Source organism: Quercus lobata, chromosome 1 (genome assembly GCF_001633185.2).
Source record: "Quercus lobata isolate SW786 chromosome 1, ValleyOak3.0 Primary Assembly, whole genome shotgun sequence".
NCBI classification, from domain to species: Eukaryota; Viridiplantae; Streptophyta; class Magnoliopsida; order Fagales; family Fagaceae; genus Quercus; species Quercus lobata.
The window spans coordinates 36,843,709-36,915,797 of NC_044904.1; the positions used below are offsets into that span (position 1 = coordinate 36,843,709).

The 72,089-nt window shown below is 36.5% G+C and overlaps 2 protein-coding genes across 3 annotated transcripts; one reads left to right on the forward strand and one right to left on the reverse strand.

Moving 5' to 3' along the window:
• The first annotated feature begins 5,904 nt into the window (after window positions 1-5,904).
• On the forward strand, window positions 5,905-8,378 carry LOC115989060 (L-type lectin-domain containing receptor kinase IV.1-like). The gene has a single exon (XM_031112721.1). The coding sequence runs from the start codon at window positions 6,095-6,097 to the stop codon at window positions 8,093-8,095; it is 2,001 nt and encodes a 666-aa protein (XP_030968581.1). The 5' UTR covers window positions 5,905-6,094; the 3' UTR covers window positions 8,096-8,378.
• A 20,303-nt stretch (window positions 8,379-28,681) lies between these two features.
• On the reverse strand, window positions 28,682-35,114 carry LOC115989070 (phosphatidylinositol transfer protein 1-like). Of its 2 annotated transcripts, none has more exons than XM_031112734.1 (10): window positions 34,742-35,114; window positions 34,437-34,467; window positions 34,202-34,350; window positions 33,502-33,593; window positions 33,369-33,376; window positions 33,186-33,257; window positions 32,460-32,627; window positions 31,899-31,994; window positions 30,907-31,029; window positions 28,682-29,124 (listed from the first exon to the last, which is right to left on the reverse strand). In XM_031112734.1, exons 1-10 carry the CDS (start codon window positions 34,759-34,761, stop codon window positions 29,035-29,037), a joined length of 849 nt encoding a protein of 282 aa, XP_030968594.1. In that variant the 5' UTR covers window positions 34,762-35,114; the 3' UTR covers window positions 28,682-29,034. The 2 variants fall into 2 exon arrangements, with proteins under 2 accessions (XP_030968594.1, XP_030968600.1); XM_031112740.1 differs by having other exon boundaries at window positions 28,682-29,121; window positions 34,742-35,112.
• Window positions 35,115-72,089: the final 36,975 nt, after the last annotated feature.

Below are 72,089 nucleotides of genomic sequence, written 5' to 3' on the forward strand. Positions count from 1 at the left end.
CTTTTCTCGGTCTCCTCATTTAAGTGAATCTTTCCTTCATCATTGAAATTGAATTAAAATTCCTTTTATTAGCTTTGATTGTACTCTTGGCTATATCATAAAAGACTGTTTTTTGATATAATCTTTTAATGGTAATTATCATAATTTTTGTTGTAGTTGAATCAAAATAAGATTATGCAGCTATGCTAGATCTACATAATTAGTAGTTGTTTCATCTTCATCATTATCACAAATTTAAGATAGAGATTACCCTCATCAATAGCTACTGTGTCTTCTTCATTGCCAAACTTAATCATCTTGACAAACCTTTTATTTATCTGCGTCTTAAGAATTATATTTGATTGTAAGATTTTTATGTCTTTTAATATAAATTAACCAGCTGGTATGCTAGCCAAACCGCTTGCTTCTTCAGTTTTTTTTTTTAATTTTTTATTTTGCCTCCAACACTATTGTAATTGGTTGTCTATTTAATGGCATGTTCTGTCTCCATCACTATATATATATATATATATATATATATATATATATATATATATATTGTTTTGTAGGATCCAAGCAAGAAAGAGTTTAAGATGTTTGCTGTGTTATTCTCTCAAATTTTTTAAAGCATGAACAACTTGCGATATTGAAGTAATTATTGATTTTTTTTTTTGAATCTAATTACTGAATATTTTATATCAATAGTTATTTGTTAATAGGTATTTGACAACTTTAGAATATGAAAAGTTTCATGTTAAATGGGTAACAACTATAATTTTGTTAATTTTTGCTTTCTAAATTACTAGTAGTGATTTATCATGTTAAATTGGTAGTTTATTTGTATAATAATCAGCTACAATGTTGTAATTTTTTTTTTTTTTTTTTTTTTTTTTTTTTTTTTTTTTTCTAATTTGTGAGGTTTAATTCAAATAATTTTGAATAAGTCCTCTGAAATCAAATTCAATACCAAAAAAGAAAAAAAAAAATTTGTTAGGGACTCTGTAAAACTAAGGAGAGCTTAAAGATAATATAAGTTTTGGCCTCATATAATATACATATATTGTGAGCTTCAGTTGCTACAAGTAGTATTGTAGTAACTTAGTTTTATAATGACATTCACTAATATTTGTCTTTTAACTTATATGATATTTTGTATAATTGCTTTGCATTCATTAATAAAACTTGGATTAACTAATATGCTCAACCTAGCACACACACCACATAACACACTTGATCAATATCAAATCAACTTGGGGATCAGAATTTATCAATTTGTAATTTTTTATGTTTATATATGTGTGTTGGGTTGCCAAAAAAATACTAAATGAAAAGAAAAGAAATTGGAATAGATTTCTTTTCAAAATTTATTTTATTCTTTCACTTTTTTACGTAGAATTTTTATGAAGACGCTCATGAGATATGGCTTTTTTAAGTATCGAATATCAAGTTACCAACTAAATGTTTTTATTATTATTTTGTTAACTCTTAGCTACCTTATTTTTAAGGGTGAGCATTCTATTAATCACATTAATATTTATGGTCACTGAGATAAGGAAAAAAAATCAAAATGAAACATTGTTTTTTTTTTGGAGAATTGAAACATTGTTTAAAACACAAAAACCATAACAAAACCTTTAAGAATACAAGAACTAAAATAAAAATACCCCAAAATATTGGGAAAAAAATTCTCATTACATCAATTTTTTCTTTCTGAAAATTTTTATGTGGACCAGTAATGAATAATCCAAGGAGCTGAATGAGTGTAGGGCAACATGCACTCAAATTAGTACCTTCTACCGACTACCCCACGCACCAAGAATATGACAATTGACTGAAAAAGACAGTGGCAACTGACCATTATAGCAGAAAAATGGACTTATTTTAATTTCTCTCGTTTTTCTATAATGGCGGCCATGACTATGTGGCTGCTACTCAAGGAATGGCGTCTACACCACAACCATTCACTACTGTTAGTATCGTTTTGTCCTAAAGTATAAGTGCCTGTTTGGTTTGTAATTTATCATCATTCAATTTTCATCACTCATGACTTATCACTCTTCACTTAAAATACCTCAATTTCGTAGACCCCTATTTGGCACCTTAAGTCAGACTTAGTTTTCAACTTCAAAAGTTGCAGCTGGGTTTCACACACACACACACAAAAAAAAAAATTTCAGAGAATTTGTCAAATATTGCGGCTGGGTTTCACCAAAAAAAAAAAAAAAAAATCCAGTTGGGTATGTGATTTAATTACAAAAATGCTATTGGAAACTGAAAACACCTAAAATGTTTTTTCAGTTTCCATAACTCGTCACTCAAAAATCAGAGAATTGAGTGATGGAAATAATGATCCAAAACTCATCCAAACAAATGCTTATCCGTGGGACCCACACGATTTGAATGATGGAAACAGAAAATTGAGTGATATCACTCAAAACTCATCCCATCCAATTGCATGATAAATTATAAAACACCTCCTTTAAAGGTGACTTAGTAGTAGAGAGTCTTTATGATCCATTATATTTCTAAGTTCTGAAGTTGTGTGTTCGGATAATACCAAACCTTTTACAAATTAGTTATTAGTGCTCGAGTGACATGTAATACAATGACTTCAGTAACAGGGGGGCAATGATCACATTTGTGACTGCAAGCCCCTTGTTTTTCTTTTAATAAAAAAATGAAAAAATAGTTAAATTTAATTACAACCATAAATGCAATTCATTAAAATTTTCAATTAAATTCATATACATAATTGTTGTTAATTGAATCTAATTATCCTCGTTAAAGATGATATTGTTTTTGTACAATTGGTTAAATTCACTGTGTATTTTATTAATTTATGAGAAAATCTACTATGTGTTTGAATTTAATTGTGTGGCAAATTGTACTACAATTAAAAGAAGAGTAATACTATAATCACAAACTATTTTATAAAAATTTTACAAAATATTGATGTGGCAAACTTCTTATTAGTTTTTATCTAGACACATAGTTAATATCACTTTTTTCATTTACCAATAATCATTCACCACATTAGCAGTTTGTAACATTTTTTGTAAAATAGTTTGTATCTCCAGCATTATTCTTTAAAAAATCTAAGTTTTGCCAATTATAAAAATTTTATTGTTAATGAGTATTTTAATTTAAAATTAATTTATAATGTTTACATTTTCGTCCAAACTAATTCTCTAATCAAAGGGCACAAGAGTCTTGAATTAGAATATATAAAATTAGTGTAGACAACTAAATTTAACCCTACCATAGTACAATTTCATTATTTAAAATTGGGAAATGTTAATGAATATCCTAAGGGAATTTTTCATGAAATTGGTTTAAAAACTTTTTAAAAATAGTTTATTAACAATTGCCCTAAGGTTACTCGTTGACATGATCCTTTGAAATATTAAAAATAAAAATCAAATACATCCCACATGAAATTTGCTCAAATATGGGTAATCTTAGATGACAATTGACAAGATTTATCCCAGATTGCCTAAGAAAATTTGTGGTTAAAATTTATTATTATTATTATTATAAATTTTTACTGTAAGGACTGAAATTGGATTGGACCCAAAATAGGATTGGATTCTAGCCCAAGCGGTCCAAACAATAAATTTGCAGAGCATGGATGAAAGAACTAGATCTATTCCAGAAGAAAAACGATTAAATTTGGTAATTTAAGACTGTTAGACACAAGTAGGATGAGAAAATCTGTCCTCGGAGTAACTCGAGGAGTTTATATTATATTGTCTTCTTGAACCATAAAATTACACAAGAGTTCGCAGTCTTGTCCTCCAATTCCTTGATTTTTACCCGGTCCCCCATTTTAGTACATCTTCCCATGTTATATACTACGATTTTGGTATCATCCCTACCACACACGTGTAGGTTAGATTCGGGGAACCCCTTCCTGTCCCATCCAGTAACTCCCAGACCCCACAACCGTAGCTGTAAGGCTGCTTGATCACTGTTCAGGCATCACTTTCACATTAATGCGGCCAGAAAGTTGGTTGAGAGGCATTTAATGCAGAGGTAGTAGCTTTTGAAGATATTTGTTTGCCCTTTTCTTTTCTAACCCCTTGTCCAATGTCCAACCCTTAGTTATGATGTAACTTTAAAGAAGGTCCATGATGATATGACACTCTTACTGACCTCGGATACTTGTTACTGAGATGGATTTTCTCCTCGGACATTCGTTGGACTTATCTCTTATTATCTCTACTCTTCTCTTTATTTTGTTCCCCTTGTAATTTCATCTGAACATTCTCGGATGGTCTAATGTCCTCGGATTGGGCCATAACCCAATTAGCACAACCTTAACAGTACCTCCTAATTAAATGACCCCACAGTTACAAATTTAAACTTTTGTTAGCCTTAAAAAGGAACTAGTTGTTGGGTTATAAATTAACCCCGGTTAATTAATTCAATTACCCAAGTTGCTTAATTATGTTAAATTAAATGCAAATCGTGGAGGCATAAACAAATCACCAAACAAACTAAGTGCAGCGGAAATTAAATTAACACGGTGATTTGTAAACGAATGAGGAAAACCTCTCACAAGGCAAAAACCCCCCACTAGGTGATTTTAAATCACCACTCCCAAGAATCCACTAATCAAGAATCAAGAAGTTACAAGTATAAGGAATCTTACCACTACACTGGACTTTCCCAAAATACCAACCTATAATTGAACCTTTACTCCAATCCCTAATTGAACTTGATCTTGTAGAGACTTCTTCCTGTACGTACGGATCCCAGTACGTGTCTGATTTCCTAGCAACTGATTGATTGTTGTTGGATGTAAAGTTTTTCACTTCAAAACACGTTGAAGATCTGAAAGCACTTGGTTATAAATCCCTAAGGCGCACATATAGAGTGAATGAGTTCTCTAGATTGAGTTTCTGTGTCTTTGATGACTTCAAAACAAAGTTTTTATATGCTTTAGAGGTTTAGTGAATGAAACCCTAGAAATCCATGTCATCATGGGCCGAAATTCTAATTTGAGGATTCTAGATCTACATAGCTTGATAGATTAAGAGCTGCCGAGCTTAGTGTCTAGAATTACTCATTTAGTCTCAATAGATGCTAGTGTTGAGCTTGTGTCAAGACTAGTGTCGAGACTCACTAAATCAACTTTTCTTCACTCGTTTCTTGATTCAGTTTTCATGTCTTTAAAGATACCATTTGTTTTGTCTTATCAACACACTTCTTGATATCCTAAACAAATCTTAGATCTACCAAATTAAAAGTAAAATGTATTTGGTCAAAAGATATGCCAATACATAGACAATATGACCCTAACACTAATCAATGTATAAAGTTGAATGCCATTATTTGGTTATCTCGTTGTTGTTTTTTTTTTTTTTAAAGCTTACTTTAGATTCTTCTCTCCAATGGATATTTTATGAAATGAAGACCTCCTTCTACAAAGGTGTGGGCTGTTGGGGTCTCAAATTATAGTTGTAAAAGCTAATTAGGTTTCTTAGTTAATGAAGAAAAAATTAATTTGGTTATTTTTTGGGTTTTTGGCTATTTCTTAGAGTGGAAGGAAAGTCATTGTGAAAGAAATATTGTCTACAAAGGAAAAGGAGTTGAGTCATTATAAATAGATGGTACTACAAATAATTTTATGGTTTTGATCCAAGGGTCATCCCCTAAATAACTCTCCTACTTGTTAAATAAGAAAGATGTATCCCCATCCAACCAATTTTAAAATCCTTGATTTTGGATAAACTTCTACTCTCCCATTACACCCATTTTGAAACTTCTCATCTATTTAATGGAAACTCCCCGGCTAGTTAAAAAGAAAATAAAAAAGTGTATCTCATCCATATAAGATAAGATAGAACAATTTGCGTGGTTTATTTATAAATAATGATTAATAAGCTGAAGCCTGACTTTCATGGAAAATGTGATTCCTTAAAAGTCAAATTCGTTTACTTGGAAACTTGGGTGATGGGTGCGGGCCCTGCCGGGTGACCCATGAATTGTGGGTGCTTGACTTTAGGTATGAATACATATTACATTTACATATGATGTTCTCCTCAACATGATGTATGTAAACCAACCCTGCATTTCTTAGAATGAAAAGAAGAAATTGTATGCAAATATAGCCATGTTTTCCAAGCTTGTAATACTGCTGCCTCTCCTAATAAGCGTTGTAGGCTCCCAAGATACCAACTTCATTTACAATGGTTTTAGATCAGTCAATCTTAGCCTAGACGGCATAGCCACTATCACTTCTAATGGTCTTTTGGAGCTCACCAATGACACCAAACAGCAAAAGGGTCTTGCTTTCTACTCTACTCCAATAAGCTTCAAGAACTCATTGAATGACAGTGCTTTCTCTTTCTCTACGACTTTCGTCTTTGCCATTGTTTCCGCATATCCAACTCTAAGAGGAAATGGGATAGCTTTCGTGATTTCTCCAACTAGAGAGCGGCCAGGAGCTCTTCCAAACCAATACCTTGGCCTTTTCAATGAGACCAACAATGGTAATGCTACCAATCATCTCGTTGCTGTAGAGCTCGATACAGTCCTGAACCAAGAATTTAAAGATATCAATGGTAACCATGTTGGGGTGGACATAAATGGAATGGTGTCGGAGAATTCTTCTCTAGCAGGTTATTATGCTGACAGTGGTGCCTTTATGAACTTGACCCTTTTCAGTGGAAGCCCAATGCAAGTTTGGGTGGAATATGATGGTGTCAAGAAGCAACTCAATGTAACTTTAGCTCCAATTGATGTTGGTAAACCCAAAATTCCACTATTGTCTTTGTCCCGTGATCTTTCATCTATCATTAACAAAACCATGTATGTTGGGTTCTCTTCCGCAACTGGCACTTTCCTAACTTCCCATTATATTTTGGGTTGGAGCTTTAAATTGAATGGTAAGGCTCAAGAACTTGCCCTTTCTCAACTTCCCAAGCTGCCTCGAGGTAAAGAGAGATCTAAACTTTTGACAATTGGATTGCCTGTGATTCTTGTTAGTTTAGTCTTGGTAGCAATTTCAGGTGCAACGTATGTCATAAAAAGGAAAAGGAAGTTTGCAGAATTGGTAGAAGACTGGGAGGTTGACTATGGGCCTCACAGATTCAAATACAAAGATCTTTATATTGCTACAAAAGGATTTAGGGACAAAGAACTATTGGGTAGTGGTGGATTTGGTAAAGTTTATAAAGGTGTACTAACTACCTCTAAAATTGAGATTGCTGTGAAGAAGGTCTCTCATGAATCAAGACAGGGAATGAGAGAATTTGTGGCTGAAATTGTGAGTATAGGTCGGCTTCGCCACAGAAATTTAGTACCACTCTTGGGCTATTGCCGAAGAAAAGGAGAATTGCTTTTGGTGTATGACTACATGTCCAATGGAAGCCTAGACAAGTACCTCTTTGATCAACCTCAGGTCACCCTCAGTTGGAGCCAGAGATTTAAAGTCATAAAAGATGTGGCATCGGGGCTGTTTTATCTACACGAAGGATGGGATCAGGTTGTCATTCACAGAGACGTGAAGGCTAGTAATGTCTTGCTAGATGGTGAACTGAATGGTAAATTAGGTGACTTTGGTCTTGCAAGATTATATGACCATGGAACTGATCCTCAAACTACCCATGTGGTTGGAACTCTTGGGTATCTTGCGCCAGAGCATACGCAAAGTGGCAAGGCCACAACAAGCACCGATGTGTTCGCTTTTGGGGCCTTTATGCTCGAGGTTGCTTGTGGAAGAAGACCAATACAGGCAAATGGGCCACCAGAGGATTCGATTTTGGTTGATTGGGTGTTTTCTCATTTTAGCCGAGGCGAAATTATGGAGGCAAGGGATCCAAATTATGGTACAAGTTATGTAGCAGAAGAACTAGAGTTGGTATTGAAACTGGGATTGATGTGCTCTCATTCAGAGGCTGCTGCAAGGCCTAGCATGCGCCAAGTTGTGCAGTACATAGAAGGTGATGTTCCTTTTCCAGACTTCTCATCGCTTGGTCTTTGTTCCACCGGCTTAACATTTGCACATGGGGATGGTTTCGATGATTTTTTCATGTCCTATCCGTCTTCTACGAACCAGGCTTTTTCTTATACGTCTTCCATTGCAGAGTCACTTCTCTCAGGGGGCCGTTAATACTAAAAGCTTATATTTGTGCTTGTGATTTGTGACTTCCTACTTATCCAAAAAGACAGAAGGGGGAGAAATTTTTTGAATGTGATCTTTTTAATGATTGAACTGTACTACAATATAGTTTCTTCTCCAATGTGCGCAGTGTATATATATACCAATTTGATTGTGAAAAGTGTAAACATGAAAATTGCGATCTCTCTAGCTCTTTGGGATTTTCTCTAGTCATGTTTGCTTAGCACATTTCCAGATTTCCTTCCTCTAATTGTACAACAATTTGCATTGAATTCGACCCGTCCATTTTTTGTTTTTTCTTTAAATAGACAGTGAAATAACATCAGCTCATATATCCTAATAACGTTTATTTCATTTTTTTGTGTTCTACTCCATACGCTACCAATTATAATAACTTACTATTTATTTATTTAATTTTCTTAACAAATGTTTTAAGAGTATTCGTTTATAAAATACTTTTAAAAATTTATTATACAAAATGAGAAAAACAATTGATTTTTGTGACAGTTTTATATATTTCCTATAAGAATGGTAGCTAAACTTTCTTTAAAATTGTTCGTTAACAAATGCCTTAAGAGCACCCATCAACTGAATCCAAATATTAAAAAAAAAAAAATATATATATATATATATATATTTATATATATATATCAACCACAGCATATTATGATTAGTGAAATATAAAGTGGAACATAAAAGTGAAAAAAAACTATTTGTATTCGAATCTAACTAATTAATTGAAGGAACGTACTAATTCAACAGACAATCGTCAAGGAACAAATTCAATTCCATTTAGAATTCAATTTTTCATTCCATTATATGTCAAAGAAGTATGTGGTTTGGATAGAGGCTGAGTTTTCTTTTTTCTTTTTCTTTTTTTTTTAACATTGCAAGAACAGTAGTTTTCAAGTGGGGTGTTGTCTGTCAGTGGGTCCGTGCACTGTGCATGGGACCATACCTCTTGTCATCAAATTTCACTAGAATATACTTCGTGGGTCCCGTGCAACATGTTCACGGGATCCCACACCTCTTTTTTCCACCAAACTTATTAAAAATGGGTCCTAATACCAGCTATTTCAACACTTTAAGAAACTATTTTGCTACAGTGTTTTCAGTTTTTCGCAAATAAACGTATCAAACACACCTTAAGTTTATGTCCACAATCAAACTTTTCCATTGTCGATAATTCAATTTTTTCACTCACGGATATGTCGAGGATTAAGTTTATGTTCATTGCATTGATGCATTATATAAAAAATTGTTCCAATGTCTTTAACACATGGTCAAGGATTTTTTTTTTTTTTTTTTTTTTTTTTTTTGAAATTGTCTCGTTCAATCAAATGGACTTGAGCCAAGGCAGGATAATGCAGAAGTAATTAACCAACAACTTTTTGTCCTTGTCTTATAAAGAAACACACACAAAAGAGAGTAAAAAAGATTCTAGCAAAAAGTAAAATGTTGAATTAAAATTGCTTGCATTTACATTACAAACCTACTATGATTGAGGTTAAATCTATTTCAAAGAGAGATAACAAAATGATATATATTAAGTTGTAATTTCTCAGGTTCTTGGTGGACTTTATTTTGTGCCAATTTCATTATAATTTCATACATTTTCTATGTGTTATGTGGGTTTTATTCTTAGAAATCACATAAAAAGTAACTAGATCTACCATCTCATGAGATAACTCGCCAAACAAAGCAAAATAGTGATTGTTTTTTTTTAAGCCAGAGAAAAGGAAAAACTACCAAAGAAAGCAATTACAAAAGATCAACCCCAAAAAGTAGAATCGGTAAGTAAAGATCGATTCTTAAGTAGCCTTTGTTTTTACATGATTAGCAAATATTATCAGTTAATAAATTAAAGTAAGGATAAAGTTTAACTACAAAAATGGTTATAGTCTAAAGTTACAACTTTCTACAAAAAAATTAACATTACTACTGTGGGGGGTAAAAGGCTAATAGGCCCATATCGTTGTCTACATTGGGCCAGGGGCCTAGTCCAAGAAAAATACCTCCTCGGCGATGGAGAATCCTCCTCGGATGGATATAGCCGAGGGTAAAAGAGGCAATATGTGACCAGTGGTGACACTCCATATCATTCCACAGGACAGGAAAAGCACTAAAGCAGGAAAAGACAACAGAGAGAATAAAAACATCTAAGGGAGAGGCTGCCACGAGAGCATTCAATGCCTGGTGCCTGACAGAGCCATACCTCTCTGCACTTACAACCACTCCCAACAACTGAAGGGAAAGGCTGATGGGACAAATACGCACCCTAGGGACCCTATTCAAGAAACATAAAATGACTATAAAAGGGGAAAAAGAGAAACAAAAGGGGGGCTTTTTCCCCTTAATAGGCGAGGGAGGTCAGGAAAGGCTCCTCGAATCGTATTGAGGACTAATTTCCTTCGGTAAACTTTGCCCATGAGAAACACTGTGATGGTCATTTTTCATACATTCAAACCCAGCTCTTTGGCCCACTCTCTACAAATTCATTGTACCGGGCTCCCTGGACTAAGGCTCCGTGCATCTTGGGCTTGGCTTGGAAAACGTGTCCCTACAACTACATATTTTAAAAATCTAACTATACGGCACTCAGACCCCAGGCCCATTTGGGCCTTGGGCTTCGACCCAACAATATGGCCTATAACGCCAACCTCTTTTTGCCTGAGGCCTGAGCCCTAGGCCCAGGTCTCATGCCGCCTTAAACCCCATTAAGCGAATGGTCTTAATTAGTACGCACCATGCTTCATCACTCAGACCATGCCCGGTGAACCACTTACAGAACATTAAGACAACTGCTCGGGTTTACCGCTTCTCGGCTGCCCGGCAGTGCCTTGGGGGATTTCGCTACCAAGCAGCTCTACTTAGATGGGAACCAGTTCTAATGCCACTCTTACCACGCCCTACTCCCAACTAAACACCCACTTAAGGTTAACAACATTGGACCCCCTTTCCCACTAACCATGGAAGTAATCATAACTCCCCACTAATTTTTGGCCATAAATATGAGAAGCAAAAGGAAGAAAGGGGGTGGTGGGAAAAGTTCTAAAAGAGACTAAGAGTGGAAGAATTGAGAATTAAGCTTGTGCAGTAATAGTAGGGAGAGGCAGCTCTGTTAGGTCTCTATATAAGGAACTACCCAAGGTAGGAAATCCGAAGCCCACATTACAAATAGATTGTGAGCCCAATTGAGGGTTGGCCCATTAACCTCACTTTTGGTGCGCACACTAACTATTGAATTGTATATTCTTTACACTATTAATATATATGTCAAATTTTGTGTCAATTGGGTATTATTTAATATATGATCTATAATCTTATATTTTATGCATAATTTTAAACAACAAAAACTTGCAATTTAAGCAATTTATCGATGACATAGCTATTGATGTTTAATTTTCTAGAAATTTTGCAAGCATAGAGGATATAAAAAGAAAATGTAATTCAATAGTGAATCTGTCAAAATTCACCTCTAACAAAAAGATATTGAGTAGGGTTGTAGTTTTAACTAAACTTTGTCCATAAAGTAATTCCTGATGTTTATACTTCTAATCTTTGTTACTAGAGGTAGTTTATTGTTTTATTTGGCTCACGGTGGCTCTAGCATCTTTTCCTAATTTTAGCATTGATTTTAATGGTATTAGATGTGGAGGTTCAGTGCTAAGAGCATTCACATTTAGAGTGCTAGAAAATTTAACAGCACTTCAAAAAGCTAATATATCTATTTTAACATCTCACTTAACAATGCATGATAATCTCATCTCCTATTTTAACATACAACCAATCACCATGGCGCAACCAATAAGACAACAACCATGGCACCCAACCACAACAACCCATGGCACAACCCATAGCAACCAACCACTCAACCACCACCATAATCCAACAACCCAACACACAATCCAAGCAGAAAAAACTTAGCAACCATCACCTAAAACCTAGCAAAGCCCATCCACAACCCACCACAATCGAGCAACACCTTTCTTGGCAGCCCAATCCAAAATCAACCCAACCACAAACTTGTATCCACTGTGACTTGTGTACATCATCGGCTGTTGGAAGCCTAGGCCATCACAATCATTGTCCACCCTAGGCCTAAGAGAGAGAGTTTTGAGAGTGTGAAAATAGAAGAGAGTGCAAGAGACAAGGAGAGTGTGAGAGAAATTATTTAAAAAATGAATAGCAACTTGTTAGTAGCAATTACTATAACAACCAAAAGGCAAGCAAAATTTTTTATGTGGAGACGTACCACAGGAGAGAGCTAGCAGACTTTATGGAATCAAGTAGAAAAGAAAAAGAAAAAGAAAAAAAAAGAGAGAAGAAAATGAGAGAGCTGGAGAAAGAGAGAGGGAGCTTCTAGAATCAAGTGAAACTAAAGAAAAAAAGAAAGAAAGAGTGAGGTAGCTTGTAGAATCAAGTGGAAGTAAAGAAAAAAAAGGAGAGGATGTACTAATGATGGGTATATGTGTGTGGTGGACAAATGCAAGAGAAAAAAAAAAAAAAAAACGTATGGATGAAAGAAAAGGCAAAGAATAAGAAATCACAATTTAAAAATAATACCATAATATTTTCACAATAAATTTTAAGTAATTAGCTAATATTGGTGGGTAAAAATATAATTTCAGTAGTGGGTTCAAATTAGAATTAGTAACAACTTTCTATATAAGATTTTGTTATGATTCTTGTGAAAGTATTTCAAAAAATATTGTGGATGTAATACTTTTTGAGAATGAATAGAAAAAGAAAAAATAAAATTTGATTAAAAAATAAAGATTAAAAAAGTGGGTAGGCAAAAGGTAAATGTCAAACAGTACAAAAATTTGCCTAACTTGTTGGAGATGCTCTTATATATACATTGTCCTTTTTGGTAATTTACAACTCAAACCGCTACTTTTATAAGCGCTAGTCAAACACTCAGTTTTTTCAAAAAACACTTTTTAATAACTTTTACCAAACATTCAGTTTTTTGAAAATGCACTTTTTCATTATGCACTTTTTGAAAACTCAACTTTTTCATTATGCACTTTTACAAAAAACTGAACCAAACTCACCCTTACTGTCTTAGCCCATCTCGAAGACTGTATCCTATCAAGAAAGCCTCACATAGGACCTTTATCTCAGTAATCAACATATAATGCCATAAACCAGCATATAATGCCATTCCTATCCCAAAAAAAAAACCATATAATGCCATAAACGTTAAATACTATTTGACATAAAGGTACACCTAGCGTAGCTTTTAGTGGGTAGCTCAACTTAGCTAACCTAGGGTAGGGAGTTCTTAGGGAAGTCACTTTTTACCTTTTAAGGAGTTACACTAGTCACATGTCTCAAAATCTATCTTTAACAAGAGATTTACTAATGTATGTCTTTAGATATACATTAGTAAACAATTTTAGAAAATTTTTTTTAATGAAAAAACGAAAAAATAATTAACTTTTTTGACATTTTTCTCAATTCACCATAAAATGATATAGTAAAAATAATAAAAGATACTACAGTAGAACAACTGATACATCAAATAAAATCAAAAAGGCTACAGCTGAACAATTGATGCAGCAAACACAATTACTAACAAATGAGATTACGTGTATTCACAATCAAAATTATGGGTCAGGTCTTTTAGCAAAAGGTGAACCAAGAAGGAACCCGAACCCTAACTTGAACAGCCTTGTTATAGGCTTCTGCCATCAAAGTTGTGCATTTTGGAAAACAGACCTAAATGACTATTCGTTACCACTTGTGGGATTCTAGAGAGTGGGTTTGTTAAGAGAGAGGGGGTTTGTCAAGAGGGAGGGAAAATATAGTTTATTGATGCGTGCCTTTCCTACTATGTTTTCTCTCTTCTTTTTTTATCTCATTTTTCTTTCTTTTTCTTAGTCTTTTCTTTCCTAGTCTTTTTATTGATATCTCGCCGTCCTCCCCTTTATCTATGACTACTACCCCTCTTTATAGTGGGCTAATTTCATGAGATTTCTTCCTTTTACCCCACAGGACTTCACCAACTGTTTTTGGTTTGTTATGGGCATCCCTTCAGGACTGTCCATCAACCTATTAGTTGCCCAACCATTACCACCACTGGGTGAATCCAGTGCATTCTCTTTCTTCCACTACCCATGCCATGAAAAATTCTTTCTTTGTTTGATCTTCCTCTTGCATTTCCCTTCTTGCCTCAATGGATAAGGGTTCGGGTCTCTCACTACCTACCTCTATGGCATGCATCGGGTGGTCCTAGTTGTCTACTACCTCTTTTGGGTAAAATGCCATTCCAACAAGGCATTTTTCCTAAAAGAGGTTATGGTTGGAAACCCAAAATAGACTCTTTTCCCTCCACCACCAAACCACACCCTGTGAATCCCTTGACCGTGGGCCACCTCTCTTGTATTGGCTGGGTACAAGTGGGTGGTGCTCCGGTCCTTGTGTGCTCATTCCATTATCCTCTGCGTTTGTTTTCTTTCGTTCCTATGCCGTTATTGCCATGTCTCGTTCTGCTATATGTCTCTTCTGCTTGTGCTTATCTTCCACGAAAAGGGGCATGGACTTCTGGGTTTGCCTTATTTCTTCTCATTCCCTCATAGGCTTGCATGTTTGCTTTACATAAGTTCTTGCCAAACCAATTCGTTGGGCTTTTGTTCTTCTTTCTTATTTCCTTGGGCCCACTAGTCTCCTTTTCTCTTCTTGTTGTAGTCATGGGCCTATCAGCCCATTGGTTTTTTACTTCTTCCTTTGGGCCCTCATAGACCATTTACTTTACTTTTACCTCTTTCATGACCATGGGCTTGCTGATGTTATTTCCTGCCATGTTGGCTCATTGAGTGTTTACCTCTTTTCTTGGACTTTCATAACCCATTTAATTTACTTTTACCTCTCGTTGTGCCCATAGGCCTGTTGGTTATTACTTCCTGCCATGTTGGCCTATTGAGTTTTTTACCTCTTTTCTTGGGCTCCCATGACCCTTTTGCTTCTATCATGTTTCTTTCACTCTTTTCCTCCTTCATCTTCCTTCACAATTGGCTTTTTTTGCTGTTGGGCTGTTTGTCAAAAACAAGTATCAATAGTTGGCAACACCAATTGGGTTTTTAATAAGAAGAATATTAAACATATAATAATAATATATGACTTTCAAATTTCGTGGTTCTTTTATAAATGTTGTACTTCACTTATTCTTTAAGTTTCTACTACAATTACAAAGCAAGCATTTTCAATCAAAAAATATTGTCAAACTAAATTTCACAACAAGATGATGTCAAACTAAATTTTACAACAAGATGAAAGATAATTTTCTAACAGAGTTTTTGATACGATTTTGATAGTAAAAGGAACAAGATGAAAGATAATTTTCTAACGGAATCTCTTTTTTTTTTTTTTTTTTTTTTTTTTGAGAACCTTCTAAAAGGAATATTTTCTCATCATAGATAATTTTTGAGTTTCATTATGATAAATTAGAAATAATTGAGTGAAAATATATTTAAAAATGACCCTTTTATATATTTTCTTTTATTTATATTTAGTTAATATAGATGTAAGTTTTATTTTTCATATATTAATTTAGTTTTGAATTTTAACTTCTTCTTAATCTTGAATAGTTAAAAAAAAAAAAAACCCACCCTAACGTGAAAATCTTGACTATATCCAATTGCTTCAATAGAAGTCAAGGTTAAATCTGATTATTTTGGACCCTATTTTAACAGCATCCAACAATTTTTCAGTGTTTAGCAGAACTTTTAGATCGTTTAGGTGAGCCTCTTACAGAAATGTAGGATATAAAACAAAAATATTACCAACTAATTTGTCTTTTAGTATTTCAGTAAAATAACGTGCTCATAGTAATTTCAACAAATACAACACAATTGCAACCTCAACAATACTATCAGTGTTATTGTTGTCTTATGCTGGTTGTTTGTTGAGTGTGCATTACTTTAGGTTCAACATAAAATCACATATTTATCACACACATAGTGTCACAGGGTCAATTTTTCACTCAAATTTTCTACCTATGATAATTGGTATCAGAGCCTGGTTGCAATGTCTTCGGACACCAAGGCAAGGGTGATTGTCTTGGAGAACATACTTGGAGTTCTTGCAGAGGGAGAACAACTTTTTGTGTGTGACAGATTGGATGCACTATTTGCAAAAACTGCTGTGATACAAAATGAGATTTCTAATCAAAGGGATGTTGTGTTGATTCGTGTTGAAGAGTTGGCTGCTGCACTGGATGCCTAGGGCAGTGCAGCAAGAGAGATCCAAATCCAACTTGAGACAGAAATTGCATTGTTAAAGAGGGCAATGCGTGCCCTGCCTAGGGAGGGAGAAGTGGCCACCAAAGTGAAGGTGCTTGAACCAAAGCTCTTTAATGGTGCTAGGAGTGCCAAGGATTTGAAGAATTTCCTTTGGGACATGGAGCAGTACTTCAAGGCTGCAAGGGTGCTAGATCAAGAGATGGTAACCATTACTAGAATGTATCTTTCAGGGGATGCCAAGTTATGGTGGAGAACCTGTGTAGAAGATGATGCAGATGCTGGTAGAGGGAAGATTGACTCGTGGGAAGCTTTAAAGAAAGAGTTGAAGGACCAGTTCTTGCCTACCAACATTGCATGGGTTGCAAGAGACTCCTTGAAGAAATTAAAGCAAACTGGTTTAGTGAGAGAATATGTCAAGACATTCAGTTCTTTGGTGCTGGATATCAAGAACATGCCAAAGGAAGATAAATTGTTCAATTTCATGTCTGGCTTGCAACCTTGGGTAAAGTTGGAGTTAAAGAGGCAGGCAATGTGTGATTTGCCCTCTGCTATGTTTGCTGCAGATGCTTTAGTGGACTACAAGTTCAATAAGCCCACTGGGGATGATGAAAAACGTAAGTCCAAGGACAAAGGCAAAGACAAGCAGAAGAAAGATGGTAAGAAGAACAAGGATAAGCAGAAGAAAAATTGGGGTAACAAGAGCAAAGGAGAGAGTTCTATTTCTCAACAAAGCAAAGAACAACCCAAGTTGAATGCAGGCTGTTTCATATGCAATGGCCCTCATCGAGCAAGAGGCTGCCCTAAGCGTGAGAAGCTTAATGCAATGGTTGTTGAAGATGAGAAAGGGCAATCCGATGAAGAAGTTCCCAGCAGGGTGAACCCCATATAATTGCTGAATGCCCTTAGTGAAAGAGGTAATTCTAAGGGGTTGTCTTATGTGCAAGTAGAGATTAATGGAAATGGGGCTAAAGCAATGCTTGATACTGGTGCTACCCACAATTTTGTTGATGAAAGTATGGTCCAATGGCTTGGTCTGAAAGTGAGCAAGTGTCCAAGTAAGATCAAGGTAGTAAACTTTGAAGCAAAACCTGTTTCGGGAATTGCTTTTGATGTGAAGTTCAAGGTTGGAGAGTGGACAGGAAATGTGAATTTCCTGATTATGAAGTTGGATGACTTTGATGTAATTATGGGCGATGAGTTTTTTGTGGTTGCCAAGGCTATCTTGCTACCATTCATTAGTGTGATGTTGATTTTCGATGAGAAGCAGCCATGCTATGTTCCTGCTAGGCGTGTGGTAGGAAATAGCAAGACTAGCAAGGGGAAAGAGCCAATGTTGTCAGCCGTTCAAGTTGAGCATGGGCTGAAGAAGGGGGAGATGACTTACTTGGCTGCAATGATTGAAGTCAAGTAGGACAAGTTTGTCGAAGTTCCAGATGTTGTTGTTGGACTGTTGGAGGAATTTGTTGATGTGATGCCTCTAGAATTGCCTAAGGCCCTTCCATCAAGGCATGCTGTTGATCACAAGATTGAGTTGGTTCCTGGTTCAAAGCCTCCTTCAAAGGCTCCATACAGAATGTCCCCTATGGAGTTGGTTGAAATGCGAAAGCAATTAATTGAATTGCTTGATGCAGGCTACATTCAACCCTCTAAAGCCCCTTACGGTGCCCTTGTTCTGTTCCAAAAGAAGCAGGATGGATCATTGCATATGTGTGTGGACTATAGAGCCTTAAACAAAGTAACGATGAAAAACAAGTACCCGATCCCTTTGAATCAAGACATGTTTGATAGACTGTGCAAAGTCACTTACTTCACCAAGCTGGACTTGAGATCAGGTTATTGGCAAGTGAGGATTGTTGAAAGGGATGAACCAAAGACAACTTGTGTAACTCGGTATGGTTCTTATGAATTTCTAGCTATGCCTTTTGGTTTAATGATGTATTTTATGAGTTTGTAGACTGTTTTGTTGTGGTTTACTTAGATGACATAGAGGTATATAGTGAGTCCTTGGAGGATCACTTGGAACACCTTCGGAAGGTGCTGTCCAAATTGAGGGAACATCAATTGTATGTCAAGAAAGAGAAGTGCGAGTTTGCCTATCAAGAGATTTTTTTTTAGGGCATAAAATCTGCAAAAGTCTTGTGATGATGGATGAGAGGAAGGTTCAGGCTATCCTTGATTGGCCTCCACCAAGTAAAGTTACTGAGTTGCGGTCTTCCCTTGGGTTGGCTAACTATTATAGGAAGTTTATTCAAGGGTATTCCAAGAAGGTTGCTCCTCTTATAGATTTTTTGAACAAGGACAAGAAATAGATGTGGACAGATGCATGTCAAGAAGCTTTTGAGAAGCTTAAAACTACTGTGTCGAGTGAGTCGGTGCTGCTTCTGGCAAATTTTGAGTTGCCATTTGAAGTCCATACTGATACTTTTGACAAAGCAATTGGTGGTGTGTTGGTACAAGAGAAACATCTAGTGGCCTATGAAAGTAGGAAGCTGAATGATGCAGAATAGAAATGTTCAATACATGAGAAGGAAATGATTGTTGTGGTTCATTGTTTGCTAATATGGAGGGTGTATTTGCTAGGCCCTAAATTTGTGTTAAGGACCGATAATGTAGCCAATAGCTTTTTCAAAACATAGAAGAAGCTGTCTCCTAAGCAAGCTAGGTGGCAGGAGTTGCTGTAAGAGTATGATTTTGTGTGGGAGTACAAGCTTGGCAATATAATCAAGTAGCAAATGCACTTAGTTGCAAGCAAGTGCAAGAGTATGTTGTTGCATTGACTAGAGTTGAGTCATATTTTGTGGAAAGGATTAAGGAAAGTTCTAGGCTTGATGCCACTTACCAGAAATTGGTGCAAGATGTGACTGCAGGCCTAGTGCGTAGTTACTGGCTTGAAGATGGGTTGCCATATGCAAAGGGTGGTAAGCTGTTTGTTCCTAGTGGGAAGATCCGTAGGGAGTTATTGAAAGAGACTCATGATCCACAATGGGCAGGACATCTGGGTAAGCAAAGAATGTATGCTTTACTGTCCGGTTCTTATTATTGGCTTAAGATGGAGTTAGACATTGAGTTGTATGTTAAGACTTGTCTAGTTTGTTGACAAGATAAGGGTTTAACTCAAAAGGAAGCTGGTTTGCTACAACCTCTTCCTATACCGGAAAGTCCATGGACTTCTATTTCAATGGATTTCATTACTAGTATGCCTAAAGTGGAAGGAATGGGTTCAGTTTTTGTAGTGGTTGATCGATTTTTGAAGTATGCCATGTTTATGGCTGCACCAAGTACTTGCACAATAGAGGTAGCTGTTGATCTGTTTTACAGAAATGTGGTGAAGTACTTTGGCTTGCCTGAAGATATTTTGAGTGATAGATACTCTCACTTCACTGGTCGGTTTTGGATAGTTTTGCTTGGGTTGCTGGGTTCACAGTTGAAGTTTTCTACAGCTAATCACCCACAAACAGATGGTCAAACCGAGAGAATCAGTGTTGTGTTGGAAGATTACTGAAGGCACTATGTGATTGCAAGTCAGAAAAACTAGTTGGACTTGTTGGATTCAGCACAGTTTGCTTACAATTTGCACAAGTCTTTTTCAACGAGAATGAGTCCATTCGAGTTGGCAATGAGGCAGTAGCCCCTAACACCTCATGAGATTGCAAAGCAGCATTCAGGGGGCATGTGTCCTGCAACATACAGATTTGCTATTGCTAAACAAGAACTGATGTAGGAAGCATAAGATAGTTTGTTGAAAGCACAGCAGAGAATGAAAAAGTATGCTGATAAAGGGAGGAGGCCTCTTAAGTTCCAGGTTGGGGACAAAGTGCTGTTGAAATTGACTCCACAAATTTGGAGAAAGTTTGGAAGTGAGAGTGTGCACCGAGGGTTAATTGAAATTGTGAAGAGAGTTGGTGTTGTTGCTTACAAGTTGAAATTGCTTGAAAGATTGCAGATTAACCCCACAATTCATGTGAGCTTTCTAAAGCCTTATCATGGGGATGAGCAAGATCCTACAAGGAATGAGGCAAGACATGCCCCACCTAATGTTATGGTATAGTTTGATCAAGAAGTGGACAGAATTCTTTACAAGAAGGTAATGGGCTATCGAAAGGGTGAAAACATGATAACTTATTACTTAGTGAAATGGAAAGGGGCAGCTAAAACAGAAGCAAGTTGGGAGAAGGCATCGACTTTATGGCAGTTTGAAAAGGAAGTAAAGGCATTTGAAGATACCCTATCGATGAGGATGTCAGCTTCTTCTGGTGGGGGTGGTTTGTTAGGAGCATTATGTGTTGTTGATGATGGCATGAGGAATGAGTGTGCTTGGGCAGCATTGGGCCAATCACTTGGCTTCATGTTTTCTCAACACACTCATGGCTCCTCATGCCTGACTAGTGATGCTCCTAAGGACTCTTTGAGGGGGACTTGCCCAGTCTCCCTATTCGAGTTAGATCTATGAGCAATGATGAGGGCATCATGTGGAGGCACCTTGCTCCACATAATGCCCCAAGGCCATGGCAGAGGAGGGCCATGGTGGGTAGAGATGGTTGTGATGATGGATAATAGTAGGTGGTGCTGACCCTATGTGGTGGTGCATAGCATTGGTGGCTTAGTTGCTGGTTTCTTGTGTGTGGGCTTGGTGGCTTGAGTGCAAAGCAAGGTTGGGCTGCTGTGATGATTAAATGTTGTGTGCAAGACATTAGGCTAGTGGGGGCTGGCTGAATGCATGGACAAATGCTTGTGGGCTGATGGCAGTTACTTTGTGTGCTGTATGTGGGCATGCTGTGTGGGCTGAAGTGATGATGGGCAGAGGCCTCATGGTTTGTGCATGTGCAGTATGTGCAGTGACAATTACTAATTAGTTACCAAACAGCTCCTAGTTTTCCTAATGATCAGACTTGCTATGTAGGGGCTAGAAACATGGAGAGCAAGCCAAGATACACTCTGTTGTTAAGACCCCCAACAGCCATAGGGTTAAATACACAGAATTAATTGCTATGGCAGTTACTGCCTAGTAACTGCCTAGGTCTTGGACAATCTGCCACTTGTGTTCTGACTTAGGATACCTTTAATTGATACTGTCTTGACTTACTCTTCACGTTTCCAGCCCCTACACAATAGGTCTGATCATTAGGAAAGTTAGGAACTGCTTGGTAACTGCTTAGTAATTGCCACTACACATGCTACACATGCACAACCCATGTCTTAACAGACCATGGGGCCTTTTCCCATCCTCCAGCAGCCCACTCAACATGTTCTTACACGTTTTAGGGATGTTTCGCCCTTGCTCAAGGCCTCCCATCATCACTTCAGCTCGTACAACATACCCACATGCAGTACACAAAGTAACTGCCATCAGCCCACTAGCATTTGTCCATGCATACAACATTTAATCATTACAACAGCTCAGCCCAGCCTTGCACTCAAGCCACCAAGCCCACACACAAGAAACCAGCAACGAAGTTACCAATGCCATGCACCACCATATAGGGTTAGCACCATCTGCTGCTGCCCATCATCACAACCATCTTTGCCCACCATAGCCTTCCTCTGCCATGGCCTTGGGGCATCATATGGAGCAAGGTGCCTCCACATGCTGCCCCTCATCACTACTCGTCGATCTAACTTGAATAAGGAGACTGGGCAGGTCCCCCTCAAAAAGCCCTTAGGAGCATCACTAGTCGAGCATTAATGGCCATAAGTGTGTTGAGAAAACATCAAGCCAAGTGATTGGCCCAATGCTGCCCAAGCACCCTCATTTCTCATGCCATCATCAGCAACACGTAATGCTCCTAAAAAACCACCCCCACTAGAAGAAGAAGTCCTCGTTGGTAAGGTATCTTCAAATGCCTTCACTTCCTTTTCAAACTACCATTAAGTCGATGCCTTCTCCTAACTTGCTTCTGTTTTAGCTGCCCCTTTCCACTTCACTAAGTAATAAGTTATCACGTTTCCACGATTTTGATAACCCGTTAATTTTGTCCATTTCTCGATCAAACTGCACCATAACAGTAGGTCGGGCATGCCTTGCCTCATTCCTTGCAGGATCTTGCTCATCCCCATGATAAGGCTTTAGAAAGCTCACATGAACTATGGGGTTAATCTGTAATCTTTCAGGTAGTTTCAACTTGTAAGCAACAACACCAACTCTTTTCACAATTTCAAAGGGACCATCATACTTTGAAATTAACTCTCGGTGCACACTCTCACTTCTAAACTTTCTCCAAATTTGTGGAGTTAGCTTTAACAGCACTTTGTCCCCAACCTGGAACTTAAAAGGCCTCCTCCCTTTATCAACATACTTTTTCATTCTCTGCTACGCTTTCAACAAACTATCTTGTGCTTCTTGCATCAATTCTTGTTTAGCAATAGCAAATCTGTATGCTGCAGGACACATGCCCCCTGAACGCTGCTTTGTAATCTTATGAGGTGTTAGGGGCTGTTGCCTCATTGCCAACTCAAATGGACTCATTCTCGTTGAAGAAGACTTATGCAGATTGTAAGCAAACTAAGCTGAATCCAACAAGTCCAACCAGTTTTTCTGACTTGCAATCACATAATGCCTTAAGTAATCTTCCAACACAGCATTGATTCTCTCGATTTGACCATCTATTTATAGGTGATTAGCAGTAGAAAACTTCAACTGTGAACCCAGCAATCCAAACAAAACTGTCCAAAATCAACCAGTGAGGCGAGAGTATCTATCACTCAAATATCTTCAGGCAAACCAAAGTACTTCACCACATTTTTGTAAAACAGATCAGCAACTACCTCTGTTGTGCAAGTACTTGGTGTAGCCATAAACACGGAATATTTCGAAAATCAATCAACCACTACAAAAACTGAACCCATTCCTTCCACTTTAGGCATACCAGTAATGAAATCCATTGAAATAGAAGTCCATGGACTTTCCGGTATAGGAAGAGGTTGTAGCAAACTAGCTTCCTTTTGAGTTAAACCCTTATCTTGTTAACAAACTAGACAAGTCTTAACATACAACTCAATGTCTAACTCCATTTTAGGCCAATAATAAGAACGGGACAGTAAAGTATACATTCTTTCCTTACCCAGATGTCCGGCCCATTGTGGATCATGAGTCTCTTTCAATAACTCACTACGGATCTTCCCACTAGGAACAAATAGCTTACCATCCTTTGCATACGGCAACCCATCTTCAAGCCAGTAACTATGCACTAGGCCTATAGTCACATCTTAGCACTAATTTCTGGTAAGTGGCATCAAGCTTAGAACTTTCCTTGATCCTTTCCACAAAATCTGACTCAACTCTGGTCAATGCAGCAACATACTCTTACACTTGCTTGCGGCTAGGTGCATTTGCTACTTGATTATGCTTGCTAGGCTTGTGCTCCCACACAAAATCATACTCTTGCAGCAACTCCTGCCGCCTAGCTTGCTTAGGAGACAGCCACTTCTGTGTTTTGAAGGAGGTATTGGCTACATTATCAGTCCTCAACACAAATTTAGAGCCTAGCAAATACACCCTCCATATTAGCAAACAATGAACCACAACAATCATTTCCTTCTCATGAGTTGAACATTTCTATTCTGCATCATTCAGCTTTATACTTTCATAGGCCACTGGATGTTTCTCTTGTACCAGCACACCACCAATTGCTTTGTTAGAAGCATCAGTATGGACTTCAAATGGCAACTCAAAATCTGGCAAACGCAGTACCGGCTCACTTGACACAACAGCTTTAAGCTTCTCAAAAGCTTCTTGGCATGCATCTGTCCACACCTATTTCTTGTCATTTTTCAGTAAATCTATAAAAGGAGCAACCTTTTTGGAATACCATTGAATAAACTTCCTATAATAGTTAGCCAACCCAAGGAAAGACCGCAACTCAACAACTTTACTTGGTGGAGGCCAATCAAGGATAGTTTGCACCTTCCTCTCATCCATCATCACAAGACCTTTGCTGATTTTATGCCTTAAAAACAAAATCTCTTACTGGGCAAACTCACACTTCTTTTTCTTGATATACAATTGATGTTCCCTCAATTTGGACAGCACCTTCCTAAGGTGTTCCAAGTGATCCTCCAAGGACTCACTATATACCACTATGTCATCTAAGTAAACCAAAACAAAACGGTCTACAAACTCATAAAATACATCATTCATCAAATTGCAGAATGTAGCAGGGGCATTTGTTAAACCAAAAGGCATAACTAGAAATTCATAAGAACCATACTGAGTTACACAAGTTGTCTTTGGTTCATCCCCTTCAGCAATCCTCACTTGCCAATAACCTGATCTCAAGTCCAACTTGGTTAAATAAGTGGCTTTGCACAGTCTGTCAAACATGTCTTGAATCAAAGGGACTGGGTACTTGTTCTTCACCATTACTTTGTTCAAGGCTCTATAGTCCACACACATATGCAATGATCCATCTTGCTTCTTTTGGAATAGAATAGGGGCACCGTAAAGGGCTTTGGAGGGCAGAATGTAACCTGCATTAAGCAATTCAGTCAATTGTTTTCTCAATTCAGCCAACTCCATTGAGGACATTCTGTATGGAGCTTTTGAAGGAGGCTTTGAACTAGGAACCAACTCAATCTTGTGATCAACAACACGCCTTGGTGGAAGGGTCTTAGGCAATTCTGAAGGCATCACATCAAAAAATTCCTCCAACAGTCCAACAATAGCATCTGGAATTTCGACAAACTTGTCCTGCTTGATTTCAATCATTGCAGCAAAGTAAGTCATCTCCCCCTTCTTCAGCCCATGCCCAATTTGCACGGTTGACAGCATTGGCTCTTTCCCCTTGCTAGTCTTGCTATTTCTTGCCACATGCCTAGCAGGAACATAGCATGGCTGCTTCTCATCGAAAATCAACATCACACCGATGAATGGCAGCAAGGTAGCCTTGGCAGCCACAAAGAACTCATCATCTAGAATTACATCAAAGTCATCCAACTTCATAATCAGGAAATTCACCTTTCCTGTCCACTCGCTAACCTTGAACTTCACACCTAAAGCAATTCCTGAAACAGGTTTTACTTCAGAGTTTACTACCTTGATCTTACTTGGACATTTGCTCACTTTCAGACCAAGCCATTGGACCATACTTTCATCAACAAAATTATGGGTAGCACCAGTATCAAGCATTGCTTCAGCCCCATTTCCATTCATCTCTACTTGCACATAAGACAGCCCCTTAGAATTACCTCTTGCACTAAGGGCATTTAGCAATTGTAAAGGGTTTACCCTGCTGGGAACTTCTTCATCGGACTGCCCTTTCTCATCTTCAGCAACCATTGCATTAAGCTTCTCACGCTTAGGGCAGTCTCTTGCTCGATGAGGGCCATTGCATTGAAGCAGCCTGCATTCAACTCAGGCTGTTTTTTGCTTTGTTGAGAGGTAGAACTTTCTTCTTTGCTTTTATTGCCCCAATTTTTCTTTTGCTTATCCTTGTTCTTCTTGCCATCTTTCTTCTGCTTGTCTTTGCCTTTGTCCTTGGACTTACGTTTTTTTATCATCCCTACTGGGCTTATTGAACTTGTAGTCCACTAAAGCATTTGCAGCAAACATAGCAGAGGGCAAATCACGCACTGCTTGCCTCTTTAACTCCAACTATGCCTAAGGTTGCAAGCCAGACATGAAATTGAACAACTTATCTTCCTCTGACATGTTCTTGATATCTAGCATCAAAGAACTAAATGTCTTGACATATTCTCTCACTGTACCAGAATTGAAGGCATAGACTTTATGGCAGTTTGAAAAGGAAGTGGAGGCATTTGAAGATACCCTACTGATAAGGACGTCGGCTTCTTCTGATAGGGGTGGTTTGTTAGGAGCATTGCATGTTGCTGATGATGGCATGAGGAATGAGGGTGCTTAGGTAGCATTGGGCCAATCACTTAGCTTCATGTTTTCTCAACACACTCATGACTCCTCATGCCTGACTAGTGATGCTCCTAAGGGCTTTTTGAGGAGAACCTGTCTACTCTTCCTATTCGAGTTAGATCGATGAGCAGTGATGAAGGGCAGCATGTGGAGGCACCTTGCTCCACATGATGCCCCAAGGCCATGGTAGAGGAGGGCCATGGTGGGCAAAGATGGTTGTGATGATGGGCAGTAGCAGGTGGTGTTAACCCTATGTGGTGGTGCATGGCATTGGTGGCTTAGTTTCTAGTTTCTTGTGTGTGGGCTTGGTGGCTTGAGTGCAAGGCAGGGCTAGGTTGCTGTGATGATTAAATGCTGTGTGCAAGGCATTAGGCTAGTGGGGGTTGGCTGAATGCATGGATAAGTGCTAGTGGGCTGATGGCAGTTATTTTGTGTGTTGCTTGTGGGTATATTGTGTGGGCTGAAGTGATGATGGGAGGCCTTGAGCATGTGTCAAGCTTCCCCAAAACGTGTGAGAACATGTTGAGTGGGCTGCTGGAGGATTGGCAGAGGCCCCATGGTATGCTGAGACATGAACTGTGCATGTGCAGCATGCTATGTTGCACGGACACGGACACAGACACGGATACGGGGATACGACAATTTTTGAAAAATAAGAACACGACACAGCGTGGACACGGCAATTAAATAATTAATTAAATTTTATATTTAGGCATATTTTCTAATATTTTTGGACATAAAATATGTTTATGTCTAGAATTTAAATTATGTAAGAACTACAAATAAGCAAAATAACACCCAATGTAGTACAATAATACTCATAAAATGTTAGAGTACAAACCAAAAGTTTAAATAGGCTACATTCAACATCAAACTAAAAACATAAAAGGAAAACAAGCAGGACACATAAAAACAAAAATCACAAAAACAAACTTTGGTAAAATCACCTACAATATTTAACTTTAATAAATAAATAAAACTATAGTAGGACACACAAAAACAAAAATCACTAAATTCATAATGAACATTATAATTTATAAGGCAAGGCTGAGTAAAGAAACAAAAAAAAAAAAAAATATATATATATATATATATACAGTAAAGTATAACAGTGAGTGGGATTTAAAAAAAAGAAAGCTTTGGGTGTTATAAATAAAACACGCCACAGTACACCAAACGAAAGGTCCAAAGCAGTCAGTAGATAAAAGAAAGAAAGAAAAAAAAAAAAAAGAAATCGCGAAATAGAGAGAGAGAAGAGAAGCTCGAACCTGTCCACGTCGAGAGAGAGAGAAGAGAAGCTCGAACCTGTCCACGTCGAGAGAGAGAGAGATAGGAAGGGACAGAGGGAGCTTGTCGACTCGCCGATCGGCCCGATGTAGCGTCGACGAGGGACAGAAGGAAATCAACGGTTGGGCTGTGTGGGTTTCTGATGTGAGATTTCTCACTTCTCACTTCTCACTCAAGGGTATATCACAAAATCAACAGTAAGGATTTGTCCATCTGTCAAAATCTTGAATTTTTGTTTTGTTTTGTTTTGTTTTATTTTTTTCCCCCACTGCTAGCATGTCGGCGCTGCGTCGGTGCCGTGTTAGAGAAGCAAAAAAAAAAAAAAAAAAACGACACTGCTTGGACACCGGAGTCTGGCGAGTCGTGCCGGTATCCGTGTCCGACACTGACATGTTGCCAAAAATGGCGTGTCGGTGTAACCTAGGCAGCATGTGCAGTGACAGTTACTAAGCAGTAAACAAGCAGTTCCTAACTTTCCTGATGATCAGACCTGCTGTGTAGGGGCTGGGAACGTGGAGAGCAAGCCAAGCCAGCATCAATTGAAGGTGTCCTAAGTCAGAACACAAGTGGCAAATTGTCCAAGACCCAAGTAGTTACTAGGCAATAATTGTCATAGCAATTAATTCTGTGTATTTAACCCTAAGGCTGTTGGGAGTGTCAACAGTAGAGTGTATTTTGGCATTGGGAAAATTCTATATAATTCTCTTGGTTTGTAAAAGAGTTTCCTTTGTACTTGAGGTTAAGTAATAAAGGTTGGGGGTGGGTTTCCTATAAATATTGTGTGCGTTGTGTTTAAATGTCCCTATATAATCTGTTCTAAGTGTTATTGCAGTGTTTGTGTGGTGTTGGTTGAGATTAAGTCAGGGATTTAGAGCCATCACAGGCAGAAAATTTGAGTAAAAAATTGACCCTGTGACACACAACGATAGAAAGACTAAGAGAGTACCTTGTTTTTCCATTATTACTTTGTATAATATCTCCAACATGTGAAACTCTAGTTAGGCCTACATTTGGGTGTCTACCTGACTGTGAAGCTTCTTCCCTTCCCATGAATGGAAAACACCTAAATTCCTTCGTTACAATTGCAAGAGAGAAGAGAGTTTTAGAATTGTGCCATTGAGTTTTATATTCTTACATTTCATTTTTTTCTTTATTATTATTATTCATAGTTAGAGAGAAGAGATATGAACCTTAAACGTGTTCGTAAGTAACTCAAATAATGCCAGAAAGTAATATACAACTTATTTGTTTCATTTACAATTTCCAATGATGGCAGTACATCAAATGAATATTTCTACCCTTATTTTTTTGAGTGAGTGGACCTAAGGAGAGTCGAACTAGTAACGTGCGCTTCAGTTGTGGTCTTCAAGTACAATGTTATCCCTTAAGGTTTGAAGTAATATTTTCAACATCAGAAGAGATACAATGTGGGGAGTGTATATGCTGCTTTGCGGTTTGGTCTAGGTATACTCTTTGGTTACATTTACGTTGCAAATATATCACCCGTAAAAAGTAGCTTACACTGCGGTGAGATTTGGTCAGACCTTGCTATAAATGCCTTCACTATCAAGTGATGCCCCATCAAAGAGTTCATTACCGATCATTAGAGTAGGCTTCGCGAGTCTCTGCTTTAGAGCATAAGAATTAGTCAATGAAAATTGAATTATCTAAGATTTCAAAAGAACTGTAGCAACAAAATCAGAAATTCATGGGTACTTCGGTTATGCAACAGAGATTAAATTCTATAAGGATGTGGTGTAAAACTCTTTAATCCTAATATACCACATTATCTTATCACACATTAAAGAATAGACATAACCACATCCAACAAATTCTAATACTTATTTGAAAATCTAACCCAATTGAGAGTTTATGAAGATGTTATTAGGTGTGGTAGAATATATTGAGTTTTAAGTAAAAAACTGATGAAACAATTATTTATTGAATGGTATAAAACACTAAAACATAGGTTTTACAACCAATCCTTATCAAATTTGGACTCTATGCAATAACCAGAGATTATAATTTTGGGGCAAGTCATAAGGGAACCAAGGCAGCAGCGCATAGGGAGTATACTGTGGAACACTCATATGGAGAAAGAAAAAGAGAGAAAACACAGGGAAACCAAGATACTTATTGTTAACAACTACCAAAAAAAAAAAAAGTAATCACAACTAAATTGCTACTTTCTGTCCTGTAAACATGTAGTGCCCAGGAGCATGAACCCAAAACTTCATTTGAGACATCAACAGATGCATGATAGGAACGAGTATCCTACAGTGAACTGGTTCAAAAAGCCGCTAATTATAACTCACTATAAAAGTAATTCTTAGGGCCCTTTTACATTTGTTGCAAACAAGAGAAACCTTCTTTGAATTTGACTGACTGTAACAGAGGCCTGATTTCAAATTAGTTTCTCATATGCAGCTTCTGGCTGAATATAAAAGAACTGGAGAACTAGACAGAACAGCCAAAACTTAGCAGCCAAAACTTAGGGGATGTCACAACATCATGAAAATGTATCCATTCCATTGTACTTCACAAGGCACCATGGCTTTCATGATGTCAGAAAATAAATCAAATTAATATAAAGTCAATACTTGATCATGTAGAAAATTCAGGAAATGAAATCATGAATACATCATGATATAGCTTCTTTTATCTTGTAATAAGTTCTTTTCTACATTCTGAAGATTGAAGAACGTGGTCAGTGCCTTATAAATGCGATTAGGAAACAAAATGAACGAATCCATCCTTTATTAGTGCTTATATGACTCCAAACAAACACCAAAATATACTGGACAGGAAAAAACAGATACCAATTATTATTACACAATAATGAAAGCAATAAAGCATGATTTTGCGGTCCAATTTCAAAATTTTCAAAGACAAAGTTTGTTTGATACAATATTGACTAAGTTATTCAACAAGAATGAAACACGCTCTTACTTGACCTAACCTGCTCTCTCTTGCACACACACACATTGGAGTATTGTTTATCACTATCATTGCTAGGATTATTCATACATCCGGTACAGTGCCAGCCTACTATAAAAGATACCACACCATGTACATTGTTGGTCCAGGAAAAATATTAGAAAATCTTGTTACATGAACAAAACATAAAATACAAATAAAAAAAGATAGGAAATACAAATTCCATTATCACATGAAAATGAAAAGGTGACTTCATATGTCCAAAAACAGAACATTTCTCCATATGGTGAGCTTATGCACATGTGCATATAAAATCACATATATTCTTTGGCCAGGGAAGCAAAATAATGTTTGACAACTAAATCTCTAACTTCCATGTACAATGCTTAAATGAAGAACTGCAATTCACGCATATATTTACTGATTCTAGTAAACTCCTATCATTGAGTTTTGGGAAGTATGGAACTTCTTACCTCATCTAACATAGAGTCATTTTGTTGCTCAAGTTCATATATTTGTTGCAGTGTCATTCCATACCATTTATCAATCCAAGCAAAACAGTGACGATGACTTTCCAAAAAAAGAGCCCTTTCACCCTATACAAAAATAAATAAATAAAAAATCACATAAATAACTTTTTGCTTGTTGTGGGGGGGGGGGGGGGGGGAGATAGGAAAGATCTGCCACTAGTACACCACTAAACCCTAAGAAATTTAATTATTCTTCATGCAACACTGTACACTAGTATTCAATAGTAATAAGTAAATAAAAGTAAGTTCAAAGTTTTCCTTCGTTTCCCACTTAACCATTCTCGGTTTTCTTTCTTCTGTTTTCTTTTTTCTTAAATTCAGACAGAAATCTCTCTAATATTCAATTACTTCAGTCATTTATTTTTCTTTTCCCCCTTTGCTTTAGGAATTTTGCCTTTTCAAATTGCCCTCCACTTTAGTCTTTGTCCTTGAAACTAGATACATCACAAACCAAAAATTTAAAGAAAATTTTAATAATTCTCAAAATAGTATTGCGGAGCAGCCTTATCTTCTGCAATAGTAAAATCTTAGCAAATAACTGGGAAGAAGTGTAGATTATATGACATGTAGGGCATTGAGGAATAGAAACTGACAAAACCCTGTACTACACCACAAGCATTGGATTAGGTTTTCCTGCCTTTCAGTTTCCCATATATATATGTAAGTTTCCTTTGCTGATCTTGCAAATTAAAGAATTAATAGTGCACATAGTGAAATTTCACCATCCAATATTGATTCTTGATTTAATCAGTATGCAGCAATCTGGTTGCCAACTTTTATTTGCATTTAATCTTGAAAGCATTGTTGTCAAAATCTTGTTGGCATCTGCTTACTTATTGGAATATGTATTTCATTACGCCAAAAGAGCCCCATCTCACGAAAACAACTGTAGTCAAAGTAATATGTTAAGAATTTGTGAAGTCAAAGAGGTGTACCGCTAGCATAGCCTGCTCAAGTTGACGACCAAAACCCCAGTATGGTGCATCAATTGTCATCAATTTGTATGCAGTCATAACTGGCTTACAGCTATCCTGCAAATGAATTTCAGGATTATTAAAACACAAACTAGTTTTGCATAAGGATTTGGAAACATGCAAATCAGAGGGTGCACTTCATTATTTTACAAAATTTGATCCGTAAGATAGTGATATACAAAAGTTAATTAATTGTGTGAGGTTGAATATCTAGTAAAAAGCACTTAAACAAAAAGGATCATTCTAGAGATGATAATAAAAGTTCTCGCGTAAAATGAGGTAAAGGATCTCAAGGAAGGCAAGAAAAAGCTCCTCAAACAATGGAAACAAAATAATATGGACTGTCCACAATACAGGTGTACATCTAGAGAATTCCCACAAAAGCAATCCTTGGGAGGAGGAGAAGAGGGAAGGGGGGGGTGGGGGGGCACAAGATAAGTTCTTTTCAAAGTTCCATGAGTAGTGGCATCTATAATAAATACAGAGGAACCAAATTAAATTATAAGTACGAAAAATTCCAACCTGCCACCCCTTCAGAAGTGGACCACGGCCAGTTCTTGCTGATTTAAAATTGGAAAAGTCTACGCTGCATCTTCCAACTAAGTAACTCCAACCATCCTTGCCTGGAGAACTGATATCAATACATTCCACCTGCCTAGCTGCTAGTTGTTTTTTGCTTAAACCATGTACCTGGTTTGTCAGGTTAACAGTTAGAATAGAATAGAATGTGATGAGCAACGAAATACATGCAATTGGTAACATCTTGATAAAGCTATGGAGAGGTCAGAGAAACCAACAAGAAAAGAAAGGTAGGATAGAGAATGATGAACATGATGCAGGACAAAGGGTGGGGGGGAGGAGGATAGAAAAAAAAAAAAAAGAAGAAGAAGAAGAAGGGGAAAATCCTAAGCTAAGGATGCTTGGAATCACCATCAAGCTTAGAGAAACATCCCTAATCACAAAATTTTTATTCAAATTGCACTATTTCAAAGTTTCAAACCATTTCTGGGGCCTCTTTTTAATAGGATTCAAGGATTACATCAAAGCATAGTTACATCCCATATAATTTTCAACAACATTAAAGCCAAATTAAAAATTCAAGAATGAAATTTGGAACAAAATATGAAATAATGTTGAATGTGCTCCTGCATCTGAACATCTTAAACACATTCAATTGTAACGTATAAAGAAAGCTACAGGATGTATCATTTTTGTCAAAGGAAACAGAGAGATTCAAAGAAACATTACATTTTCTGAGCACCCATTGTCAGCCCTGTGAACACTTTCAATGGTTAACTGAAACTTGGAAAAGTGTGGGCACTGCAAAAAACAAAACCAATGGATATTATCACTGGGGAAAAAAAAAGAAAAAAAAAACCGAGCAACATTTATGGAATTTTAAAAATTGATTGGAAAGGGGAAAAAAAATACCTTGAGTACTGGGTAATATGACATCCATTTGCAGATAAAACCAAAAAGACATTAATATAAGTATTTTAATAAATAAAAAATAAAAAAAGACAAACATATTATACAAGACTGAAGTCAAGAGGACATGGCAAACCTGATTTGCATTTTGGGTATGCATTCCAAGCTTCCTCTTGCATGACGAGAGCCTGTGCTGGTGCAATTTTCTTGAGCCAAGCAGGAGCTTTGCTGCAGAAATATTTCAAGATTAAGAGATCATAATAACTGTAACTTCATCAAGTTATGAGATCTGATACCTTAAAAAGATTTGTCTAGAAATTATTGACTTCAACAGAAATAGTAAAACTAAAAAATACAGAGGCCCCCACAGCATGTAGCCATGTAGGCGACTGTCAATATTGTGGTAGCAATCAAGCTCTAGAGTACAAGGCATCAAACTTATTATGCAAACATTTGTGACTCATCCAATATAGGAAAGGCCATAATAATAGCCTGATGTCAATTAGCAATCAGTCCAGCACTTTGTAAAGTGCCCAATGTGGCATTCAGAATTACAACATTCTTGCACAAAGCAAACTCATTAACCAAAAACAAAAATACTATTATTGACTTGGTGCATTTTTAGACCACTCAAAAATTTTCTTCCAATAGTGATCAAAGAACTTAAAAGCACATATTTGCACATAAAACATGCCAATTCTATGACAACAAATTGTTTCTACTACACCATATTATTCTTATCATCTATTAAAACTTTCAATAATTGTGTGGCTCAGTGGCACTATCCAATTCTCCCAAGTGTTAAGGAAAAAGAAAACATTATTTAAAAATATTACCTTTGCAGACGATAAACTTTAGAAGTGTAGCGACCCTTTCCATACGCATCATTTTCAAAGGGTCTGTTCTCTAAGACTTCAATCCCTTCAGTACTTGTTGTGTTCTCTTGCTGCATCTTCAATACCATGTACGACTGTGCTATCTCATACTGCAATCCATACATACAGACATACATAAATGAAGTTCTAAGAAAACCATTAATTCTGTTAGAAATTAAATGGGGTTTTGTTTTACCTCTTCGAGAGATATGGGCATGACAATCCGACTTCAAGATAGTCCCACATTGAAAAGTTATAAATTAAGGAAACCACATAATAACTATAAGAAGAAAATACAGCACATCTTATCTTGATTATAGTTCTCAGTTAATTCAAAACGCAACCTAAGTAGACAGAATTCACATGAAACGAAAAGTCAAACAATTTACAGGAACATATTTATAGTATAGTTTCACAACAACGAGAATGATGTGTCTATTTTCAAATTTTCCAAAATTTATTTTCTTTCAGCCAGAGCCCAAAAAAGAAAAAGTAGGATACAACTCCTTGATGAGAACCATCTTCACTAGATTCCCGGTAATATGTTAATTGGGTTTTCCCAACCAGAGAGATTTGACTGAAATTTTGAGGTGTAGCTTCAAACGAAGACAAAGCAGAAAGACGCAACGAGAAGAGACCAAAGAGGAAAGAAAAGAAGAAAGAGAGAGAGAGATGAAGAAGATGCTGATTAAAAGGAAGTGGAGAATGCAAAGAATATGCTAACATATGCTTTGCACAACGTCAACGCGTGGTGTCAGGTGTGGGTTCATCCTTAACGCGGCTCTCCCATGAGAGAGGGGTTTGCGTAGGCGTGGAAGTTAAGGGTCCGTTCTTTCGGTTCAGTGCTACGTTTTGACTTCTTGGTTTCTAGTGTCTACTCACCTAATCAATGGACTTGCACGGCCCATATTAAGGTGCGGTTTGGATCTGCGTCGGCTGCGTTTTATGTTTTCACGCGCTTTCAGTTTTTTTTTTTTTTTTTTGCTTCAGCCTCACTTTTGGCTACATCGCAGTAAACAGTATATTCATACACTGTTTATGAATCTCTCGATATTATTAATACAGTATTTTCCGTTTTCAATTTCCAATTCCAACCAAATAAGTTTTATGACTTCTATCCAAAAAGACCCATCACGTTTTGTTGTTTTAAGACAAAATTAAGACTATTGAAATACACGATTAACAGGATTAAGTCCCTAATTTCGGAGTTTTGATACTCAACGTACCTGCCACTATCTAATTGGGGGTTAAGTGTGATGGGAAAGTTATACACGTGCATAACATGTGGCTTGTGGGCCCACAGCACCAACTTGAGTCGACTTTAAGGTACAATAAATTGACTAAACATAGACAAAATCAAAATTCAAATTCATAACGTATTTCCTTTCTTTTTCTATACTTCGTTAAGAACCAAAATTTAAGGGTCATCATATGCTTTTAAGACAATTATTAACAAATCATTTTAGAAAATTTTTGACTTCATTTTTATAGGAGATAGAAAAAACTATTAAAATATTAATTATTTTTTAGGTTTGATTTATTTTCAGTACCTTTTTAATTGGAATCTCCTTTTATTTTGATAAGAGATTACCACATTATCTACTGACTAAATAAAAGGTGGAGATTAACTCACTACTACTTGTCATTGTATATTTAAAATAAAAAGATATATCTAATTAAAAAAATACGTGAGGTAAGCCAAACTTTTTTTTTCCCCTTTTCTTATAAAAACTTTTCTAAAATAGTTTACTAACAAATGCCCTTAGGACATCCGTTAGCATTTCCCAAAAACCAAAGTCATTAGTAAGATATTTTTTGAGAATGAATGTTGTAAATTTTATTGATAAAAAAAGCGAGATTGACTTGAATAGCAGTTGTGAGATATGGGGGAACATCTTCCATTCACACGGATAAACTTATGACATGTGAAACATATTTAGTAATGTTATGAGCTACAAAATTGTCTTGGCCACATATCAGTGGCGGAGCCACATTGGGACCCAAGGGGGCCTTGGTCCCCCCAAAATATTTGAAAAAATTAGTATATATATATAGTAGAGTTATTTTAATAAAGAAATGCTATATTCACAATATTTTTACAATAAATCTTAAGTGGTAAGTTATTATTGGCTGTTACGTGTGCACAAAAAAATTATTTAATTGTGGATTAAAATTAGAACTAATAATAGCTTATCACTTAGGATTTATTGTGAAACTGTTATAAAAATATTGTAGAGGTAGCACTTAAATAATTTTCCTCCACTACATAACCATGTGTGTGGTTAAAATACTTCCTGCAAAAGCAGTTGTGTAGCTATGTAGGCTACTCTCACTTTCTCATAGTTTTATTTGTTCGCAAAATATTAAAATAGTCAATGTATCATAACATCATAAATGTATATGATTAAAATATATTATTTTTATCATTTTATTTATATATAAAATAATATAACATGTATTTGATTGTAGTTATAGCCTTTTATTTTTTATTTTTTTTATATTGAAATTTGAAAGATTGTTTGTCTTTTATTTAAAAATCTTTAAATTATTAGTATTTTTAAAAATTTTAGTCATTATATTTAATGGGTGATAATTTAATTTGAAAAATCTAGGTTCATGGACAAGTTTTGGAGTTGGGGGTTTTGATTATTAAATTGTATGTACATTACTGTTAGTATGGATATAATTAATATATACACAAAAATAATTAATTGTCTAATTTTATGTTTGACCCCTTCAAATATAAATTTCTGGCTCTGCCCCTACCACATATATGTAAAAATCTTTAATCTTCTTGAAGGTCTTTGCAATCAGCTTCATGTCTTGTATCAAGCGACCAAAGGGGGCTAAAGAGTCATCCTCATCTTTCAATGAGTTTATTATCACCTCCAAATCTCCCTCAAGGACAATTGAGACAACTCTAACTTCCTGATAAATTTTAAAAGCTCTCACGGCTACCATAACTTCTACTTTTGCAATTGAATATGGAAAAGCAATTTTCTGCGACATGGAGGCTATAAACACCCCTTGCTCATCTCTAATGACTACCCTAATGCCAACTTGACCCACTTCTTTGAACACTTTTCCATCAAAATTAATCTTGAAGTAATCATGTGGATTGGGGGGGTGGGGTGGTTGTGAATTGGTTCGAGTTATGGGTGCATAGTAGTAGGGTTGTGACACTTCAAAATTCTAAAAGTGTGTCTTGCGAAAATTAAGCCAACTGATCAATCGGGAAGGATTGTCGGCAAATTCTTATTTGATTTTTACGAGTCCAAATGGACCAAGAAAGCATGGCAAAAAACTCCAGATTTTTCCCATCATCAATGATTTGTTGCACTACATTTGTAAAACTATGGAACTGCTTGTTCGTTTGGAAAGCCCACTGAGTATCAGCTTCCCAGACAACGTTTTAAGCAGGGGCAAAGACCAATAAAATCGAGTGGATAAAATCTCCTGGAGTTTGCTTGCAATGGTCACCGGTAGGGTCTTCAATCACCGTTCCCCTCACCGGGTTTGTCTTGGCAAGAAGAGGATTTTCACAAGCTCTCCATAATGAATTTTTAACCTTACTGGGCACTGACATGCACAAGATCTTCTTCCAAAAGGACCAAAACCCCTTATTTAGATTGGGACCCCCTGAATTGCATTTGTAAGAAAATGATATTCGGAGTTGACAGCGTAAACGCCGTTTTGCACAAGAGTTTAAATTAGGTCAAGAGCTGGCATAAAATTAGTGTTTTACGCCAGCCACTAAACAGTACAGCTCACTTAAACCCCAAATCAGAATTAGAACGAATTAAGCAAAAATTTCAGGTTTCCTCTCCTTCCTCCCTCTTCCATTCTCTGCTACCTCTTGCCCGAATCTCCACCACACCACACACCAAAGCATATTGCCACATAGGTCACCAGATTCGTTGCTGGAGCTTGTAAACATGTTGGAGCCATTGTGAGCATGGTGTTGCGATCCAAAGGTTTGTTTTTCATGATTTGCCCTTTTTCCCAATTTGGATTTCGAATTATTGATGGGTTTGTTTCTGGGTTTATGAGTTTTTTTTGGGAGCCTTATGAATTATTTATGGATTTTTATTTTAAAAAAAATTTCTTCTATATTTTGGTATCTTGATGGGTTTTGATTAGATTCCTAAGTGCTAAAATCGGATTTTGCTTATTTTTTTGTTATTTTCGTTTGTGGTTTTTTTCCCCTTTATGGTTTACTTTTGTTTGCTTTTGAAATTGTAAAAATTAGTGATTTTTTCACAAAGCTCAATGATAAAGCATCACTGATTTTTGGATATGTTTATAAATTTTTGCCTAAGTCTAATATAATAATGTTGTTGTCGTTGTTGTTTTAGTGTTAGGAATACTCATTTGCTATTCCAATTAATTGTAATGAATAGGTGTTGATGGAGTCTAAATTAAGCTTAGTTCGTCCATGATAGTCGTCCATGACTAGACCACGTCCAGAAGGTTTTGCAAGGAAGGAAACCTAATAGAAGGATCACAAACATGAATAGGATCCGTCCATGGGTATCACAATCATCCAATTTCCGAATAATCGTCCATGGCCTAAAGGCATGGGTGACCAGACGACACTTAGCTAATTTTAAAGAAAAACTTTCTAAAGGATCAATATAATCAGACCACAATTTGCCATTCCAGAATGTGGGAAGGATTCCCTATAATTCGCTCCACTTTCTCCATTAACTTCACACATCCCCCACAATGATAGTGGATCCGAGCAAGTAAACCCACTCCTAACTCTCTATAAAAGGATCAAGTCCAATTTAATCAAGGTCAGTTTTACTATTCATAAAATTACCATCTTTGTGTTCTAGAGAGAAAATTGACTTAATCGTTGTAGGGTCCTTGGCCGGTTTACATCGGTCACCCTTGACAGTCTTTCTTTTTCTCTTCAGGTCATTAAGCCATCACTATAGCCTGGAGCATTCAGCCTACTGATTTTCGTGCATCATCAGTTGGCGCCATCTATGGGAAGCTTGCAAAGTTTCCAAGTGTTAACTGCCTTGCTTTCCAAGACAAAATGGATGCATGGTTTGGACTAGGTTAATGGCTACCAATGTAGAACATCAGGAGAGTGGAAACGTCTCCAATCACCCAAATTGTGCACCTGCACCACCATTGACTGTTTAGCAATAGTTGCAATCCATGGCAGCTGTGATGGCAGACTTAACGCAGCAAAATCATGAGTTAACAAGAGAAGTCAATAGACAACATCAATAACAGCGCGACGAAGAACATAGGTAGAATTAGAGAATGGAGGGGCGGAGAACGGTGCTGAAGGAGGAGATCAGTTTAGAGGTACCATCACTCGGAGGGTGCCACACTTGGAGAAAGAAATGGACCAAATGAAGAAAGCCATGGAGGAGATGAAGGACTTCATGAGGAGAGCAAACTGTGTGGATGATCTCATCCACAAAACTGACTCTCCCTTTATCGCGTCCATCACGAGTCATCCTCTACTCTTCAAGTTCAAAATGCCTACCTTGGACTCATATGATGGGACGTGAGATCTTTGTGATCATATTGCCACGTTCAATATGACCATGCATCTCTAAGGCGTTCCATACGAAATCATGTGCAGAGCCTTTCCTACCTCATTGAAAGGCCTAGCCAGGGTGTGGTTTGGTAAGCTACCACCAAACACCATAACTTCATTCCAAGAGTTGAGTAAGTTGTTCGTCAACAACTTCGTCGAAGGCCAAAGGCAAAAGCATTCCTTGTCCAGTTTACTTAACATAGAATACAGAGAAAATGAGAGTCTTCGGGTTTTCATCAGTCGTTTTAATAGGGAAGCCTGTTGATAGACGAGATGGATGACAAGATCCTCTTGGCAGCCTTCTACAATAGGGTTACTTCAGACTTGTTCATCCATAAGCTGTGTGACTAAGAGCCACAGACAATGGCTGAGTTGATACACTCGGCCTAAAGTTTCATGAATGCTAAAGACGTGATTATTGCCAAGAAAAAGAAGAAGGCTGAACGAGTGGAAAATGGTTATATACATCATCGAGAGCAAGGGCCTCATCTAAAGAAGGCCAAGATAGGGGAAAAAAGGATCGAGGCGACAGGAAGGCAGGAACATCCTTAGGATGATATTCCAATTACACTCCCTTAAATACCCTACTTGACCAAGTACTAATGCAGATCAAAGACAACCCATCCTTGAAATGGCTAGAGAAGATGAAAGGAGATCCCAGTAAACGGAACAAAAGCAAGTACTATCATTTCCACCAAGATCACGGATATGACACAGACAAGTACTACAACTTGAAGCAACAAATTAAAATCCTTATTAAGCAAGGAAAGTTGAAGAATTTCCTTGGATAAGACCACAAAGACGAAAGACAACCGTTGAAAGGCAAAATGAAAGAGCTAGTACGTCAGCCATTTGGAGAAATAAGGGTCATTATAGGAGGAATATCAACTGGGAGCTTGTCCAAAGCCAAGAAGACTTACTTGCGGGTAGTCCAGAATGTTCAACTCATTGGTTGCCCACCTAGGACGACCAAGAAGATGAGCCTACCATTACTTTCATAGATGAAGATGCGAGGCAATTACATCATTCTCATGATGATGCAATTGTTATTATTCTGGCGATTGCAAATTATACAACTAGAATAGTGTTAATAGATAATGGGAGTTTAGTAGGGATGGCAATTTAGATCCGACCCGCGGATACCCGGTCCGGCCCGATCCTAATGGGCCGGATTTTACCCGGTCCGATAAAGAATAGGGTCGGGTATGGGTTTTAAAAAAAAAACCCGAAGCGGGTCCGGGTCGGGTCCGGGTTTTATTAAAAAACCCTAAACCCGACCCGAAACCCGACCCGGATAAGACCCGGTTATATATATATATAATTACTAAACTACCCTCACATATATATAGTTAAAAACCCTAAAATTTTCAACTCCTCTCCTCATTTCAGCAGCTCACTCATCCGCCTCTCCCTCTTCATCTCTCAACTCTCACACACACGCCTCCCTCCGTCCTCACTGCCTCACTTTCCTCTGACCACCACAGCCTGACAGCCATAACCAAACCTCACTCGCAGACTCGCTCTCTTCTCTTCTCACCACGACAACCCCAACCAAGCCCAGAAAACTCGTACACTAGCGATGCAGGTGCAGCATCATCCGATGGAATTTCGCACTCAACATTTCCTTCACCCTCTGATCGAAACCCCCACTGTTCCTCAGCGAATTCGAAGCCTCCAAACCCCCAAACAACTTTTCGTTGAAGAATATCTGTCGAACCGCTGTACTGTCTCCGTAATTCGACCGAGAAAAGAAGCTGAGAAAATGGGTTTTTTTTGTTAGATCTTGGATCCGTTTGGATGGCAAGAAAATCGCCGAGAAAATGTTGTAATTATTTTTATTTAAACATGTATATTCAATGATTTCTGTGTTTGTGATTTTGGGATTTTTTTGTTTGTGATTTTGGGTTTGTTAATCGTGATTTTCTGGCTCTGTTTGGTTACCGATTAAGTGTGAGAAAAAAAGAGGAATATTTGGTTTTGATAGATTGCATTTTCAGGAGGAAAAAAGTGGAAAGCGTGATTAGATTTTCGTTTAGACTCTGTTTAGGCTTCAATTCTCTTCTTCTTCTTCTTCTTCTTCCTTTTTTTTTTTTTTTTTTTTTTTTTTTTTTTTTGGGTTGGCCCAAATCTGGTTGGCCTAAACGGGGCCCGCGGGGCCCATGGGGCCCGACGGGGGCGGGTCCGGGCCCCGGGAAAAAAACCCGTTTAGTAAACGGATCGGGTTCGGGCCACGGTTTAAGACCCGCGGGTCGGGTCCGGATATGGAAAAACCCGGCCCGAACCCGACCCGTTGCCATTCCTAGAGTTTAGCAAATATCCTCTACTATCCAGCCTTCCAACAAATGAGAATTAACAAAGAATTACTTTGTCCAATAAATGTGCCCTTGATCGGGTTTGGAGAAATGAAAGTTCTACTAGTAGGCACTATTTCCTTGCCAGTCGTAGTTGGCTCTGACCGTGGCAAATCAATAAGGAAGTAAACTTCCTTGTTGTGGATTGTTCATCTTCATATAATGCCATCCTAGGACGAGCAACTTTGAACAGTTGGAAGGCTGCAACGTCCACCTATCACTTGCCCTTTAAATTCCCAACGAAATATGGCATTGGAGAAGTACAAGGAGACAAGCTAGTTGCTAGAGAGTGTTACTTAGCGATGTTAGTGATGGACGAGCAAATGCAGGCAATAAATATCGAAGAAAGAAGAACAGTGGTTGAACCAATTGAAGTATTGGAGAATGTTCCACTAGACAAGTCCAATTTGGAGAAGTTTACTAGAATTTGGACAAGTAAGACCTCACCCAATTCCTCAAGAAAAGCACGGACATTTTTGCTTGGAGCCACGAAGACATACTTCGGATTGATCCAAGTGTGATTACTCATTGTCTAAATGTGTCCCCGTCTTATAAGCCCGTCCGTTAGAAAAGGAGAGTGTTTGCCCCATAATGAGACAATGCCATCAAAGAAGAAGTCCAGAAGTTGGTAATAGCAGAGTTCGTCCGTAAAGTTTACTACCCTGCTTGGCTAGCTAATATAGTGATGGTTAAAAAAGTTAATGGCAAATAGAGGATGTGTGTAGACTTTACAGATTTGAACAAGGCGTGCCCCAAAGATAGTTATCCCCTTCCACATGTTGACCGGTTGGTAGACTTAATAGTTGGATACCAACTGTTGAGTTTTATGGACGTATTCTCGGGGTACAACCAGATTAAGATGGACGAGGCAGACTAGAAGAAAACATCCTTCATGACAAGCCAAGGTTTGTTTTGTTACAAAGTAATGCCTTTTGGTTTGAAAAATGCAGGAGCTATTTATCAAAGGCTAGTCAACTATATGTTTCATCCACAAATTGGGCGAAACATTGAAGTTTACGTGGACGATGTGCTGGTCAAAAGTGCGAGAGAAATGCAGCACTTGGATGACCTTCAGGAGACATTTGACACGCTTAGACAATACAACATGAAGTTGAATCTAAGCAAATGTGCCTTCAAAGTTTCATTAGGAAAGTTCCTTGGTTCTGTGGTTTCACAGAGGGGAATTGAAGCAAATTCTGACAAAATCCAAGCGATACTAAGCATGGAGCCCCTAAAGAATATCAAAGTCCAAAGCCTCACTAGATGAGTAGCAACCCTCAACAGGTTCGTCTCAAAAGCTATTGACAAGTGTTTACCATTTTTCATAGTGTTAAGAAAAGCATTTGAATGGACGGACGAGTGTCAACGGGCATTTGAAGACCTTAAAGCTTATCTCACTTCAACTCCATTGTTGAGCCCGTCCAAGTCAGGTGAAGAATTATATCTGTACCTGGCAGTGTCCCTTCATGCAGTAAGCTCAGCCTTAATCAGGGAAGAAGGAAAGGTGCAGAGGTCCATCTATTATACCAGCAGGGCCTTAAGAGGAGCTGAAGGACAGTATTCGCCAATGGAAAAGTTAGCCTTCTCTTTGGTAACAGCAGCAAGAAAGCTCAAGCCTTATTTACAGGCTCAGGTCATCAACGTCTTGATAGACCACTTGCTGAAGAAGAATATGAATAAGCTAGAAGCCATTGGATAGTTGATCTAGTGGTTGGTTGAACTTAGTGAGTTTGACGTGAGATATCGACTAAGGGAAGCAATAAAAGCCCAAGCCCTTACGGACTTCATTGCAGAATTCACTCTTGTCCATGATTAGCAGAGTAAAGACCATGGGGCAAAAGAATGGGTCGTCTGTGTGGATGGTTTCTCCATGTAGCATGCGAGAGGAATTGGAATAGTATTGCAATCACCAGAGGGGGATCTTCTGGAGTATGCCGTTCGTCTATAGTTCCAAACGACCAACAATGAAACTAAATATGAAGCCCTCCTCTAAGGCTTGGAGTTAGCTAAGTCACTTGGAGCAGATTCGGTTCTTGTCCAAGGAGACTCGTAGCTGGTAATAGGCTAAGTGAATGGAATATGTGAAGCCAAGGAAGAACAAATGAAGAAGTATTTGGGAAAAGTAAAGCAGTGCATCAAGGGCTTCACAACGGCCCAGTTTCAGCAAATCTCGAGGGAGGAAAACATGGAAGCTGACGTCTTAGCCAAGGCAGCATTTACAAATGAGTTGGTTGGTGATCAAATTAAAGGCCAGTACATCCCAAGTGTAGACATTCCAGAAGTCCATCATATAGATGGAGTAGCTAACTGGACTACTCCTATCATGTCTTATCTCAAGGACGGACTCCTCGAAGATAGAGAAGAAGCAAGGAAGCTAAGAGTAGGGGTGGCAAAATTTGTCCTCATGGACGAGGTACTGTATAAAAGGGGTTTCTCTTAACCCTACCAAAGGTGTTTGACTTCGAACGAGTCCCACTACGTTTTGAGGGACAACCACGAAGGAGCCCTTGGAAATCATTCAGGGGCCAAATCCCTCATCCACAAAAGAGTCCAAGTAGGATATTACTGGCTGTCCATGCAAAAATATGCCAAAGCATGTGACGAGTGTCAATGCTATAGCAATATACCTAGACGACCATCAGAATATCTCACTCTAATGGTGGCCCCTTGACCATTTGCCCAGAAGGGGCTTAACATCATCAGTCCCTTTCCCATGGGGATGAGGTAAATGAAGTTTTTAGTGGTGGGGATTGATTATTTTACTAAATGGGTAGAAGCAGAGCCATTGGCAAAGATCATCGAGTAGAACGTCAAAGCTTTGTTTGGAAGAACATTATTTGCCATTTTGGAATTCCTAGAGTGCTAATCTTAGACAATGGGCGCTTGTAGACACCGCATTTTGTACCCCTTACGATTCGGGCCCCCGTTCCTCAATGATGCTTGAACTTTAAGGCCCAAGGCTAGTTTAAAGCCCAATCAGATATTAAATTGACTTGAGGAGTGTTAAAATGGAAAATATAACTTTTTAAATGAGCAAAAAGCTATTTTTGGAAATAAATGATCAAAGTGGCCCTCAGCCCACGTACATGGGTAGCAACCTGCATACATGGGCAACGACCTGTGTACGTGGGCTAAAGCATGTGTACGCAGGCACATTCCTGCGTACGCAGCTAGGGTTTTGGAAGTATGAAATACAAGTTTTCTGCAATAATGGTTGAGGTTTGGAATGAATCCCATATCGTCTGGGAGCCATTCCAAACCTCAGTTTTTTCCACTATAAAAAGCCTTACATGGTATATTTTCAAAACACATAGAAATCCCATGAGAAAAACCTAAGATTCACTAGAAAACAATGAATCAAAAGGGAATTTTTCACAAAAACACCCTCAAGTCTTTTTTATTTGATTGAAACCTTTTCTAGCCCCAATCCTCTGATTTTAAGATTATTAATTACTATTTTATTGAATTGTGATATATTTGACTGAGGGGAACGGTCAAAAATCAAGCCTAAGAGCTTTTTTTTTAAGGTATTCTTTTGAACTTTTCTTTTTCCTTTTCCACCTTTAATATTTTCTTTAATCTGTTTCTTTGTTTAGTTTATGTTTATATATATATATATATATATATATATTTGTTTAAGTTAGTTTTAGGCTTTCTTTATGTTTTTTTTAGCATGTTAGGTTATTAGATTTATGTTATTTATTTTGTTTGGTTTCTGTTCTGTTTCTGTGTTAATTAGGTTTTCTGGGTAAGGATGTGTGTACACATAATCTAGCCTACGCACGCAAGCTAAACTCATGCATACGTAGACTTGTTCTAGCGTGCGTGATGCCATTACTCAAAAACCCTAATTTTTGTTTGTTTTGTTTCTTCTTTCATATGTTTGTTCTATGTAGCATCCTTTTCATATATTTTAAGTCTCATAACTGCTTGTTCGTCTTTTAACATGTTTGTTTGTTATCACATGTTTAGATTAGGGTTTTATGCTTCAATGCCATGAACATGCATTCATATGCCCATTCATGATGTCATAGGTGCTGCGAGGTAAGTAAGATAAGTCATGCTGTGAGAGACCAAAAAAATTAAGGCCCCTAAAAAAAGAGATTTGGGTGCTTTTAAGGGCACCTATCTTTTTGGGTAAGTGCTGTGGAGTCACCACTTTTTTTTTTTATACAAAAATATAAGAAAAAAAAAATACATATAATTACATGTTCAAAATACTTCATTTTCCTTGATTGAGTAAAGAAAGGTACAACTTTGGTAAATTAACTTTACAAGGCTTTAGATACTAGTTACAATCTATGCAAAAGAATACAAAGTTTTGGTCCTAGTTACAATCTACCAAAATTAAAAGACAAAACACTAATCTACCTATCCAAAAATCCGGGGCTAGGTTGTGGAATGGGAAGGTGTTAAGCATTCATTCCACCTAGACAGAATTGGTCTTTTAGACTCTAATGACCAATATACCCTTTTTTACATGATGTTGAATGATATGTTGAACACACATGACAAAAAATAATTCAAACAAATTTGCCTTATGAATGATGTCCTCTTTTAAAAGAAAAATAAGATATGTTTTATGAATTAAAATAAAAAAGACTTGGTTTGTAAAAAAAAAAAATCAGATCTGCTTTTGTAAAGTGTAAAAAGCAAAATTTTATCAAGAAAAATCAGATCTGTTTTGTAAAATTAAAATAAATAAGCCTTGGTTTGTAAAAAAATCAGATTTGTTTTTGTAAAGTGTAAAAAGCAAGATTTTATCAAGAAAAAATTAGATATGTTGTTAGAAACAAATAAAAATGACTTTTGAAGGAGGATTCACATTTATGAGGCAAATTTATTATGCATGCGTCACAAAAAAAACTTCAACCTAAAATCTTAATTCTCTCTTTTGAATTTCAAAATCTGCACTTTCATAACAAAGAAGACTTTTTAAAAAAGAAAAAATCAGATTTGTATTTAATGAAAATACAGATTAGTTTTGGGTTTAGAAAAAAAAAAAATCAGATTTGTATTTAATGAAAATACAAATCAGTTTTGGGTTTTGAAAAAAAATCAGATCTGTATTTAATGAAAATACAGATCAATTTTCAGATCTGTATTTAATAAAAAAACAGATCAGTTTTGGAAAAAAAAAATCAAATTTGAAAATACAGATCCTTTTTGAATCTTCATAAAAAAATTTGTTAATCATTGCAGATTTTGAAGTCAAAAAGAAAGAATTGAAATAAACAATCATCTAAGGTATCTAAGCATGGCAATTGTATATTAAGAACAAGACATAATGAAACATACTAAACATATTCATGCATCAAACAAAAACAAACTAATTAATGGAAAAAGAAAAGAAAGAAGAAGAATAGAATGCCTTTTGCAAGAGCGTGCTCTTCTAATGAATGAATAATTTAGAAATCAAAGAAGTTTATTCACCTCTTCGAGGTCTAAAATACCTTACTTACAAAAAAGAAGTTCTTAAAGCAAAAGCCTCCAGAACGTCTTTAACGTAAGGCGAATTGAAAAGTCAGAAGAGAAGAGTCCTTAATTCTGATTTGTTTCCTCTATTTATAGAGGTTGGGATGTTGAATGGGATCAGATACGAATTGGAACGCGTCCTTGTCTCTAAAAAGTCGAAAAAGATAGGCTTTATCTCAATTAGGAAGTCCTCAGGCTGGGCTGAAAATTTGGGCCGATCGGCATTTGGGAAGTGCCGATCGGCACTTAGGGAGTGCCGACAGGCCCTCATGGGTGTTGAGCCCACGTTTGAGTTGTGGTCCAATTTGGCCTCATTTTTTGAGGATTTTTTAGCCAGAGATTGCAGCTAGATGCATTTTCAATCCATATTCTAAAAATTAATCCATTTTTCTTGATATTTAGGTATTTAAAGTGATAATTATCTTGTAGATTAATATTCCAAAAAAGACTTGATTATCCACAACTTCTTTGTTTTGTAATTATCCACTTTATTCCCATGCAAGCAGGCCTATTTTTGATACTAACCAATAGCCAATCACAAAATTATTTAATTAATTTTAATTGTCTAACCAATCAGAATTAATTTAAATTAATCACACGTGATTGGTTCCACACAAACAAAATGCATGAGGACCATGCAAACTTGATCATGTGATATTTTTCAATCCAACAGTCCAATTTGGAAATCATACTTACCGTCATGATCATTAGAATCTCAAGATCATTTTTATGATATGCAATGAATGAATTAATGCATGTAATGCAACTCTAAATTTTGGGCATATGAATGGTCACTTAGTCACCTTCCTAGATTAAATTATAGGTGCAAAATCAAGTGTCTACACATGCATTCACATGAACGTGCATTTTATTTGTTTAACCCTCCCTTGATATATGTGTATGAAGTTGATGCCTTGTTTTGATTTATGATGTGATTTGCTTTGCTACCATGTTTGGGTTGCTGCCTTGCCCTGAGATGTATGATAGGATTTCACATGTTAAGGTTTCTCATATGTGTTCGGCTCTTTATTGCTTTAAGGATGGATATGTGTTTTGGGATGAATGATGCCATAATTGTATGCTTAGATGTAAGCTAGTGTGTGTGTGAGTATAGATGTAAGTGTTGAACATGTTTTTAATAAGGTTAGAATGTAAGACATAATGATGGGAGGCCAACCTTAGGGTTAGGCGATCTTGGATGCCTACCACCTTCCCAAGAGCATACCTAAACTCCGAACCCATACTCTGGTAGTAAGACCAACAGTCATTCCTCGAAAGGACGTTATATTCATGGTTCCTAGACCATATAACTAGGTGGTGACTTCGACACTCTTTCTCTTGCGCCCATAGTGCCAATTTGATAACACACCTTTTAGAGAGTTTTGCAAATAGCTAGGAGTCATGAATCTCTACTCCTCACCCTTCCACTGATAGGCTATTGGACAAGTAGAAGTTGCAAACTAATCCTTGCTAAAGATCATTAAGACTCGGCTTGAGGGGGCAAAAGGGATATGGCCAAACAAATTACCTAGCATCCTTTGGGCATACAGGACGACAGTAAGGACTCTTACTGGAGAGACTCCTTTTAAACTAGCATATGGAAGTGATGCAGTGATACCCATGAAGGTTGGTTTAACTAGTTACAGGGTGGCCCACTATAAGGACGAGGAAAATGAGAAACAACTCCGTCTAAGCCTCGATCTCATTGACGAGGTAAGGATGGATGCAGAACAGAGGGTGTCATGTTACAAAAACCTAATGACTAAGCACCATGATGCGTTGATCAAACCAAGGCAATTCAACATTAGGGACCTTGTCCTGAAAAGGGTGTCTTTCGCTACCAAGGATCCTATAGACACCCAATTTTGTACCCATGATTTAATCAACAAGAATGACTTAAATGATCATTCATGTACCCAAAAAATAATGATTGCATTACATGCATCAATTTGTTCCTACATTACATACATCAATTTCTTTTGGCATTACATGCATTAACTCATTCATTGCATATCATAAAAATGATCTTGAGATTCTAACGGTCGCGATGGTATGTTCGGTTTTCAAATCGGATCATCGAATCGAAAGATATCGCATGATCAAATTTGCATAATCAACATGCATTGTGTCTAGGTAGAGTCAACCACACATGATCAATTTGAATTAATTCTAATTGGTTAAACAATTAAAATTAATTAAATAATTTGGTGATTGGTTGATAATTAGTGTTCAAAATAGGATTGCATGCATAGGAATAAAATGGATGATTGGATAACAATAAAATTATGGGTAATCTGAACTTTATCAAGATTTATTTTAGGATATTTATCTCCAAGATAATTGTTCCTGAAAAAGCCTGAATTATTTAGAAAAGAGATAAAAAGAAAAAAAAATCATAGACTAAGGATGAAAACATATCTAGGTGTGGGGATTGGATCAAAAAACCCTAGAAGGAGAGTCCAAATCGCACCCAAACCTGGAAGAACATGTCCAAGAGTCCATTTGGCATTTTTGGAGTGTTAAACGGCACTTTAAAAGGCCTGAATTTCCCCTTTTGGGCTTTGGCCCAATGCCCTTTGGGTGACGATAAGGCACACCCTTTTCAATCTTTTTGCAAAAGGATGAGTCCCAATTCACGTTCTACACATTGGAGCTATATTTTAGAGTCTTTTGGCCTCTATAAATAAAGGTTGAATCTCATAATTTAGCACCTTTTTTTTTTCTATGCTCTGAGAGGCATACGTTTTGAGGCTCTTAAATTGTTGATATTTGCTGATCCTTTCTGAGATTTGCTGCTAAAATTAAGGTTTTTAGGTTTCAAAGATAACTGAATAAGTTTCTTTGAACCCTAAAACATCCTCTCAAGAACAAGGAGTGCTCTTGCAAGAGGTTGTTTTCAATCACCCTATCCTTTTTTATGCTTCTTATTTATGATGATGCATGTTTTCTTTCATCCATAACATGAATTGTTAAACATTTTCTTGTTAAAACATGATCTTGATTTTGTTTATGTAATTGTTATGATCTCTGTCTTAATTCCAATAATCTGCATATGATCAATGCTTTTCCTTAAAATAAAAACAGATTTGCATCTTTATTAGATGTAGATCTAAATTTTTCTTCAAAATAAAAGGGATATGCATCTTCCTTAAATGCATATCTGAATTTTTCTCAAATTAAAAACTGATTTGTATCTTTCTTAGATACATATCTAATTTTTCTTTAACATATATAGATTTTTTTGAAAAAAAGGAAAAGATTAAATGTGATTGTGTTTGTGTTTGCTTTATTTAATTTATGTTGCATAAATTTAAATTATGAGTGAAACTTTCTTCTTAAAAAAATCTTTTTCATTCTTTTAAAACATACTAAAAAAAATAGATCTAATTTTTCTGTTATCAAAAACCATTTTTTTTTAGTTCTTAAAAAAAAATAGATCTGATATTTTTCAAATCAAAAGACTTTATTTCATGTGATAAACACAGATTTGAATTTTCTATCTCCGAAAACCACCTTTTCTTCATCTTACAAAACAGATCTAGTATTTTGACAAATCAAAATCAGTTTTTTTTTACCAATCAAAATAGATCTGAATTTTTTAAACAAAAAAAGAGACTTCATTCATAAATAAATTTATGCTATTTAATCTTTATTTATTCATGACATGCATAAAAAGGTACATTGGTCACAAGAGTCTAGAAGACTAGACTCTGTCTGGGCGGAATGGGTGCCTGACACCTTCCTAATCTAGCCTTCAAATTTAGATCTTTGGTTAAGTAGATCTAAGCCTTGTCTTTACTTTTTATTTTGGGTAGAATGTAACTAGGACAAAAATCCATGTAATTATTTGGTAGTTTGTAACTAAGACCCAAAGCCATGTAATTTTTCAATTTTCCAAATATATAATTTTTTATTCAATCAATGAAGAGAAAAATTCAATCATGTATTTATTTTTTCTTATTTTTTTGTTTAAAAAATAAGTGGGGACTCCATACCACTTACTCAAAAAAAGAGGTGCCCTAAAAAGCACTCCAAAAAATCTATCTTTTTTGAGAGGCAACTTTCAAGGTCTCTCAAAACCCTGCTCATGGAAAGTTGGGACCTAATTGAGAAGGACCATAAGAGTCATCAACTACAAGAGACGAGGATCGTACTATTTGGAAGCCTTGGATGGAGGAAGGCTAGAGCATCCATGGAATGTGGAGTACTTGAGGAAGTACTACCAGTGAAGGCCCGTCAGGGAGGTCAGCATGGACGAGCCTAAGGACTACTGGTTCCCACTAGCAACCTATTTATGTTATCTTTCAACACTTTATGTTTTCTAGTAGTGTTCTATGTTTTTAGCATTTGAATTCCCTAAAAAGTACTAGCTACTATAGCATGTGCTATGTTTATGGACGATGTCATGAGCAAAGTCCTTTTATATAAAGTAGTTTGAATTCCCTAAAAAAGAACTAGGAATAAACATGAGCAATGTCTATGGACAATGTTATGTACAAAGTTCTCCATTGTATATAAAACAGTTTGAATTTTCTAACTTAAGTGTTGATGATTCTCTATGAAACTAAAGTCCGTAAAAAGTTATAGACGTGTAAAATCTCTAGACGCAGAGATGCATTGTTGTGAGCCATCCTTAGACGAGGAAAAGGCAAATTATCATAATCTTAAGGTAAAAATAGAAGTGCAAAGGAAAGGAATAGACACCTCCCCGCACACTCGTCCAATAATTAAAGACGAGGAAAGGCATGTGTGCAATAAATACTCTTTAAGGACGACAAATGTCCAAGCCCCTAAGTAGTCCAAATTAAGGACGAGAAAGCACATAGCCAATTCAAAATTCCTAAAATAAGTCCAAGTTATGGATGAGGAAATACTTAGCCATTTCAAAGTAAAGTCCTAACTATGGACGAGAAAATACTTGGATATTAAAATTGGCAACGGAAACAAAAGCAAACATTCACATGTGCACGAAAACATATACTCTTAAGGGTAGACGACCATCGTCCAAAAACCCTTTAAAATAATAAGCCTAAAAAGGCAATTTTATTAAACCCCCGGTCCTTAAAACATGGATGAGGTAATGTACTTAAAAAACCTAAATTTTTACTTTGGGGATAAACCACTAGGGGCAGTGCCCCCAGACTCTAAGTTGTCCTTCATGGGATGAGGAGTAGAAGCATCATAGTCAATATTCACGTCCTTAGAGCTTGTCTGGAGTAAAGAACTTTTAGTCACGGTGGGAAGCTTGATGGAGTCAAAATCCACCCTAGGAAAGGATTCAATAGCGTCCATGCGAAAGTCCTTAAAACCTGTAACATAGTTCTTATACAAGAGTTTAGTGAATACGCTGGACGCCCTAAATTCTTTGATAGCTTCCTCCTTAGCCTTACCTAGAGAAGAACAGAGCTTGTCGCTTCTCTTTTGTAGGTGATCTAGAAGAGTGTCCTTCTTGACAGTGTCTGCCTTTAGCTCCTTAACAAGATTTTTCAACTCCTTTATCTCATCCTCCTGTTTGACCTTCTCCCCAACTCTACGGCTAGATTCCTTCTCTATGTCACGAACCTTCGTCTCTAGCCTAATCCTCTCCTTGTCCAACTCATAGGCTTGCCTAAACACCGCCATAAACTTGGACATGGCCTATATTAGGAAACATGGATTTGAGATAAAAAGAATAAAGTTCAAATTTTGTATGGCTAAGGACGAGTCAAAATACCTCGAAGAGATCATGAACTCTAGATCGTTCAAACTCCTTCATAGACATGTCATAGCAGATGGTGATGTCTTTGTCAGTCATTACCTACTTAAACCTATCCCAAGCAAGACCTTCACTCCTTAGGAGGATCATTGGGCCATTACCAAGAGGCCCAGCAGGAGAAGGATTGGACGAATCTGCACCAGGATGAGGAAGGGAATCTTTAACCTTAGAGATCGTAGTTTTAGCCACAGGTGTAGCAGGGTTAAGAACCACGACAGGAGTGGTAGACAGCGTCGAAGAGTCAACTTTCTGTTTCTTGTTGCCTCGACGGCTAGGGAGATTACCCGTGTCCAATTTCTTAGACATTGTCTTCCTCTTCTTTGACGAGGTTGGAGGGACGAGCTTCAACATAGACGAGGTAGGGGGAAGAGTTTGGGTAGGAGCCTCATTCCGAGGCTAAACAATTTCATCACCAGCAATGCCTTTCCCCTTGTTCTCCTTCATGGTTGCCATTCCTATATGAGAAAAAGAAGCATCGGAGTCTAGACAGACTAACCAGCCAAAGTGCAATAAAACAAATAACTTACATTGACGGGTGGTAAGCTCGTGGGCTAATGCTTCCTCTGTAGGCTCAGGTCCAAGCTTCCAAGTCGCTAGACAGCAAAGTGTCACCAAAGAGTGAAAAGTCCTGTTTACAAAGGATTGTGCTCGTTGGACGCAGTCTAGGAAGAATTTGGTCAAGGAGGGTCGTCTTATAGCTAAAAAAAAATGGAGTTAGATAAGTATAATGGAATAAGCAAGACAAGCAATATAAAATAATGTACCCTCAGGACGTAGACGACCCATCACACTAGTGTAGGAAGGGAATAAGTCCCTGCATACCTCAACAAGGTTCCCTGCCCAAAATCCTGAGACAAAGAAGAACTCCATCTTCCACCTCCTATCAGATGAGGGAAAAGACCTTATCAACCTACAACTAGAACCCCTGGTTGAAAACTGATAGAAACCTAAGGATTGGCATATTTTGGAAGGTTTATAACAATATAGGAACTCGTTCACAGTGAGGGGATGGTTCTCATCAAAGACCTCTCTCCATAACACTTGCATGGATACAATGATCCTCCATGCATTGGGTTAAGTTGGTTTGGTCCTGCACCCAACCTATGGAGAATATCGCTAGCAAAAGCATTAAGAGGTAGCCTGAGACCCCCTAGCAGGTAAGCCTCGTATATGCCAACCCCTAAGTTTGGAGTACAGTACCATTCACTAGGAGTAGCAAGACGAGGATTAAGCTTGTCCGAAATTTGATATTTGTGCTTGAGTGAATAAAGTCTTTTCTTCTCTATCTCTGAAGGAATACCTATGGAACAACAATATAAAATGTCCTCCTCCTCACTTGGGGAGGGGATGGACGCTAGGGCACTAATGGACAGACCAGCGGACGACCCAGATGCTGCCCTCTGCCTTAACTCCTCTTAGAGAACCTCTAAAGGAACCCTAGGAACCCCAGACAAGTACTACTCATCTATAGAACCACTATCACTACCACCACTACTATCACTACTACTATCACCACCATTACTCTTGTTTTGGTACTCGTCTATCTCCCTCTCGTCATTATCGCTAGACAAAGATAATACTATCTCAGACATTTCAAAAGAATTCTAAAGAAAAACCTACAAACAAAGAAAAAAGATACCTGATTCTAAACAAGGATGACTAAGGATGGAAGGAAACTTCTAGACAAGGTGTAGGACGATTGATGTCAGAGAAGAAAATATGAGAAATGTGAGAGGGTAGGAGAGGTATTGCCCTATTTATAGGCAACAGGGTGGGACACTGAAATGACGTGAACCAGTTAGAGTGCGCCATGTGGCAATATTTTTGGAGAACAAAACGACGCGACTGGTAAGCTACTGGGGGGTTATGCCACGTGTCAACATCTAGGATGTCTAATTTTAGATCGTCCTGACATGTCACTTGGAGAATCCTTCAGCCAATGAAAAATCACCATGTGTCAAGCCAACAATGGTATGGATGACACAAGGACAAAGGGGCAACTGATGGGGTCCAAATTAAGCTTAGTTTGTCCATGGTAGTTGTCCATAACCAGACCATGTCCAAAACGTTTTTCAAGGAAGGAAACCCAACAGAAGGATCACAAACATGAATAGGATCCGTCCATGGGTATTGTGATAGTCCAATTTTAGGATAGTCATCCATGGCCCAATGGCATGGACAACCCTACAACACTTAGCTAATTTTAAAGAAAAAATTTCTAAAGGATCAATATAATTAGATCACAATTCGCCATTCTAGAATGTGGGGAGGATTCCCCATAATCTGCTCCACTTTCTCCATTAACTTCACACATCCCCCACAATGATAGTGGATCCGAGCAAGTAGACCCACTCCTAACTCTCTATAAAAGGATCAAGGCCAATTTAATCAAGGTAAGTTTTACTCTTCATAAAATCACCATCCTTGTGTTCTATAGCGAAAATTGACTTAGTCGTTAGAGGGTCCTTGGTCGGTTCACACCGGTCACCCTTGACAGTCTTTCTTTTTCTTTTCAGGTCATCAAGCCATTACCATAGCTCGGAACATTCAGCCTATTGATTTTCGTGCATCAACAAGTGTAACATAGGTTCCATTTTTTAATTTTGTGGTTTTGTTATGCATTTGCTTTAGTGTTGCTTTATATGGTTGTATATTCAGTTTTGTCTAAGATAACCATTTCTTTAGACATTGAATAAGAATTGTAGGTTATTTATTTGCTTAGTCATTGAACAATTTGTCAATTGAATTAGATGTAAACAATGGGTACCATTCTATAAGCCTAAAATTGAATAGGAAATCAATAGCTACACGTTAGATTGGAAGTAATATATTGAACGAAGTTGTTTAAACATTGTACCTACAAGGTTGTTTATGTTATCTTGTTTGTTATGTAGGGCTCTTCTATGGCAGATTAATGCTCAAGTCCATGGCATAAGGTGTAGGAGATGACTGTCATTTAACATAGATTATGCAAAATTTTCTACTTGACTGAATTGAATCTGAATTTTTTTTTTTTTTTTTGGGTTGGTAGTTACCTAACCCATTTGTTGAAGATTTAAAAGAATGTTACTTTCTGTATGATAGGATTGTTGAACTGTTCGATTTTTTATTTATTTATAAAATTAAAAAAAAAAATTGCTTCTAATTTATATTAGAGAAAGGGAATGTAAGTAAACTATTTCCTATATATATTTCTTTCAATTTTTCATGTTTCTTTAATTTTCAGTTTGTGTTTCCCTTTTTTTTTTTAACCTTGACTTAAAGTTTTGGATTTGCTTTTCTTGGGATCTTGTTCAATTAGGAATTCAACACTGAAAAGTTATATATTTTTACTCTCTATATTAGTTCAACTACGAAATGAATTTAATTGAATGAAAATCTTGCAGACTATTTATTTGTTTAGTCACAGCCTTGTCAATTGAATTAGATGTAAACAATGGGTATCACTCTATAAGCCTAAAATTGAATAGGAAATCAATTACTACATGTTGGATTGGAAGTAATATACTGCAGGGGTGGCGCCAAGTACTAATGAGAGTGGTCATGGGACCACCCTGAAATTTTTTCTTTGTAATATAACTTAAATTTTTTTTTTAATTTTAAATTAATACGGGTCTTTGGACCACCCTAAAAAAAAAATTGACCACCTTAAAAAACTTAAACACCCTTAATAAAAATTGAGCCCATTAAAAATAAAATTCAACCTCTCCAAAATTTTGGTCTGTTGAATGTTGAGAAAAAAAATTGCAAGAAATGCAATGTTCACAATATTTTCGCAATATTTTTGTAACAAATCCTAAATAGCAAAACATTATTGGTAAACAAAAAAATAATTTAAGTGGTAAGTTCAAATTAGAACCAGAAAAATTTACCACCTTGGCTTTGGTGTGAAAGTGTTGCAAAAATATTGTGAACAAAACACTTCTCAAATATTGCCCAAACAAACAAATTAGCCCAAAAACCCAAATCAAATGTTTAATTGTGATTTTTTAAAATTGTGTTTTCAATTGGCATATTTTAAAATTGCTATTTTTTTATGTAAAAATATACACACTTTTTAAATAGCCAGTATGTTAGTGCTTGCTTTAGTCTTTAGCCGAATTTGTTGGATTTTTGTGATATATAAGATAATGCATTTTATTTATATTAGTACTTATTTAAGCAATATGTTGGTAATTGAATGAGAGATCAATTGCTTAATAATTACTTGGTTGTGTACATTGAAAAAGATGTAACTGATAACATTGATAATGAAATTATCATATCACACAATGATTTCAAAATATGAAAACTTGTGAAAGGAAATTTTAAAATTTTATATATTTGCATATGTTTTTATTTTGTGATGTTAATATATTCAAGTTCTATTATTATTAATTTTTTTAATTTAATTGTTCTTAATGACCACCCTAAAAAGAATTTCTGGAGCTACCACTGATATATTGAATGAAGTTGTTTAAGCATTGTACCTACTAGGTTGTTTATACTGTCCTGTTTGTTGTGTATGGCTCTTCTATTGTAGCTTAATGCTCAAGTCCATGGCATCTAATGGTTCCCTCCCCTTGTTCCTTTGTTCTCTCCTTATTTGTAATCAATTTCTTCTTTGTTCTTTTTTCCTTTCTTTTTAATTTTTCGGACTGCTTTGTCCTAATTGAATGCAAATCTTGCTTTTTCTTACATGTGCCTTTTCGACAAGTTTTCTTACTATGGTTGTTGAATTCTCCACTATCAACTTTAGCTTCTGGGACACAGATGGTATCATTTATTTGATAGCTATTATAATATTTTTAGTTTCAAATATAATTTGCTTCTACTTGTAATGTCAATTTTCTCCTACTTGTAATATCAATTTGCTCTCTATATGTACCGGAGTGTAAATAAGGATGTAGTTGGAGCTGTTTTATATAATACAGTTTATTGAGTTGTTAAGCACGGTGTTCAAATGTACCCTACCTTTGTTGTGCTTTTGTGGAATTAGTTTGAATTTCTAAAAGTTCAAATTGGTTTTTTGGTTTTGTATTAAGTGGTTGGATTTACTCTTTACTTGTATCCTAAATTGAGTTGAAACGTTACAATTTTTCAATGATAATTGTAATATTAGCATAAAATTTTCCAATGAAATTTTAATTTTGTAATAGAACAAGTTTGCCAAATTGGGCAAGTTTAGTATTGTAATAGCACAAAATTTAAATTTATTCTTGATTGTTGCTTGTGAATTTTTCTTCTCTTTTGTTTTTTATAGGTTATATGGAAATCTAAAATTATTTGAATTGAAAATATGAGTGCGAGCAACAAAGAATCTAAAACAATCTCACTTTATGATATGGTGGACGACTTAGTACATGATGAGTAAAAAATAAACAAAGATCAAAATAATATAAACTTGTCATTGGATGAATCAAATCAACCGTTGGTATGCAATAGGCATTTAGAACCACATCTTGATATGGTATTTGATAACTTAGAGGTTGCTTGTGCATAATATAATGCATATGCAAGGCAAAAGGATTTTAGTATACGAGTAAATCATACTCAAAAGAATAAAGATAAAATATTGGTTGGAACTGAATATGTTTGTTCAAAGGAAGGATTTTGTTGTCAATGTAATGAAGACAAAGAAAGAGCAGGTCTAGAGCGTGCAGAAACAAGAGTGTGATGCAAAGCAATGATAGGTTTAAAGAAAGTTGATGATACATGGATTGTATGTAAGTAAGTTTGTTGATGTTTATAATCATGAGCTTCTTACTCCTAAGAGTACAGGTTTGCTTCGTGGGCATAAAATGATAACAAGTGCCCAAAAGAATCTTATAGATACACTCAATGAGTAAGGTATAGCCCCAAGGAAGATAATGTTTGTGTTAAGTAAAAAATCTGGTGGTGATTATAATAGTGGATGTATTCCAGTTGATATTCAAAATTATTTAGGTAGTAAAAGAAGAAAGTTGCTTCAAGATGGAGATGCCCAGGGAATGTACAAATATTTTATTGAGAGTCAAATGTAAAAATCTAGGCTTTGTTTATGCAATTAATTTCTTCTTTGAATTCTTCTTAACAAATATAAAAAATTTACAAGACATGTCAAATTACATACATATTTAACAAATAAAGAACCAAGGATCTCAACTAAATGAATCCTATTCTTAGCCAAAATGATTATAAACATCCAAAGAGAAAACTATTTAATAGTTGTAGACACCAAGATCTCTAGTCCTTTGCCAAACATGTGCCAGCTGCTTTTGGTCTTCCACATCCTGAGGAATTGAAATGAGAACTTTCAACCAATTCATTAAATAAAAATTTATGTAAAGTTTTTTAAAGACACCAATGAACCATATAGCAAATTTAGCATTAGATGTACTAAAATAGCCAATCATGCATCTAAACAAATTTGCTAAAACATATTTTATCTTCTATTGAGTTCATCATCTTTATCAGGAATCTTTTATGGATCAAACACACAATTAAAAAAAAAAAAAAAAGCAAGAAAGATGTATATATAAAAATCTACCTTATGCAAAGGGCACAAAGCAGTCCAAAAAATTAAAAAGAAAGGAAAAAAGAACAAAGAAGAAATTAATTACAAATAGGGAGAGAAGAAATCAAAGAAGAAATTAATTGCAAAAAAAAAAAAAAAAGTCTGGATTTTTACATTGACTTTCAATAAAATATTTGTACATTCCCTGGGCATCTCCATCTTGAAGCAACTTTCTTCTTTACTATCCAAATAATTTTGAATATCAACTGGAATACATCCAACATTATAATCGCCAACAGATTCTTTACTTAATGCAAACATTATCTTACTTGGAGCTATACTTGACTCATTGAGTGTATATAAGATTCTTTTGGGCACTTGTTATCACTTTATGCCCATGAAGCAAACTTGTACTCTTAGGAGTAAGAAGCTTATGATTATGACCCTCAACAAACTTACATACAATCCATGTATCATCAACTTGTTAAGGTTTGTGCATTAAAATCCAATTTATTGGCATGTTAGAAATAATTAAACTGTTTAATTATATGAGACTATTTATAAATGAACTAATGAGACATTATCATAGTCATTGAGAAGCATTGTATGTGATTTATGTAATTTAGTTACAGAAGATATATGTAAAGTTGTTATTTACAACTATGTATTTAGTTGGCTTTTATTCCGTGACAAATTTAATTATAATTATATTCAATCTTCTGTACCTTGTATTTATTGTGGGATTTGTTTGTAAGGGTTGTGTGATAGAGAGAGAGAGAGTGCGTGAAGACTCAAGCAATTGAAGCCAAAAGATTTCTTGTGGGTATCTCGCGACTAAGCATCTCGCGAAGTGAAGCATGTGCCTTGCACATGAATGGAATGCGAAGAGTCAGTATAGATGGAGAAGGCTGTGTTTCACGAGTAGCTCGCGGGTAAGGCCTTCCCGCGAGACACCCACGAAACATTCTATTATACCAGACTGTACTGTCTGATAGACACATTTTGTACCCACACTATTTATACTCACACTATTTATATCCACATTACTCACAAATGTTAAGGAGTGCTCCTAAGAGAAAACCCTACCAAACACCTTGAGAGTTAGAGAATATCATACTCATATATCTCTACACAAAAGTTTGTGGATTTCCTTAACTCCTACCTCTTCATTTCCATACCATTGAGAGATTGATAGTTCAAACACTTATCACACCCTTTCAGAGTGTCAAATGAGGTTTTGGTGTTGTTGGGAAGCATTGGAAGAAGCCAAGGATGGCAGATGCAAAATGGAGCTTATTGCAGGATTTGAAGAGCTAGACAAGACACAGTTCCGAGAAGCCTTGTTGGAGTAAGAGCTTGGAGGGTTTAGGTACAGCGGGTAGATTAGGCTTGGAGGGTTTCTTGCTAACCCATGTATCCCGACTGATTATCTAGTGGATCGATTATCGCTTGGAGGGCGGCGGAGAGGTTTTTTGCCGAGTTCTTCGGTTTCCTCTTCGATAACACATCGGCGTGTATCTGTGTTTGCATTTTTCTTCCCTACTCTTTTACATTTCATTTTACTGTTGTGTTTATATGAATATGTGTTAGAGTAGCTTGTTTATTTATCCGCTCGCATTTACACTATTTCTCACTTAGAATTAAGTTAGTGTAAAATCTATCAAGCTGTATCTTTGATTTGGGGATCTAAACAGCTCTTGTGTTTTTAACGCATTTTTGAGCTTTCAATATAAATCACAAGTTCCCGTATAAACTCAAAATATAGTTCGTAGTCGGTGATGAAATTGGACGTTTCATCTGCGAAGACTATAACGCATCAACTAAGATGGTTTGTCTTGATCATAGAAGTGAAGACTTCTAGTTGATGTGTTGATATGTCTTAAGTGTGTAAGACATATTGAACAAAATTATTGTGAGATTAATTATTCAATTAACAACTGTCATCTGAATAATTAATCTCATGATTTCTAATTTTATAAACTCTTAATATTGAGAGGATAGTGAACCTGGTCATGAAATGTAGGTTACTTTGATATATTAGGAGTGAGATCTAGTTTAATGGTCAAAATCTCAATATGTTGGGTAATCACACATAGTGTTGAAGGAATATATATTCTCAAGATGGAATTCATAATCTCTTTCTATAGAGACATGAAATATCCCCTTAAGATAAGTTTAATGGAAACTGGTTATTCAAGACTGGCTACTTTAGTAAGAGTTACTAAAGTTAATAATTATTGAAATTAGATTTCATAAATATGAATAACTAAAAGAGTTAATTAGGTACTCAAGGAATAAAATAGTTATTTACAAAATGATAGTTTACTTGTTCACTATGGATATTTCATGGAGAGGTTGAATGATATTATATTAGAGTCTTGAGATATAATTTATTAATAAGGCCTAGAGTGCAATTATATTTCCATAATGGTAGTTGTTATATAATTAATAGTAACTTTGGGTTTGTCAAGAGTTGATAGGATAAGTCTGAGGCCCATTGGAGCTAAAGCCTTATTAGTCCCTTTGGTCCTATCCCAAGCCACACACTTAAGCCCAATTGGGTTGGCCCAAAATACTAACCCAATTAGATAATCAATTTTTATTTAGTAAGAGTTATTAAAAAAAGTAACTGCCATGGTAGTTTAAAAAAAAAAAAAAACGCACGTATGATTAAAATAAGGGAAAACAGTTTTTCTCTACAGGATCTTGGAAATATACTTTTCCAAAGGAAAATCAACGTACACAAAAATTAATTGAGAGATCACTCACCTTGGGTACCATGTGGAATTGGGATGAAGATTGAAGGTATTCTCAAGTTTTGTTTTTGAATTTCACTACATTAAGGTACGCTTTTTTTTTTTTTTTTGTTCTAGAATTCAAGGTTATATGTTATCTCTCATGATTGAAGTAGATCCTTATGTTGCTTCCGCTTTGGGTTTTGTATGAGATGCAAAACCAGTTTTTCCAACACAACTTTCTTTAAACTTATCATTGCTTTGCATCCCACTCTTGTTTCTACACGCTCTAGACCTGTTCTTTCTTTGTCTTCATTACATTACAAAACCCTTCATTTGACAATTCCAATCAATATTTTATCTTTATTCTTTCTAGTATGATTTACTCATATACTAAAACCTTTTCGCCTTGCATATGCATTATAATATGCACGAGTAACCTCCAAGTTATCAAATACCATATCAAGACGTGGTTCTGAATGCCTATCGCATGCAAAAGGTTGATTTGAATCATTCATTGACAAGTCTACATTATTTTGATCTTTGTTTATTTCTGACTCATCATGTACTAAGTCATCCACCATATCATAAAGTGAGATTGTTTCAAGTTCATTTTTGCTCGCACTCATATTTTCAATTTAAGTAATTTTAAATGTCAATATAACCTATAAAAAAAAAAAAAAAAACAAAAAAAGAGAAGAGAAATTCATAAACAACTATTAAGAATAAATTTAAACTTTGTGCTATTACAATACTAAACTTGCCCAATTTGGCAAACTTTTTTTATTACAAAATTAAAATTTAATTGATTAAATTTTACGCTAATATTACAATTATCATTGAAAAATGGTAACGTTTCACCCAAGGAAGTTAATACCATACTATACCGTGGCCGGCCGGTATTTACCGTACCAGCACTTAAACCGGTACCAAAACATGGTTGTTTCTTACCGCTCCAAATACCAGGGCATACCAGATTGTACTGGCCATACTGGGAAATATATTGGATTCTGGATGAAAAATAAAAATTGGCCAGTATTTAAAAAAAAAAAAAAAAAAAACAAAAACCAAAATAAACAATGTTAGTGGTTAAAAATAAAAACCAGATAGCTTAGATCCTCACTGTCACCATTATGTTCTGGTAGTGACTCTATTTTTCCATTCATCCTCCCATCTAGTCCTCCTAATATTCTTCTTCTTCTTCTTTGCGCAAAGTCCCAAAAGCCAAACTTCTTCCCTCTTTTCTATTTCTTACTTTATCTTATGGTTATGGACTGTAGACTCAAGTAATAGCTTTTTAAATTTTATTTTTTTGGAGGACATGTGTAGCTTTTATGGCCTTTAAACTTGAAGTTTGGGTAGTGTGCCTTTGATGGGACACTAACCCACGTGAACTTGGTAATCCAAAGTTTTAAAATTTTTTATTTTTTCAATTGAAATCTTTTTAAAACCTTAGAGTATTCTCATCAACTCTCTAAAAAAAAATGCCATTTTGACACACCAAAAATCAACTTTATCATTTTAGCACATTATTTTACAACATACCATTTATCAGATATTCTATACTTCAATTCTATACATTAAAATAATATTTACTACACATTAAAATAATATATTACCTCCTCTCTATCCCTATCACTATCTTCATCATCATCGCCAATGGGCCACCACTGGCACAAACACTGATGGCTACCAACGCCACCTCAAAAAAAAAAAAAAAAAAAAAAAAACACAACCAGAGAGACCAAACCGACACAAACCCACATCCATCACCGGCACAAACCCACATCCACCAAATCAAACAAACCCACATCCCAAATCCACCGAATCAATTATAAAATTCAACAAACCACATCCCATCCACCAAATCAAATAAACCCACATCCCAAATCGCCTCTATTGCCATCGCTGATGGAAGTTTTCACTTCCGGCCACCGTGTCCTTCACACTGGAGTTCTTCTTTGTCACAAAGTGAGTCAATGATTAGTGGCGAGCCTAGGTAGTCTCTGTCTCTCAGCGTGGCAAGATTGGCATGGCGAGATCGGCGTGGTGAGATTGGCGATGGTGAGATCGACGTGGCAAGAATGCCAGACAGAGAGAGCGAGAGATGTAGACGGAGAGACATTTGATAGGAGGAGAGAGAAAAAAACAAATTAAATAAGCCAAACAGTGTTTGGCATTTATCTCCATACCGTCTCATATTTGAGACGGTATTGTAGCCATGCTCAAATTTTTTGAGATTTGGAAGAGCTGATGGGGGATGGTTTTTGGTGTTGGATGTGCCAAATGCCAAATATTTGGCATTGGCATTTGGCACACCTGATGAGAGTGCTCTTAGAAGTTTCCAATGGCAGGTAGGAAAAGAAATTAATTTTATTATTATCATCATCAATTAAATAGTAAATAGTAAATACATCAATGGCCTATTATTACTAATTAGCTCACACTTTAACTAAAGCTTAACATATTAAGTGAATTTTTTATTTCTAAATTTAAATTTCTTTTACAAATTATAGGGATTTAACTTAACATATATACATATTATATTAGCAGTAATCCCAAAATAGTACACCAACTATGTACCAGATAATACAATGCCAAAAAACCAATTTGAATTTTTAGAAATTCAAACTAATTCCACAAAAGCACAACAAAGGGAGGGTGCATTTGAACACCTTGCTCAACAACTCAATAAACTGTATTATATAAAACAGCTCCAACTACATCCTTAATTGCACTCTAGTACATATAGAGAGCAAATTGACATTACAAGTAGGAGCAAATTAGATTTGAAGCTAAAAATATTATAATAGTTATCAATTAAATGATACCAGCTATGTACCAGAGGCTAAAGTTGACAGTGGAGAATTCAACAATTGCAATAAGAAAACTTGTTGAAAAGGATCTTGTAAGAAAAGGCAAGATTCTCATTCAATTAGCACAAAGCAGTCCGAAAAATTAAAAAGAAAGGTGTAGGGTCACGTTTTTCAGGCCAAGCCCAAGATGCACGGGACCTTAGACCAGTGAGCCCGATACAATGGTTCGTAGAGAGTGGGCCAAAGAGCTGGGCTTTAGTGTATGGAGAACGATCATCACGGAGTCCCTCATGGGCTGAGTTTACCAAAGAAAATTGGTCCTCGGCATGATCCGAGGAGCTTTTCCTAGTATCCCTAGTATGTTTGGGGGGGGGGGGGGGGGGGGGAAGGATCCCCCCTCTTTCTGTTTCTCTTTCTCCCCTTTTTATAGTCGTTTTCTTCCTCCTGAATGGGGTTTCTAGGGTAGGTACTTTTCCCATCAGCCTCTTCCTTCAGTTGTTGGGAGTGGTTGTAAGGACAGAGAAGTATGGCTCATTCAGGCACAAGGCACCGAATGCAATAGTGGCAGCCTTTCCCTTAGACGTTTCCGTTTTCTTCGTTGTCTTTTTCTGCTTTAGTGCTTTTCCTGCCCTATGGAACAATATGGATCGTCGCTACTGGTGGTATGTTGCCTCTTTTACCCTAGGCTATATCTCAGCCGATGAGGATTCTCCCATGGCCGAGGAGGGGTTTTCCTTGGGCCGGGCCCCTGGCCCAATGTAGACATCGACATGGGCCTATTAGTCTTTTGCCCCCCCCCCCCCCCCCCCCCCCCCCCCACCACAAAAGGAAAAAAGAACAAAGAAGAAATTAATTACAAATAGGGAGAGAACAAAGGAACAAGGGAAGGGAACCATTAGATGCCATGGACTTAAGCATTAAGCTGCCATAGAAGAGCCATACACAACAAACTGGACAACTTAAACAACCTAGTAGGTACAACGCTTAAACAACTTCATTCAATATATTACTTCCAATACAACATGTAGTAATTGATTTCCTTTGATTTTAGGCTTGTTGGGTGGTACCCATTGTTTACATCTAATTCAGTTGACAAATTGACAAGGCTATGACTAAACAAATAAATAGCTTGCAAGATTCTCATTCAATTAAATTCATTTCGTGGTTGAACTAATATAGAGACTAAAAATAGATAACTTTTCAGTGTTGAATTCCTAATTGAACAAGATCCCAAGAAAAGCAAATCCAAAACTTTAAGTCAAGGTTTTTTTTTTAAAAAAAAATGGAAACACAAACTGAAAATTAAAGAAACAAGAAAAATTGAAAGAAATATATATAGGAAACATTTTACTTACAGTCCCTTTCTCTAACATAAATTAGAAGCAATTTTTTTTTTTAATAAAAAAAAATCGAACAATTCAGCAATCCTATCATACAAGAAATAACATTCTTTTGAATCTTCAACGAATGGGTTAGGTAACTACCAACGTAAAAAAAAATTTAGATTCAATTCAGTCAAGCAAAAAATTTTGCATAATCTGTATTAAATGATAGTCATCTCCTACACCTTATGTCATGGACTTGAGCATTAAGCTGCCATAGAAGAGCCATACACAACAAACAGGACAACATAAACAACCTAGTAGGTACAATGCTTAAACAACTTCATTCAATATATTACTTCCAATCTAACGTGTAGTAATTGATTTCCTATTCAATTTTAGGCTTATAGAATGGTACCCACTGTTTACATCTTGTTGGTGCAAACACAATAATAATGGAAATAACACAATGAGAATCTGAATGGTACTTCTGAATATTTTTAATTCAATGAGAAAAATTACACAACACTATTTGGACTGAGGTGCGACACTCGCTCTCTTTAAGGAGATTCAAGCCTTTGGTTTGCTAAACTTTGTAACCGATGTAGACCGTCTCTAACTTGTCTCCCCCAGGATACAACAACTCAACAAGTGTCGTATGGCTAGAACAACCTCTACACAAAGTGTTCAAGCCCAAAGCTCCACCAGTTAGAACACCCTTCCTTGCCAAGAACCTCTCTATTTTTTTTAGTGTATATTGCAATAACTTGGATTGGGTCTGAATGAGTCTATTTATAAGCTTAATGGGTCTCACGAAATTATTACTCAAATTAATCTGATTAATTAGGTCCATTATTCTAATGTAGTGAGTGTTACAAGATTAATTGTTGGATATTAATATGATGGGTTGGAGTTACACAATTAATGGAGATAAGGAGTTTCTGAAGAATGAAAAGGCCCAAGTGGAGTCCATTGAGTGGGTTAATGGCTCTTCATTTTCCATAATAAAAATGGAGTATTAATTCGGGCCATTTACTCACCAACAGATATGGTAATTACTTTGAATGGGCTGTCAAGTAGGAGGATCCAAGAGGCTGCTTCATTTCCATTTTTGATACTTCCACCCTTCACCTCCCCCTTGTGCATGTAGCTAGCCCAATATCTAAGACAATTCATGTTAGCCCATTAATCACCACAATTAAAAAGAATAAAATAGTCTCTCTCCTTTTCAATGTGGGATTAAACATTTTCACTAACTCCTTATCTTCCATATTCACTCCCACATCTTTACATTTATGTTGTAACATTTATTCATTTTAATTATTTAATATTAAAATGCTCCTACACATCTAATTTAGTTAACAAATTATTCAATGACTAAGCAAATAAATAGTCTGCAATTCTTATTCAATGCCTAAAGAAATGGTTATCTTAGACAAAATTGAATATACAACCATATAAAGCAACACTAAAGCAAATGCATAACAAAACCACAAAATTAAAAATTAGAACCTATGTTACACCTATTCATTACAATGAATTGGAATAGCAAATGAGTATTCATGATGATGCATGAAAATCATCAATGAGTTGATGGCCCCTGATCACACCGATGGGTACCTAAAGAATAAGAAAACAAGAACCAAATAGAAGGTACTAGTGGGATACTAGTCAAAGACCCTCCGAAAGTTAAGTCAATGAATGAGAAATCTCTAAGAACTTTACAATGAGAGAGCTAGAGATTTTCTACGTCCTAGGAAAGGAGGAGACCTGTTACTTATATAGTTATATGGAGGAGACCTAGATCCCAGTAATACATGGATTTTCCTTATAAGAGAAGGCAGAGTTAATGCCACCAAGATCCTGGGGATACTCTCCATTCTGGGAAGGTGAAAGTCGTGTGGCCTAGGGTCTTTGTGCATGTTGCGTAAGATGTTTCCATATAAGAATATGCATGTAGACCACAAATGCCACGTAGGACCTGTTGGTATGCTTCCCTGTCTGTCGAGGTCATCCGTTGGCCAAGTAGGGAGATGTATCCATCAACTTCACATGGATTCTTCCACGTAGCTATCGGCCTCTTGCTGGTGTAGGGTACGAGGGCTCAAACGGATTCTTTTGAGACTGACAATTCCTTTAGGGCCAACGGTTCTCTTGAGGTCATCAACTTTACTATCAATATGATACCTTTTCCTTGACGGGTTCTTGTCATTTAAGAATCCTGATCTTATTATGAAAATACCCTTATCAGCTCCTAACACTAAAACAACAACATTATTATATTAGAATTAGGCAAAAATTTATAAACACATCCAAAAATCAGTGATGTTTTATCATTGAGCTTTGTGAAAAAATCACTAATTTTTACAATTTCAAAAGCAAACAAAAGTGACCCATATAGGGAAAAAAACCACAAATGAAAATAACAAAAAATAAGCAAAAACCGATCATAGCACTTAGGAATCTAATCAAAACCCATCAAGATATGGGTTGAACCCTAACACTTAGGAACCTAATCAAAACCCATCAAGATACCAAAAAAAAAAAAAAAACTATAAATAATTCATGAGGCTCCAAAATAACCCATAAACCCAGAAACAAACCCACCAATAATTCCAAATCCAAATTGGGAAAAATGGCAAATCATGAAAAACAAACCTTAGGATCGCAACACCATGCTCACAGTGGCTCCAACATGTTTACAAGCACCAGCAACAAATCGGGGGACTTGTGTGGCGGCATGCTTCGATGAATGGTGTGGTGGAGATTTGGGCAAGAGGAAGCAGAGAAAGGAAAAGGGAGGAAGCAAAGGAAACCTGAAATTTTTGCCTAATTCGTTCTGATTCTGATTTGGGGTTTAAGTGAGCTGTACTATTTAGTGGGTGACGTGACGATTGTTTATTGGCTAGCATAAAACACTGGTTTTACGCCAACTCCTGGCCTAATTTAAACTATTTGCACAAAGGGCCAAATAATAGTATCTTTGGAAGTGTGGCATTTAAAAGGGGATTTTTTTTTTTAATCATGTATGCAACATTTTACACTGCAATTATTATGTGAATAAAACTTAGATATAGTAGTACCTTAGGTACATTACATTAGGTAATCTAATTAAATTCAAACACTTGGTTGTACTGACTAATAAGAGGTAAATAGTATTATTGACAAAATTAAATCTCAATGACTAATTTATTTAACAATTAAAGTAAAAGTCATCAAATGATTAAATTAAATTTTAGCCTTAAAATATTTCAAAATAAATAATAAAATCTTTTTATTTTCCCCATCTTTTATTGGTTGAAATTGAATTGATGCAATAATTTAACCTTCTTAGAATTTCAATTGTAAGTTTGTGATCTCTACCCACTTTAGATGACATGTCGGCATGTTGGTTCCTTCTCGCGAAGGCGGGGTGCACAATACTTAATCTCCTTGGAAGCGGTTTTAGGCTCAAACCGGCATGAGCCTGGGACTATGCGGTGCCTCTTAAAAAGAGGCAAAAGAGACACCACCTGGTTATAGATCCAGAAATCAAAAAATGACTCTATGAAGGTCTTTCTACCAGACAAGGTTCAGAGTTAGGGTACATGATGGGAAGAGGTTAGGCACCCCAAGCCTACCCAGCTGTAGCTGGCCTTCATATATTGTTACTGGATAGTGGATAAATGGTGTTTATCTAATAAACCTATGTAAATGCATGCATGCATCTAAGCCCTAGAATTTGTTTATGGGTCATGTGAGACAGATACGAAAAGCATGGTAGACATGTGAAAGGCAATCAAACATGCGAGGGCCAAAGGGATGTATAAGCATACGACATCTGATCATGTAAACATGGAAGCATGTGAATGCGTGGGCATGTGAATATCCATACATATGAGCATGTGAGCATGTAGATATGTACAGGCATGTGAGCATGGGAGCATGTGATCATCAAAACATGTGAGCGTGGGAGCATGTGATCATCAAAGCATGTGAGCATGGGAGTATCCAAGTATACATACCTTTTATTGCCCAATCACCTCAGCATTTAAGCACAACTGTCAAAGCACGTGAGCACATGAATGTCCATCTTCATGATCATTTAAGCATCTAGACATACAAACATATCATCATCCGAGTGTGTACACATGTGAGTAATCGAACATATGAACATGTGAGCATGGAAGCATGTGCTCAATCAAACATGTGAACGTGTAAGTGCGGGAGCATATGATCAATCAAGTATGTGAACATTTAATCATGTGATCATCAAGGAGAGTAGACATGTGAGCATGCGAGCATGAGAGCATACACCTTTCCCTCTCCCTTGTGTGTGTGTGGGTGTGTTTGTTTGTTTCTAAAGAAAAAAAATGAGAGCATACAAGTATGTGATCATCAAAGCAAGTAGACATTTGAACATGTGATAATCAAAGCATGTGGGCATTTAATCATGTAAGCAATTAATACACACCCATCTTTTATTACTTGCCAAATTCTAACCCCAATTTCAAATCAAATTAATTTCCAGAAGAAAATCTTTTAGCATTAAAAAGTATTTATGATCACTTCCTTCCCAAAACCTCATCTTTGAAATAGTTGACAAAAGATTTAATTCTCATTAATTAGGAAACATTTTATCTTTGAATGCCCTCCCAAGACTTCCCTTAAATTGATCAATCAACTTTAAATTTGAATTCAAATATTCAAGACCAATGTGTATAAGGAAAGTATCATGCACGTCAACCATGTGAAAGAAGGGAAGAAAATAAATCACGCAATCACATTTTAATCAAGTCATTGAATACCCAAAATATGTCACAATTTTATCTCTTGATTTGCATGAGATATTCGGCCACACAAGAGTGCACAAGATAGGAAACAAACCTTACAATATGCGGATCACCGAGTTTGAATAGAGATGGAAACAAAGGCATACACACACATGAAGTTAAACCTTAATTGCAAATGGAACTTCAGGAATCATCCTGTATCAGAGGGGACTAAAGACAAACACGTTAATCAAGTAAATACTAGAATCACCCTAAACATGCAAGAATATCTTTACAAGCCAATAATATCATCTCCCTTGATCTTAGCACCGAAATTTATATGCATAGAAACAAATTCCTAAGAAGGAAACTTGATGACCATCAGTTGAAGGCTTGAATTCCAAAAGGGAATTGTCAGCCTTGTATCCATGGCTAAATGCCTAGCCTCAAAAGGGAACTTGATACAATTGCCTAATTGATGCAAGGCTAATTACTTAATTGATGCACACGATATGGACCAAAAAGGAAACAACACCCAGAATCATGAATTACCGAAGTCAAAACACTATGGCCGAGAATGGAGTGAATGTCCAGATTTCTTAATTCAAA

Bases quoted from the DNA above. Each gene is read 5' to 3' on its own strand.
- LOC115989060 (XM_031112721.1), top strand. From the start codon at position 6,095: ATGTTTTCCAAGCTTGTAATACTGCTGCCTCTCCTAATAAGCGTTGTA.
- LOC115989070 (XM_031112734.1), bottom strand. From the start codon at position 34,761: ATGGTTCTCATCAAGGAGTT. The intron at 34,468-34,741 runs GTATCCTACTTT...ACTATCTTGAAG, and splicing joins ATGGTTCTCATCAAGGAGTT to TCGGATTGTCATGCCCATAT. The intron at 34,351-34,436 runs GTAAAACAAAAC...TATGGATTGCAG, and splicing joins TGCCCATATCTCTCGAAGAG to TATGAGATAGCACAGTCGTA.